This window comes from Carex rostrata, chromosome 9, assembly GCF_964058835.1.
Source record: "Carex rostrata chromosome 9, lpCarRost1.2, whole genome shotgun sequence".
Classification (NCBI taxonomy): Eukaryota; Viridiplantae; Streptophyta; class Magnoliopsida; order Poales; family Cyperaceae; genus Carex; species Carex rostrata.
The window spans coordinates 4,782,948-4,855,036 of NC_135926.1; the positions used below are offsets into that span (position 1 = coordinate 4,782,948).

The 72,089-nt window shown below is 32.2% G+C and overlaps 7 protein-coding genes across 10 annotated transcripts; 2 read left to right on the forward strand and 5 right to left on the reverse strand.

Annotated features, from left to right (window-relative positions):
- The first annotated feature begins 4,940 nt into the window (after positions 1-4,940).
- LOC144559534 (inositol-3-phosphate synthase) lies at positions 4,941-8,469 on the forward strand. The gene is made up of 10 exons (XM_078308587.1): positions 4,941-5,644; positions 5,762-5,830; positions 6,105-6,240; positions 6,329-6,576; positions 6,712-6,938; positions 7,080-7,195; positions 7,346-7,522; positions 7,619-7,807; positions 7,891-7,953; positions 8,061-8,469. The coding sequence occupies exons 1-10, from the start codon at positions 5,457-5,459 to the stop codon at positions 8,178-8,180; spliced, it is 1,533 nt and encodes a 510-aa protein (XP_078164713.1). The 5' UTR covers positions 4,941-5,456; the 3' UTR covers positions 8,181-8,469.
- A 601-nt stretch (positions 8,470-9,070) lies between these two features.
- LOC144559536 (non-specific lipid transfer protein GPI-anchored 11-like) lies at positions 9,071-11,799 on the forward strand. Of its 2 annotated transcripts, none has more exons than XM_078308590.1 (3): positions 9,071-9,761; positions 10,556-10,582; positions 11,432-11,799. In XM_078308590.1, the coding sequence occupies exons 1-3, from the start codon at positions 9,425-9,427 to the stop codon at positions 11,611-11,613; spliced, it is 546 nt and encodes a 181-aa protein (XP_078164716.1). In that variant the 5' UTR covers positions 9,071-9,424; the 3' UTR covers positions 11,614-11,799. The 2 variants fall into 2 exon arrangements, with proteins under 2 accessions (XP_078164716.1, XP_078164717.1); XM_078308591.1 differs by having other exon boundaries at positions 9,186-9,761; positions 10,556-10,581; positions 11,488-11,799.
- Positions 11,800-12,185: 386 nt separating this feature from the next.
- On the reverse strand, positions 12,186-15,638 carry LOC144559535 (Protein phosphatase 2C family protein). 2 transcript variants are annotated; one of them, XM_078308588.1, is made up of 9 exons: positions 15,385-15,638; positions 14,535-15,211; positions 14,401-14,441; positions 14,251-14,317; positions 14,083-14,167; positions 13,594-13,763; positions 12,870-13,013; positions 12,629-12,757; positions 12,186-12,516 (listed from the first exon to the last, which is right to left on the reverse strand). In XM_078308588.1, exons 1-9 carry the CDS (start codon positions 15,560-15,562, stop codon positions 12,349-12,351), a joined length of 1,659 nt encoding a protein of 552 aa, XP_078164714.1. In that variant the 5' UTR covers positions 15,563-15,638; the 3' UTR covers positions 12,186-12,348. The 2 variants fall into 2 exon arrangements, with proteins under 2 accessions (XP_078164714.1, XP_078164715.1); XM_078308589.1 differs by having other exon boundaries at positions 14,535-15,221; positions 15,385-15,622.
- Positions 15,639-40,195: 24,557 nt separating this feature from the next.
- On the reverse strand, positions 40,196-43,905 carry LOC144559537 (putative glucan 1,3-beta-glucosidase A). Of its 2 annotated transcripts, none has more exons than XM_078308592.1 (8): positions 43,632-43,905; positions 43,179-43,298; positions 42,893-43,081; positions 42,507-42,668; positions 41,640-41,809; positions 41,113-41,268; positions 40,662-41,011; positions 40,196-40,560 (listed from the first exon to the last, which is right to left on the reverse strand). In XM_078308592.1, the coding sequence occupies exons 1-8, from the start codon at positions 43,839-43,841 to the stop codon at positions 40,376-40,378; spliced, it is 1,542 nt and encodes a 513-aa protein (XP_078164718.1). In that variant the 5' UTR covers positions 43,842-43,905; the 3' UTR covers positions 40,196-40,375. The 2 variants fall into 2 exon arrangements, with proteins under 2 accessions (XP_078164718.1, XP_078164719.1); XM_078308593.1 differs by having other exon boundaries at positions 42,893-43,046; positions 43,632-43,901.
- A 3,815-nt stretch (positions 43,906-47,720) lies between these two features.
- Positions 47,721-48,367, reverse strand: LOC144559405 (uncharacterized). Its single transcript, XM_078308425.1, has 2 exons — positions 48,313-48,367; positions 47,721-48,061 (listed from the first exon to the last, which is right to left on the reverse strand). Exons 1-2 carry the CDS (start codon positions 48,365-48,367, stop codon positions 47,721-47,723), a joined length of 396 nt encoding a protein of 131 aa, XP_078164551.1.
- Positions 48,368-51,232: 2,865 nt separating this feature from the next.
- Positions 51,233-54,927, reverse strand: LOC144559539 (putative glucan 1,3-beta-glucosidase A). The gene is made up of 8 exons (XM_078308594.1): positions 54,839-54,927; positions 54,327-54,446; positions 54,043-54,228; positions 53,534-53,695; positions 52,841-53,010; positions 52,301-52,456; positions 51,704-52,056; positions 51,233-51,586 (listed from the first exon to the last, which is right to left on the reverse strand). The coding sequence occupies exons 1-8, from the start codon at positions 54,842-54,844 to the stop codon at positions 51,399-51,401; spliced, it is 1,341 nt and encodes a 446-aa protein (XP_078164720.1). The 5' UTR covers positions 54,845-54,927; the 3' UTR covers positions 51,233-51,398.
- Positions 54,928-59,477: 4,550 nt separating this feature from the next.
- LOC144559540 (putative glucan 1,3-beta-glucosidase A) lies at positions 59,478-63,468 on the reverse strand. Its single transcript, XM_078308595.1, has 8 exons — positions 63,248-63,468; positions 62,744-62,863; positions 62,460-62,645; positions 61,829-62,017; positions 60,964-61,133; positions 60,444-60,599; positions 59,993-60,342; positions 59,478-59,891 (listed from the first exon to the last, which is right to left on the reverse strand). The coding sequence occupies exons 1-8, from the start codon at positions 63,422-63,424 to the stop codon at positions 59,707-59,709; spliced, it is 1,533 nt and encodes a 510-aa protein (XP_078164721.1). The 5' UTR covers positions 63,425-63,468; the 3' UTR covers positions 59,478-59,706.
- Between the last annotated feature and the right edge of the window lie 8,621 nt (positions 63,469-72,089).

Here is a 72,089-nt window from a genome sequence, read left to right on the forward strand (position 1 = left end):
TAATTGAAACATAATTTTAGCAACAAAATAAGAAATAGTTGAAACAATTTCTAAATAAACAATATAAAGAAATAGTTAAATCTCCATCATGAACTCAATTTAAGAAACAAGAAAATTAAGGACAAGAAAGAGGAATCATGATTTTGGTTTATCAAACTAGTGTTGTTCTACGGACTTCTTCGTTTTGATATTTTTTATAAAAAAACATTCAAATAAGATAATTTCTATAAATTTTGCATCCAGCGATGTAAATTAAATAAATATCTTTATCAACATGTCAGATATGTGCATAGTGACAAACACCATAATTAGCTGTGCGGTAATTCATGTTGAAAAAATAATGTCAAACTCGTGTTCAGTAATTCATGTCAAACATACGTATTTCTATTAAATGTGGACATCAATATGATATATGAGTCATTCAATCATGACAAATAATGAAAGAGAAGATAATTGAATAAATAAAAGTTAAATGATATGAGATATTTGAAAATCTCAAATACTTAATCCTCTTTAAAGAGTAAGGATAATTTGTACTACCAATATCTATTTGTCTACATCCTCACAACAATAGTAAACTAAAGTTTTCAAGAAGGGAAAAAAAGAGAAAGTAAGAAATCACATACAAATATTACATTTGTGAGTGTACCGAATGTCTTTAATGAAAATATTGTCTAATAGTAAAGATTGAAAAAGAAAGAGAGAGATAGTCCAGTTGTCTAAAAAAATGTTAGAACTGCTGGTTATTTTAAAATTGAAAGTTCGATCTTTTTCATAACTTGACATCCTTTGCGAAGGTTTTTTTTTATAAAACAAAGATTGAGAAAACAACATTGCGAGGAATTATATTAATAAGTAACTTATTTTAATAGTGATAACAAATGCTTCAATTTTCTAAAGTTGAAAAATAAAGTAACTTATTTTAATTGTGATAACTTATTTTTTAAAATAAGTAACATATTTTAATACTTGAGTTATTTTTAAGTCGTTTTTTAAAAGTAAAATTCATGAGCACTTTAAATTCTCAAGTTTTTAAATCTCAATATACAACTATTTAAATCTCTAATGTCTATCATTTAAACTACTACGTTCAAGCGTTTAGACCTTTGATATCGATCATATAGTATCACACGTTTAAAATAGCATACTAAAATATTTAAAACACTGCAATCAAACTTTTAAACCTTCGTCTACAACCTTTTAAAGTACTTGTGTCAAACCTTTAAATCTTTGTCTACAACTGATTAAATAACTTGTGTCAAGCATTTAAACTTTTGTGTACAATCCTTAACTTTCAGTTTTTTTTTTTTTTTTTTTTTTTTTTTTTGCTTCACAAGACTTTAAATCTCTGTCTACAACCGTTTGAAGTTGTTGTGTCAATCATTTAAATTGTTTCCATGTCAGGTTTAAAAGGTTGTAGACTGAAGTTTAAAATTTTGAGAATTTAATGTGCTTATGACTTTACTTTAAAAATAAATAAAAATGATGACTTAAAAATAAGTCAAAAGTATTTCGTTGGAAAAATGAACGAGAATGGTCAGAGAAAAAAAATAGAGCAGGTGAAAGTAATATTTTCTTTTTAGGCTTGAAAACAAAAGTAGTTAGGAATTAAAACTATTCAGATTTAGAATTAAAAGCTTAAATATGAGCGTTGAAAATGAAAGTTAAATATTAAATACTTGGAAAGTGTGCTGGAAAATTTATTTGGAGGATAATTATCATACTCCTATATAAAAATTGTTAGATAATTGTATTTTTTTTCTTATAGTAATTATAGCCTACAATGGAGATTTGAAAAATATATATATATTTGCAAAGATACAATTGCAAATCACCAACTCAATTCAATGTATGCTGACAATTAAAAACAAATTCAGAATTTTGACTTTAATTGTTATTCTCAATTGTTTTCCTCTAAAAAAGAGTAAGGCCCTGATTTTTTTTAGTTTGAATCGGATCTAAAATAAATTGATCATATCCACAAAATATATCTTCTCTTAATGACTTTAACTGATCTAGGGAATGATCGTAATTTTTCCTAAAAAAAATGACTTTAACTGATCAATCCGATATGTATATTTACATTCGGAGGTGCACTTCAATCCAAAAAAAATTTGGTTAACAAGACCACGTATCCTTATAACTAATTTGCGTAGGCTTCCATAGGAGGTCGTCGACACCAAAATAACCTCCGCAGCAATTTCCGGTCGAATTTTTTTAGTTACCATTTTAAAAAAATAAAAATAAATGGAATTGACATAAATTTGGAAAAAAAAAATCAATCGTGCCAGTTATACAGATATTATCTGAGTATAACTCAAGGTTGGAACACATATAGGGTGCGTTTGGATGCATTATCTGCGCACTCTCTAAAAGTTAGTTAATACATACATGCTGTGACGAATATAACATCATGTAGGATATGGTAACTGTCTTATTCTGAATTTTGAAATTTAATTTACAGATATGAGTTTTTGAGCTTTTGCCCTATCCTGAAAATCAGGTTTGGCCTACCTTGGACTTAGCCCAATCCGAAATGCAGCTCTAGAAAAAAAAACTGTGTAGGCACAATCCATTTTATTTAGTAATAAGCAGCATGTTTTGTTTAAAATTTGTGCATCTGAAAAAATAAAATCGCATAATCCACTATTGTGATTTCCTTTCTATTGGCTCTGACAAATTTATCTTGGCAATGCATCACTTCCTTCTTTACAGCTGCAATTTCTGCTCAGCCTCTTAGGATCTCAGGTCGTCGCTCTTCTAATCCTCCTCTACTCAGGCGCTCCTCTTTCCTTCGCTCAATCAATTTGTCAGTGCAGTTCAGCAGTTTCAATTTAAGCTTAATTGTGATTTAAGTATCTATTTAAAATGAATTCGATTGCTAATCGCGATTTCATTAAAAAAAAATTAAAGATTAGTTTCAATCTAATAGATTTGAACCCAATTCGATAATTTTTTACTCTAATAAAAATTCTGTATACGTTCCTGCATACGTGCCTATACCTTTGGATTTGGGTGGTGCGTAGATATATAATATAATTGAATTTTCTTTTTTTGCAAACTCGTGTCATCTCCAAATATTTTTTCTTTCAAACCATGACTAATATAGATTCGGTAATTTCGGAGGCATATATCTCTTGTTACGAAACATTGAATGGAGTAAAGTTATAATAAATTGAATATTTAGGTGTATCCAGCGAAATGTCATCTGATTTTATTGTAACCGGGGTGTGGAGAATGTAAATAAATGTGCTTTCCTCAAAAGTTATCATGCTTGTTCATACAGTGAATCTCACATGAACCTCTCACCACATTTTTTAGGCAAGGCATCTCTTGTAACGGCAATGAATGGTTAAAAATTGATAATAAATTGAATGTTTATATTTGAGATCGGGGCTGGTGTAATGGTCATTGGACTATATTCGGTCTGATAGTCATCTTGATGCAGACCAAATAAATCAATTAAACATAAATTTTGATGCATATTAAACGATTTTGATTAATTATCAGACTTAATTTGATCCGATGTTTATTGGACTTGCCCCAAATTTATTCAGGACAAAAGAATATCGAAATAGTTTGAACCGAAGAGAGGTAAAGGCATTCGTTTCTCTCAAACTTAATTTGCTCGTGCTTGAAATGTGATATCTCATATCTGATATGATACACTGAACCAATTTTCCAAAAAATTAACCAAGAAACAAAAATATACGGTACACGAACCTCCCACCAATGACCAACCTACATTGCACTTTTGAGACGACCATTTCCAGTTTAGGAAACTTTTTATCTTCGGTGTATCTTCGGCAAATCAAATTTATCTTAAATAATTTAAATACAAGACAATAAGAAAATAATGTTGTTATTCTCACTCGAATAAAATTGAAATGCATTTTTTCTCTTCGAAATAATGTGTTAAGTTAATCTATTTGTTAACTTAATATATTATAAAAAGTAGTAAATTAGTACTATTCTGAATTACAATTGAAATAACATCTACACAATTTTAAATAAAACAGAATTAACAATTTTGTTATACTATTTAGCTTAACACTCTTCACGGATACTAATTCAAATAATACTGTTCTTATACAAAATGCATACATTATTCCTAAAACTTAGATAAACTGACCTTCACACCAACCTTCATGGTAATTTTAGGTATCTAAAACCTAGACATTCAATTTAACAATTTAATTTCTTGCCGTTATAAGAGATATCTTGCCTCCATAAGATATGGTACATGCACGAACCTCACACCAATCTACATATTGCCAGTAATCATTCTTTTTAAGTTAGACTGAAATTAATCATATTGTGATTGCTTTTAGCGTTCAAAAATTAAGAAAAGAAATTGTCATACTGCTCATAAATTATTTTTGATATGAATTATTTAAAATTACAAATAAAATTTCACCTCAAATGACTTAAGTTGCTTGCATATGTTTTTAGGCGCAGATCGGGGTAGATGACAATTGAAATAATTTAGAAGCAGATAGATTGTGCTCAAGCATATGCCTATCCCATCCACATAACCCCAACATCCGCGAATATTTCAGACATAATTTGGTCATTACGGATATTTAGTTGAATGAATAAAAATGTAATCGAAGTATTTAGGTTTGTCTATTAATTGATATTTGGAATTGTTCGAACTGATGACGTCATATGAATTTCTCAAAGCCTCCGTCCCGCTTAACATGTGGTCCGCTCGCATTCAAGCCAAGCGTCGCGGTCCAACCATGCGTTACAAGACTGGAGCATTTCCAATTTTCAATGGTAAATTATATTATACAATTACAAACCAAGTTTATTCACAGAAAAGAGGAATGCGGTCAATTAATCATTTATACGCGGGGCCCACCTTAGTCGTAACCTTCCCGAAGAACAACGTCTGGCTCAAAGTTCAAAGCATAACATCCAGTCCTGAGACCAAAAACAGAAACCAAATTATTTGGCAAAAAAAAAAAAGGAAACCAAATTACTGAGCGTTCATTGTAAAATTGCGAAGTGATAAATCCCCACTTGACCAGGAGGCGCTCCACCGTGGTTCCAGCATGAGGTCAAATGTGGCGCTCTGTGAAGCCTCCACGCCAGCAAAAGTACTATCTGTGGTCCCCATCCGGCGCTACGGTCCATCTGATATAATCTTTGCCTCCAGTAGGTTCTTGTCGAACCTGCCTTTTTAGAGCTTATATCACCACAGATTTCTTAATCACCGTTCACGCTCACTCGCTGAAATTGGCATTGTAACCCTTGAACTGTAGCGGATCCAACCAAGACACGTGTTCGCTGGAAATAGCCTATAAATAAGCGGGTAGAGCGAGCTTCTCTCCCCACCGAAGGAGGAGATAAGCACAGAAAGGGAGAAAAAGACAGAGAGAGAGAGAGAAAGAAGGTTTTTGTGTGAAATTAATCCTCTGATTTCTTGTAGCGAAGAGAGAAAAAGAGGAGAGATGTTTATCGAGAAGTTCAAGGTCGATAGCCCGAACGTGAAGTACACCGATAGTCACATCGAGTCGTTGTACCGGTACGATACGACAGAACTGGTACACGAGACCCGCGATGGTGCCTCCGAGTGGGTTGTGAGGCCTAAGACCGTGCAGTACAACTTCAAGACCGACATCCATGTTCCCAAACTTGGGTACGCCTAGCAATTTCCTGTTAAATCATTTTATTCTCTATTTTTATCTGCTGGTTTCTGTTTTTTTCTGACCGTTTAATTTTTATATCAACTTGTGAACTGAATTTTGTTTGTCAGGGTTATGCTCGTGGGGTGGGGAGGCAACAACGGGTCCACTTTAACTGCTGGGGTTATCGCTAACAGAGAGTGAGTACAAACCTTTCCGAGTTCTGACTTTTTTATTTGCAACTTTACCCTTCAGATTCGATGTGACATCAGCAATTTCTTAAAGGGATTCTGTATTATATTTTTTTCCTTGAAGAAAAAAGGTTTTAAAAAAAATTAAGGGATTTTGTAGGACACCTGAACTACTTTCTACAAAACCCCTTTTGCTTCTGTGCGTGCAAAAATCTTAATTAGAAGTTCTTGTCACTATATCAAACACAGACTAATCTAAAAAAAAAAAACAAATTCTTATTAGGGGAATTTCATGGGCAACAAAAGACAAGGTTCAGCAAGCCAACTATTTTGGTTCCCTCACTCAGGCATCCACCATTCGGGTCGGATCCTACAATGGCGAGGAGATGTATGCTCCTTTCAAGAGCCTCCTCCCTATGGTAATTACAATCTACAACATTCTAACAAAAACAGAAAAACGAAAAAGAAAAAAACTGGCTGATTTGAAAATTTGTGTGTAAATTTCAGGTGAACCCAGATGATATAGTGTTTGGTGGGTGGGACATAAGCAACATGAACTTGGCAGATTCAATGGCGCGTGCCAAGGTGCTTGATATAGACTTACAGAAGCAGCTGAGGCCATACATGGAGTCGATGGTGCCTCTGCCCGGCATCTATGACCAGGATTTCATCGCTGCAAACCAGAGCTCACGTGCCAACAATGTCATCAAGGGCACCAAGAAGGAGCAGATCCAACAAGTCATCAAGGACATAAGGTACCAAAACTTATATGTTAACATAGCTTACTTCCATATATACGGAGATGACAATGTCTCTGTGCTCTGTAGGAGTATAGGTGTTCAATTTTTGTTGATTTGAGGAAGTAAATATGTTTCAAATACTTAATGCAGGGAATTTAAAGAGAAAAACAAGGTAGACAAGATTGTGGTTCTGTGGACAGCAAATACAGAGAGGTATAGCAATGTAGTTGTGGGGCTCAATGATACCAGTGAGAATTTCTTAGCTGCAGTAGATCGCAATGAGGCTGAGATATCGCCCTCCTCATTGTTTGCACTAGCGTGTGTGCTTGAGGGTGTGCCATTCATTAATGGCAGCCCACAGAACACCTTCGTGCCAGGTACAATAAAATTATAGGACTTTTTTTTTTTTTTGAAAACTTGGTAGAAGCTGCCAAGATATATAAAGCTTTTGTTAATCAGGATTTATGGGGTCCAGGTTGCTAAATTCTGTTTGGTTGGTGCATGTGTGCAATTTGCAGGGTTGATTGATTTGGCTATTAGCCACAATAGTTTGATTGGGGGAGACGATTTTAAGAGTGGCCAGACAAAAATAAAGTCTGTGCTTGTTGATTTCCTTGTGGGGGCCGGCATTAAGGTATATAATTATTTCATTTCCTTAGTAGTATGATATAAATTGCAATCAGTTTTTGACTAGTATTATTTATGTCCAAAATCAATAGTTGCTAAATATTTTGGATTTAGTGATCAAGGAAAGTGACACAACAAATTTCTTGTTATATTGCAGCCTACCTCCATTGTGAGCTACAATCACCTGGGAAACAATGACGGGATGAACCTATCTGCCCCGCAAACATTTCGTTCGAAAGAGATCTCAAAAAGTAATGTAGTTGATGACATGGTCACTAGTAATGCCATTTTGTATGAACCTGGTGAACACCCCGACCATGTCATAGTGATCAAGGTAATAATTATATTCTCTTAACTTAACATCTGTGTTTAGGAACCATTAATTGCTTATAAGATCGATGGCATGAATTGGTTATACTTTGGTATGCAGTATGTACCATATGTCGGGGACAGTAAGAGGGCAATGGATGAGTATACAGCAGAGATATTCATGGGTGGGAAGCAAACTTTTGTGCTCCACAACACTTGTGAGGATTCCCTTCTGGCGGCGCCAATTATCCTTGATTTGGTGCTACTCGCTGAGCTCAGCTCCAGGATAGAGCTCAAAGCTGAAGGAGAGGTATATACATAATCCTCTTCTGTGAGAAATAGTGAACCATTTTTTTTTAACAGATGCTTAAATCTGTTTTATGGTTTTTTCAGGATAAGTTCCACTCTTTCCATCCGGTGGCTACAATTCTGAGCTACCTCACCAAGGCCCCACTGGTAAGTTACAGTTTCTATTTCATATCCGACCATCCTAATTACACTTTGTATGGCATTTAATTACAAAGTGTTAATGGTTTGACAATTTTTATTTTGAAAATGTGTAGGTGCCACCTGGCACGCCAGTGGTGAATGCATTAGCCAAGCAGAGAGCTATGTTGGAGAACATCCTGAGGGCTTGCATTGGGCTGGCCCCAGAGAACAATATGCTGATGGAATACAAATGAAGTTAAGACCGGATCCGGCCCAGCCCGGATTAGGGAGTTAGTGAAGGCCTATTAATTTGTTCAATGTCCCGGTTTCTCTAGAATTTTCCTGAGCCTCTTCGTGTATTTTATTTTTTCTTCAGTTTTCTTTTCTTTCTTTCTTATTTTGTAGTTGTGGTAGTGGGTGGTTGCAGAATTGATCTGCATTGGCCTACAAGAGGCAATATTGGAGAATTCTTAGTCGTTTCATCGTTTGTAGCGGCCTTTTGTTTTGAATGAAATCGGTGTCATGTGACTTGTGGTGTTGATCTTTTCTGTCCTTTTGTTTCTAGTGTTGTCCAAACGTGAACTTACTGCAGTCTTTCCTGCTATCAAGCTGCTAAGTTAATAATATATTGTTGTCGCCTTGCTTACATGTGAACCAAATGGGTCCAGAGATCGCCTAAAACTTTACTCAGAATGTGAACAGTTAATTAATATCTTGAAGCGATTAATGGGTTGTGACATGAGAAAGCTAAATATGGTTTAATCTTTAAAGGAATTTATGGCTTGACGCCTTGACCCCTATTTTTCCTCAAAAAAAAAAAAAGAAATTTAAAGCAATTTATTGGGTGTTCACTTGAGAGGAAAGTGGTATGTATGAGTTTCAACTTTTTAAGTGATTATGCATATAACTTTAGGAGTTAGGACAATTGTTATAAGCCTAAAGAAGAGCTTGGAAAAAATTAACAGGGCCAACTATTACAGCTAACTTGAAATCCGTACGAATTTTGAGGATTTTAAACAAGTATAATCCAGTAAAAACCAGGCCACCTCATTCCGATGTAAGAGTTCCATCATCAAGACTTTGATTGATGCTGGGCTAAAAAGAATAAAACCCTCAAATCCAGCGATCCAGCCTGGATAGCCGCAAATCACAAACTTTTCCCCACAAGCACATCTACACAAATCTTTTCCCACAAAAGACACTTGCTAGGCCCTCAACACTTAACAAATGTCTCTGCAATCCTCCAAATCATCACGCCTTTTTGAAAATAATCCCTTCTCTCCATATCCCACAATCTGAAGTGCTCTTCCTTTCCACACTGCCACTCATCATTCCTTCCACCGAGTCACCGACTGCGCTTTAATAGTTCCTTATAGCCTCCTCCAAAAACCTCCAGAGTTCAGAAAAAACCCTTTGAAACTAAACAACCTTGCACCTACAAAACCAACAACACAGTCTTGTATTTTGTTTGTACTTCCAAAAATCAGGAACAACAGTCATGGCTGAAAAACTAGCAATATCCCTCTTATTTTTACTCAACCTAGTTGTAATGGCCATAGGTGCCGACATAATGGCACCGTCACCATCAGTTGATTGCACACCGGCACTGCTCAGTCTTGCTGATTGTTTGACATATGTCGAGCAAGGGAGCAACTTGACAAAGCCAGAAGGGGATTGCTGTTCAGGCCTGAAAAAGGTGGTAAAGGAAGAAGCACACTGCTTGTGCGAAGCATTTTCGGGAGGTTCTGTAATTCCTCTTGACATTAACATAACAAAGGCTCTGGCTTTGCCTTCTGTTTGCAAAGTTAAAACACCTCCAGCCAGCAAATGCAACAGTTAGTACCGTTTTTTCCCCTTTTTTCCCGTTCGTTCTTTTTATTTATTTAATCTTTTTTACTGAGGAAAATAGTGTGTTAGCTGCACTAAACTTAACAAAACAAAAAACAAAATGGCGGTGTGCATCCTTGTTTTGATCCAATTTTCTTGTGTTTTTTTATGTGCTTGTAGCATCTATATATGAATAGTTTGGCATAATTTAAGTGCGTTAGAAATAAAAAGACAAAATACCAACTGGTACAATGTCTAAACAATCTATACGTGGTACTGACTAAGATGGGCAAAATCTTGACTGTTTGTTACAAATAGGTATTCGCCCTTTGCTCTCCGAGTTTGGAGGAAAAATAAAAGAAAAAAAAATGAGAAGGTTACATTGATTACACCCCAAATTGGTGAGGAATAAGAATTGGAGAAATGTATAGAGTAATTCACCTCTATTATATTCCATTGATCTTGTGTATTTCAACTTGAAAGCAAGGTCAATTTAAACCTTTTCTCCCCTTACTCTTCACCTCCTCTAAATAACCTTGGGAGCGAAACCAGAGGTTTCTACTTGCACAGCTAACAACTCACAGGTTGATCTACCCAGCAAATACAGTCTCATAAATAACAGCAGCAACTAAAATGCTAGTATTATTTTAGAAAGCCTGGCAGCAGCTACCAAGTGGAACTAAAATGCTAGTATACTCTTTAAGATTTATGATAAAGCATCTCTTTTCAGGAAATATAATTTTAATTATGTTTTTGCTGTTATAATTAATGATCTTTTTGTTCTTGAATTTTGTTTATGCAGTTCTTGGTGCGCCTGGGAGTGCTCCTGGTACGTTTTTTTCTTCTTTCAATTGCTTCTTCATTATCTTAAACTAACTACAAAGCCAGACTTAAAAGATTAATTAAAAAATATACAAAGCTAGATAATACATCAAACCTGGATATATTATTGGGGGTGGTTTATGGTGGTCATTTTGAATACAACAATTAATGAACCTAGTTGCAATTCTAGTAACAATTACTTGGAAAAAGAATAGGTTCTTACAGAGCAGATCTTGTGATTTCAGAAAAAAAAAATTGTATGGTATTTTCAGATGTTCGATTTAAAAGCAACCAATTTGTTTTTAATGTGGGCAAATATCTTCAATAGAAGGGGAAATTTATAAACCACATTATTTGGAGTTGATATCATTATCCCTCATAAATAGTCCTACTTTGTTAAACTGTAAAAAATAAGCTATAACAAAGAACATAATTAAGATTTTAAATACTAATTTCAACCTTGAATATTAGAATCCCCAACAACTCTTAAGAACTTTGGGCAATTGCATTATACTGGCCGGTATCACTCCAACAACTCTATTATAACTGTACCAATTCTTGCTAATGTTACATTTCTGAAAGTTCTATCCAGAAATGGGAATAAAAAACAAAAGACAATTTTCTACGTTTGCTCAATCAACCATACGCTTGTAAACTAAAATATTTTCTCGTCTCAAGCATGAGAACATTGTCGAACCAAACATTTTACCAAACATTATACTATCGTTATGTTTCCTACAGGCTACAGCATGGTACCATTTTTCCTTTTTTCATATGTACACTGAATCGTTTTCACATTTTCTGGTCTGGCTGGCAATGTACAATAGAGCAATTGATGGAACTCTTTCTTTTTCAGCTGCTGCTCCTGATGAGGGAAGCCCGTCACCAGCTACGGGTGGAGGGTCGTCGTTGGCTACTGCTCCTTCACCAGCGAAGTCAATTGCAGCACATCTCGACGCACTGCAACCCACTACAGTTGCTGTCTTGCTGTTACTTTGCTTCTCCATCAACTTATCGATTAATATTTCAAGTCGTTGATCCTGAAATTCCTTAGTCTTGAATCGAATTTATCGTGTTACGATTGTATTATGCAATTTTTCCTTTTTTTTCCTTCCTTTTGGGATTAATAACGGTTGTATCTTTTATTTTATTTTTGTATTAGCTTTCGTTAATGTCTGTCGATACCGTGCAGTATTATACAAATACGATTATGTCGCATCCAAACTTCTAATCAAATACTACAGGTAGAAGTACCAGATATAAATTTAAATTGAAATATTTTTTTAATATAATCATATACAAATTAATCTAAGTATGCAAACTGCTAAGCAACACAAAATGTTCATAGCGAGATAAAACTATTCATTCAAACAACGAAACAACGGATTAAAAAAATACCCTGGCTGCCGCTCAATCCTAAATTACTAATTCAAGGGTAAGTTCGGTTCGGTTCGATTCGTTGCCACCCCTAATGCAAAGCAACACAAAATGTTCATAGCGAGATAAAACTATTCATTCAAACAATGAAACAACGGATTAAAAAAATACCCTGGCTGCCGCTCAATCCTAAATTACTAATTCAAAGAATTATCATTAATTATATCACTTTGGAAAGAACAGCTATATTTTGCATTAAAGATTGTAGCACCGCAACCATAAGCAATTACGCTAATAATATAGATAAAGCAAATAAGACAACAATATTCCTATACATGATAATTGTACACCAACATCCTCAGACATTACAGAGGCATGCATTGTTATCTCGAGTTCTCATAAAACTGATTTTTGAACAATAGACACAACTGCAGTCACATCATCTAGCTTACCTCCTGTAAAACCGAGGTAGCCTGATGAAAGTGCCGCATCCGCAAACGGACTTCTACCAGATGATGATCTTCCCACCTCTTGTGCTCGTTTTACAAGAATATCTGCTATTTCCTGTAGAAAAATTCAAATTGCTTGTAAAATAAATGTTTTGAAATACTGAATAAATGTTACTAAATAAATGTTTTGCCTTGAGAAATAGATGTCTTGAAATACTGAATATTACCGTGGGTTTTAGATCTGCATCTAGTGATTTGGAGACTACATCAGCTATTTCTTGTTCGTAAATGTTGTCAAAAAGACCATCAGAGGCCGTTACTATCACATCCCCCTCTACAAGATCGATTGAGTAGTTCTGCATAATAAACCGAGAATAATTAAGTTACTTTTTGCAAAAGACATTACAGATTCATATCGATTTTTGCCTTGAGAATTGAGGCTCCATTAGCTAGTAATCCAAAAGCTACCTGGATAAGTCTGGAGGGATCTTCGCCTCTTTCGATCTGCAAAGGGAAATTGAATCCATATACCATAGGAATCGACTTCCTGTAAACCGTGCCATCTCTAATAACCATAAAACCAGAGTCACCTATGTTTGCAGCCCTAAGTACCTGCACCATAATTGTAAGATTAGTCAATACGGCTATGCTTGCAATACTGAACTTTAAATGATACTTCATGACTTTGCAAAATAACCCTATATATCATTTTGCCAATGTTACAATTCATGCTGCTTAGGTTGATTGCATGTACTGCCAAATTTCAAAGCAAAGGTCAAGCTAAGAAAAAAGAAACCTTAGACCCCCCGACATATTCTAATTGACTTCACTATCAGTTTTCACAGAAATCAAATACCAAAATGAAATTAACTTCACCTTTTTCATTCTAAATCTGAAACCCAACCCCCCCACCCACCCACACCCCACCAAAAAAAGTGGTGCATTTAAATATTGGCAAAATTGATTGTCAGCTTTTAGGATGCACCTTTTTATGTCTTCATAGTTCATATTTATTAATATGGTTTGGCTTTAATTTAACAACACTAGGGTAACTGAACAATGTGACAAACAAACGGTCTCATTTTCAAATGCAGTAAAAAAAAATATTCACCAAAATGTTTATCAGAACAGATTTTTGTTGTTGTTGTTGTTTTATTTCATATCAGAACAGATTTGATATAATAAGGTGTACCTGGCCATCAAAATGAGCTACTAAAACAGTGGAGGAACCAGGAGACCGTGCCTCAGCTGCTGCTTTGACCAACAATTGGCTGGGTGTAAGGTCTTGCACATCTTTGGATGCAGAAATTATTCTATGGCAACTGTCCATCAGTTCTCTTGCATATAACCCTGCATTTATACCTGTCGATGACAAAATAAAACAGAAATATCCAGTCATAAAGTTTCAATTTGCTGACTATCCAAAATTGTGCACCATGCAAAAATTCTTTCTTTTCAAGCTTCCAGGTTGTCTACCTTGCTTATTTTATTTGTATTCAGATTAGTCATTGCAGGATACAGAAAGTCAAAAGTAAGAAATGTGCGACCAACTTCTTTTCTAAACTTTTAGGAGCATAATTCTGGTCATATCGTCAACAAAAAAAAATATGGTTGCTTGAGAAAGGCACACAAGTATGTTTGACAATGCAGATAAGAATGAAACAAATGATATGGAAACTACCTTCAAATGACCATTGACCAACACCATCAGCTACACCAAACCAGTTGTCAATTGCAAAATACGCATCTTCCCCACCTGTCCGTACCTGAATAGAGATGTATTTAGATTAAGAATCTCATCAAAGAAACTTGCTTTCAAATATTGAGATCAGAGTTTCTGACTATTAACCTTAGATGGATGAGGAAGAATTGCACCACCTGAAGCCAAGTAAAGACTTGATTCCGGCAGGGTTCCACTAAATTGCACAGATAAACATTAATTATAAAGAAGAAAACAATGAAGTTTACCAAAAAAATACCAAAATACATGTATATGTACCTAGGAAGTTTGCAGAAATCTTCCTTCATTAGTTCAGTGCCCTGCACAGTATAAACAATCTCAATGAGGAATATGAACAGCCTACAAATTAAAAAAAACATGAAATAGAGTAACAATTTAGCCATTGAATATACCAACGGAAGGCTATTCTCTTCATCATGTTCTTCTATACTAGATATACTCGACTCTGTTTCACTGTCAGTGTCAGATTCGGGTGCAGTAGATACATCAGAAGCCTCATTAGACTCCAAATTACTCTGATCCGTCTTTATTTGATCACTCCTCCCATCTTCACTGAGAGAGTTGGCCTCTCTCTTTTTGTCATTTAATGGTGGCTCACTAACACTCTCTTCTGTACTAATTCTCAAATCTGATGATGATGATGCATCAACCAACGGATTTGCATCAGTTACTAAAACCACAGTTTGTTGGCTCTCAAAGCTGGGATTTAGTCCGATTACAGAGCTTTCTCCTTCTTTTTCTTTCTCTTTGTCTGATGCTAAGTCGGTGCTTTTTGTCCCCAATTCACCGTCTCCATCAGCACCAATTGATTTACTAACCTTCTCTTTGTTCGATTCTGCCTCAACACCCGAACCTACTTCAAATTGGGTCGACCTGATTATCTCCTCACTAACCAAAGCCTGCCCTTTGTCAGCATCCATACCTGACGAATCCGATTTCTCTATTTCTGATATCGCTTCAGCACGAGTCTCTTTCACTTTCTTCTCTTGTAATTCAGCATCTTTAGCCTTTAGCCTCTCAATCTCTGACGCATCCATGAACTGAAACAGTACACTACCGTCCGCGAATTCTGTTTAATCCTCCAGGAAGCATCAAGAAGACAAAAAAAAAACGTAAATAAAACATCCAAAATGAAACGAAAAGGAAAATGAAAGAGGCATAAGCGATCTCTGAACCCAGGCTCCACGGTGCACTGGCTTGAAACAGAGGGAACGGGATCAAAATAACGAGTAGAGTAACTACCTTTGGAGGAGGCAAGTTCGAGAGAAGAAGTGGCGCGAGAGGAGGTGGAGGTTGAGGCAGAAGCGGCGGAGAAGCGATAGAGAGAAAAAGAGCGACGGAGAGAAGGTGGAGTGAGCTTAGGAAAGGATGAGGGAGGGAGGCGGAGGTCTAACAGTCCGGCTAGAGGGATCTCTGCCATGGTGTTGGGGTTGGGTTTTAATAGAGGTGGGGAGTATGAAGAGAAGGGGAAAGAGAGAGATAACGATGCTGAGTGGAGCGTGAGAGGTGACAGGAAGGGCAAAACATGACACGTGGGAGAGAGCGGGAGCGTTTCTGGTCGCTTGTGCGGTTAACTGGGCACATGTTTTCTTCCGGTAGTTCATCTGCACTCGGTTTACCGTTAAATTTTCGGATATATTACAATTTTTCTTTGGCAGCTGGAGGGTGAATTAAAGAAAACGGCATTAAATGAATAATTTTATACTCAATGATATTTAATAAAAATTTCAATATATTTTCTTCATCTTCATTTGTTGAAGAATCGGTTTTTTATGTATAAATTTTGAAAATAAACAAATATTAAGGGTGTAGTTGTCTTACTAACTATTATGTTATATAGTAATTTTTTATTTTGTAACAATAACTTCAAAATTGAGAAAAAGTTTCTGTCTGCTGGGCTTTGTCTACCATCTGTCCACAGCGTTATCCATTCCCAGTTCAACTGACTTCAACTGTCTCGGTCCAATCTTCTTTCTCTCTTTCTCTCTTTCTCTCTTCACAGAAACAAGTTATGATCTCTCTTTCTCTCTTCTCTCTCTTCTTTCTCCAGCTACTCCTATTCTTTCTGTTCCGATCTCTCTTTCTCTCTTCACAGAAACAAGTTCTGATCTCTCCTTCCTAGTGAAGCCTCTCCTTTGACGGTCTCCTCTTCGACGGGTTCTTGATCGTGCAGATCTAAACGGCGTCCTCTCATACAGTTCATTTTTCAACGACAACACCACTACTCACCGCTCGCCACTCGCCGGTGCCACTACTCGTCGGCGCTTTCTTCTCTCCGACGGACTTCTCCATCATCTCTCTTAGATTCTAATGGAGAGAGACGATCTAAGAGAGGCGATCTGGAGGAGCGATCTGGTGGAGAGAGATGAGAGCGAGGCGATCTGGAGAAGAGAGATAAGAGCGAGGCTATCTGGAGCATAATCGGGTTATTTTACAGTATTCACTTTGTAGTTTTACAATATGCATCTTGTGGTTTTACAGTATTCAAAACAGTTTATTTACTAATCTATTTGAATGACGTTTTTTATAAGATTTGTTATTTAAGTTACAGCATTGAATGATGAATTTTACAAGATTGGTGCAAGTGAAATGACACATTTTCTTTATGTTTAAAAATTGTTATTATATTGTTTTACATAAGTTACAGCTTTGAATTATGAATTTTACAGGATTGGCGCAAGTCAGTTTTACGTGATATATGTTGTTATTTTTTAAATGTTATATATATCATTTTATGTTATAAATGAGTTTGGTTTACGGTATAGGTGACAAATTTTACTGTATATAAGTAATGTTCTCATATGTACTTTGTATTAGTTATATGATATGTGTATGTTACATTTTATATCAAGTAATTTACAGTATATAAGATATACAAATACAGTGTTATGAAGACAGCACAAAAAAAACAGTGCAAGAGAGCAGCACCAGTGGGCAAGAGTTCACCAGACATTGAATCTAATGTTTCATTCTCACAAGTGGATGTATATATTTTATAGTATTATCTTAATATTTTAACATTATAGAATTTTGCTATTTACAGTATTTATACATTAATTTTTTTTTTCTTATGCAGGCACAATTAATTGAAAGACTTAGTACCTACAGTGAAGAAGATCAGAATTATATAGTTGATAGTGCTTTTAATGTTTTAGAAGTTATTTTTGATGAAGCGTTAAAAGAATATAATGATGAACAATTACAGAAGAAGAGGAAAGATGCTGATATGGGAACCTCCTCGAAAGAAGTTAATGCAGGTATCCAAAGTACTACAGGAGCAATTGTACAAAGTAGAGTATCGAGAAGGGGTAGAAAATCAGGGGCAGTAGAAAACCAGGAGCAATTGCTAATTTATAGTTTATACTTTGTATTTTCACAGTTTACGTTTACAAATTTACAGTATTAAAAATTGTCATTTTTTTGTTTTTATTTAATGTGCTAATGTTACAATTATGTAATTTTATATTTTTTACCTTTTCATTTCAAAGTTTAACTTGATATTTTCACAGCATTAAAAATTGTTATTTTTGAACATTTTATTTTATCGTTTTCATTTGTCCATCTTCAGCATCTTCAGCATTAAAAATTGCATGTCTGTAAATTTATAATTTGAACATATTATTTTTATGGTTTTAATGCTCAATTTTACAGTATTCGCGCAAGTCAGAATAAAATGTAATTTTGCCTTTTTTATCACCTTCTTTTGTCAGAATAACCGCTAATAACTAACACTAACTGCTAATAACTCCCTATAACTGCAATTTTTGAAAGTACAATCTGAAAGTACAACTTTTTTGTCCTGTTGTGCAAGTTGCAATCTTTTTTTAACTATCTTGTGACCACTTCAAATAGTTGCTGGATGTTGTATGATTAACTGATATATTTTATGTGATATATTGTATAATTATACAGCATGTAGAAGTAATTTTACAGTATTCGCGCAAGTCAAAGCTGTGGACAAATAGTGGACAAAAGGCTGTGGACAATTAGATGCTTCCTTTCATTTTCTATCACTTCTATGTTTCCGAGATTTTTAAAAATACCCAAAAAAAATTTATTTTATTAAAATAACTAAGTTCCAGCCAGATTTTTAAAAATACCCAGGTCGTGGAAAAAATTCGCTCCCCGAATTTTTTTTTTAGAGTTTGAAGAAAGAAAATATCCATAGTTTGGTTTTTTTTTTATAAACTCGTTTTTTTTATAATATATGTATATGTATATGTATATGGAGTCCGGCTAAATTGCTGCTGGCAGCAGTTCTGCCCAAGTGTTGCCGGGGCTATATTTAGCCGTGTGATGTCCAAACAACAAATCCAAACCGTTAGATGTTTAATCTATATTATAATATACTTGGAGACCAAATTTTACATTTTTTTTACTTGGAGACCACTTTTATTAAGCTGGTTTGAAAACCGCTGTTTTCAATGCTGCAGAAATTTACTGAAAACAACGGTTTTCAAACTAGCTTAATAAATAGTAAAAAAATTCCAAAAAATGTAAAATTTGGTCTCCAAGTAGATTATAATATAGATTAAACATCTAACGGTTTGGATTTGTTGTTTGGACATCACACGGCTAAATATAGCCCCAGCAACACTTGGGCAGAACTGCTGCCAGCAGCAATTTAGCCGGACTCATGTATATGTATCTATAATATAATATATGTATAATATAATATATGTATATATGTATATATTATATTTATATATAATATAATTACATATAATTAGAGGTTGGCTAAGATTAAAGTGGTAGTTCCTGAGCTTTGGTGCTACCAATTTGTTTTTCAATTTTCAAAGTTCAAAACGTCGATCCGAACCATTCAAGTTGTTCTCCATATTAAATTGTGTTTGGAGACCAAATTTTATATTTTTCTGAATTTTTTTACTATTTATTAAGCCACTTTGAAAATCGTTGATCCAACAGTGGTTTAACAAAACAGTAAAATCAGAAGCCACCGTTGGATCAGCTGTTTTCAAAGTGGCTTAATAAATAGTAAAAAAATTCAAAAAAATGTAAAATTTGGTCTCCAAGCACAATTTAATAGGGAGAACAACTTGAACGGTTCGGATCGACATTTTGAACTTTGAAAATTGAAAAACAAATTGGTAGCACCAAAGCTCAAGAACTACCACTTTGATCTTAGCCAACCTCCATATAATTATATATAATTAAGGTTTTTGTATAATTATATAATATAATATAATTATACAAAAACCTAAATTACTCTACATGCAAACTAAAAAATTCCACAATTAATAATTACACTACAAAAATCTAAATTATACTAAACAAAATACCGATCGTTGTACGTCTACCATTGAACGAAAACTTAAACTGAATTTTTGAGGCACTAAACGACGTTTTTTTGAAATTCTTATGCTTCCGATGCGACGAGTTTATAAAAAAAAATTCTGATGCTTATGAATTTATACATATATTATATTATATATACATATACATATATTATACATATATTATAAAAAAAACCAAACCATGGATATTTTCTTTTATGTTTTACTGTTATAAAATAACTAAATTCATGTAATTATCAACCATATCTATAAGTAATATATTGTAACAATAATGAGTTGATAATACTATGCAATGTATATGTAAAGAATATTTTATATGTTTAAACTTTAAAATGTCATGTCGTTGATCAATTTTAATTTATGACATTATAATAAATTTGAACTTATTTTCTTTATTAAGTCATATAAAATTACACATGTTTTCTTTAGTATGTTTAATAAACTGTGTAACAATAACTTTTTAATATGAAAGCAGTTGTTATTTTTTTTAAATAATTTTTTTCGGCATTGATTTTATTGATGGAACCCAAAAGTAATCTTAACTATTTAAATTTGTTTGATATAAAAATAATATTTTGATTAAAGAAATTTTTTGTTGATTCATTTTTTTGCAAAGAAAATAAACAAATGGTAAATGGCACTGCCATCGGAGTCATGGTGTATGTATCCAATGTAGGCCGACCATATCTAAGATTCATTTTTGTAATTAACTATTTTTTCTAGTTAATTAGTTGTTAAGGACTTGCAAATTTTTATTTCGTTTATTGTGTGCTAAAAGCCGTTGTTGATCAACTTCTTTTCTTCTTTTCGGCGCACTGTGCTCTAATTGATACTTAATATTTCTCTTTCTTTTTCTTTTTTATGGAAAGAACATCTCCTTGTTTTGGAATAATCCTGAAAACATGTGTGCGCCAAATCTTATCTTCTTACTTATCTCAATCCAAGTATCCAACCACATTTTTTTTATTAAAAACCCCTTACTCATATTTCCCAGTAGTCATAAATTAAAAATTACACAACTTTATGATTATTTCGAACATAAATATATTTTTGCGGCGAAGTTGTGAAAATAAAATTAAATAAAATCAATGAAATAGTTTGTCATGATAAATAGTGCAGAAAGTTTCAAATTATAGAGATGATTTTAAATACTATTGTATTGTATTTTATTTTATTTTATTGTACTGTCTCTATTGATTGAAAATATCCAACACATAATTTTAGTTTGATGGCAAATGCAGGCTGAGCAGGCCTGACTAACATAATCATATTTCTTACTGACAAAATAATAAAGAAAGTCTCTGAAACCATAATGTAAAATATTTGGTGTAGCCTTTTGTGTGCAACGTCACAGAAGTCAGAAAAATAATAGGTCGATTAGGACATTTCATCTATAGGAGATGATAGCTATTTGCCTTAATCTTATTTGTTTTTACATTTATTTTTTGCATTTTTTCTGAAAAGGTCGTCAAGAAATTTGAGCGAATGCTTCATAAAGAAATCATCAACGCTTATTAATTCTCCTCCTTCCCTCTGAATCTACCCAATAGATTGAATATTTGAAAACTTGCAAACTATATTTTGCTATTTGTCACTGTCGGATAATTGACTTCTTGTTGTTTAAATTTTCTAGATGAATGTATAATTGATAATAAATTGCAGAATGGTGGGTAGGATACGTCTGTTGGTTTGGATAAGTTTTCTTTTGCTTTTTAATTTAAAATAATAATAATTCTTCGTCGATGTTTTTAAAAAAAGAAAACAAGATAAATATTTTATCGTTTAAGCAATCATCCACCTGAAATATAGTTTTTTTATTTTTTTTCAAATTATGGTCGTATGTATGTTAAATATAATTAATTATTTTTGTTTACATATATACAAAAATGTGATAATATCTAGGAGGGTATCATCGCGGATACTTTTGTTAGTAATATCGACACGTTCAGAAATAACATTTTTCTATCAGTATACTCTTGTGGATGATCACTTTTCATCCTCGCAAATGTTATTCTATTTTTTTAATATAATTAAAGCATCTTTAGACTTAAAAAAAGTAGAACCAAATATAACTTTCATATTCCTCCTAAAACCTAAATTAGACATCTTATTTAACAAAGTTAAATCTAGAAGTAAAGTTTTAAATTAAAAAAAATGCTAAATTTCTGACAATGAAAACATATGACAATTCCTCTAAAAAATGGGAAATCAATATCCGTGACATCTCATTTATCTCTTAATTTTAAAAGATATATCTAGCTCGCTGTGCCTATATCACTGGTACAGATTCCGATTCATCTCCTCCAACAATCAACATGAATAAGTTGCAACCGACTAAACATCCTTCCACTAAAAGCAAAGGCATGTCATTGTCAATCTCAATTGGGAAAGGTGTCATTGTAATTATAATTATATCTACAACATTAATAATTCTTTATCCATCAACAGCACTTTTTTGGTGCCAGATTAGCTTCCTGTATACTCAACAGGAGAAGTATTAGTATTCAAATTAACTTTTATGGCCTACCCCAGGCCCAGACTTAGCTCCTCTCCGGTCATACTTTACATCTTATACAATCCTAGGCGATCTAGGTCGTTCATTGCAGATCAGACAGTCAAAAATCGCACCAGTTTGAAATGTAAAAATCAATATTAATCCGTTTAGCGCCGGAGGCAATTTTATTACAAAAGAAAATTATACTTTTTTTTTATGAGAAAGAAAATTATACTCGAGTAAAGGGGTGTTGTCATGATTATTCTTCACAAGCAAGAGAGCAACAAACAAACAACTCCGTGATTACAATCACCAATGACCAATCCACCGCTGTAAACTATACTCTAGGATTCTTTGTGGAAAATATATTACATCAAAATGTATCATAAGTCAATGAAACTTCTATCAAAAGACTCGGTATACGAAATCCTACACAAATAACATCCGCTGAGTAATCGTTTAAAGAAAGTAGATCTGGGGCTCTGGCGCTCTCACTTTATCAGAGCAAGCACGTGAAGATGCGAGGCAACTCGAGAGAGTCTAAAGTAGTAAAGTGATAAATATGTAAGATGTAACATATCTGGGGCTGCACAAAGAATTCGTAGTCAGTAATTTGATTCAAGTTTGATTCGAAAAAGTTCGTAAAATAATTTTATTCGAGTTTAATTCGAAAAAGTTTGTAAAAAGTTTGATTCGAAATAGTTCAAAATTTATTTAAATTAGATTTCAATTGGATATAATTAGTTCGAAATAGGTTCGTAAATTATTCTAGTTTAAGTCTCAAAGTAATGTGAACTGTTTGATTTCTGTTGATGACTTAAAAATTAAAACATAAGGCTACCCAGTCATAACTCATAAGTCGTAACTTTTATTCTCAGTTCTAAAACTTTAAACAACTTTCACCTCTCGCTTTCAGCGACTACGATCACTCTTCCTTGTCGTAAAAAAGTTCGTAAACAATTCAAAATTGAGTTCGTAAAAAATTCAATTCAAAATTAATTCAAACCAAATTCAAACTAAGATAAGTTTGATTCATTTGCAGTCAGTTACACATCTTGAGAAGATTTTTATTGAAAATCGTGACTTTTATTTTTTTCATAAATAAAAAAATCATTTGTTTGCCAATTAATTGTAAATTTTATAAAATAAATGAGGAGGGTTCAAATGCCTCCACTTTGTTTTATCTATGCATGTATAAAAATTTAAATAACTCAAAATTTAAATCTGAAAATTCAAAATAAAACCGTTGGATATGAATTACATCATTTTATCTATGCATGTATAAAAAATTATGGCATTTCAACTTTGTTTTGGTTGTCATCTTGAGCTTGTAAAAATGTATACTAATGTGGATAATTTCTAGACATTGATTTTTCAACTTATTGATTCATATAAAAGCAAAATCAAAATGTGATAATTTTTTATGAGCACATAGAGAAAATAACAGAGAGCACATCTGACGGTTTATTTTGACGTTTAAGTTTTAAACTTTGAGTTATTCAATTTTTTAAAAATGAAGGCATAATGGAGGCACAAAAAATAGAGGAATTTGAATCCTCAAAATAAATATAACCTTTTAGATTTTCTAATGGTCTATTTCTATAAAACTAATTTTAAAAAATGGTATGTTTTCATAATTCAAAGCAGTACAATTTGACATCTCAAACTTGAAACTTGATGCAATTATAAAATATTCAAAATTTGCGATTTGCAAATTTAATATTTTACGCTTGATGTTTTTGAAGCGTCATCCATTTGACACTAAATTTTGGCTATTTTTTCTTGTAAATAATATTCTAAATATGAAGCTAAAATTTATGAACTATATATAATGTCAAATATTAGAAAGTTTTTATCATGAAGTTGAAATTAAAATTGTAGAAATATGGGGAAAAAATGTATAAGTCATGTGAAAGGAAATAGAAAGAGTGGAATGAATAAATATTAAGTTTATGGGAATGATAAGGATAATTTGCTAAAAAAATTAGAGGTGATAATTTTAAATCAACCAATCATTACATATAATTTGCCAAAAAAAATTACCATCTTTCAAAAAATAAATAAACCAGTAGTCACTATTTAAAAAAAAAAATTCTAGAATTACCAAGTCCGCAGATATTTAATTTTAATTACTGGATTTCATACTTTTTGGTTGCGGAGATTATATCTACTGCGGAGATTATATCTACTTTTTTTTAAAATGGCTTTTATTTTTTTTTTCAACTATGGTAAAAAGAAAATCGTTATAATTTGTCGTTTCAATTGTGAATAAGGGTACTTGTACCCTGCCATCCAGTAATTTTCCGATTTTTTTTATTTATATCCAAAATAAAATATAAATTTAAAAAACTAACCAACTAGCTAATGAAATTGCAAATCTACTCAAACCGGTTAACCATTAACCGGACTCAAATCAAATTTCCGGTTATTCGGTTAACCATTAACCGGACTCAAATCAAATTTCCGGTTATTGGTTTCCCGGACCCATTGCAATAGTCCGGTTAACCATTAACCGGAAATTTGATTTGAGTCCGGTTAATGGTTAACCGGATTTATGCATTTTCCTTCTTCTTTTTTTTTTTTTTTTGAAAACAAATTTTTTTTATTTTTTTTATTAAAATATTAGAAATATTGAATATATTTCTTTGAAAATAGACGAAATACAATATAATTTGATTTATTAGAAAGACTGCAACAAATAACCCGGATCAATATTTTTCAGATCGGATTTTTCGCGGCTGTAAGAAAAATTAATATATTTCTTTATGTATTATTGGAAAAAAATAAAAATGCTTAGATTCCGAGTTATTGATCCCGGTTCAAAAGTCACTTCTAGGTAATCTAGAAAATATTATGATATTTCTAGTACGTTTAATTTATTAAGAGTTGTATCTATTTTGAGAATTATTTTTGAATAACAATCATTAAATAAATTAAAGTTTTTATTTTTTTTTCAAAATAGATACAACTTTTAATAAATTAAATATATTAGAAAGATCATAATATTTTCTAGATTACTTAGAAGTGACTTTTGAACCGGGATCAATAACTCGGAATCTAAGCATTTTTATTTTTTTGCAATAATACATAAAGAAATATATTAATTTTTCTTACAGCCGCGAAAAATCCGATCTGAAAAATATTGATCCGGGTTATTTGTTGCAGTCTTTCTAATAAATCAAATTATATTGTATTCCGTATATTTTCAAATAAATATATTCAATATTTCTAATATTTTAATACAAAAAAAAACCGGTGCATCATTAACCGGACATATACATATCAAATATTTTTTCTTTGGGCCAAATTGAGAACTCGGCACAACACTTTCTTTTTCTTTTTCTTTTTTTTTCTTTTTTTTTTGAAAACAGAAATTTTTTATTTTTTTTATTTTTTGTATTAAAATATTAGAAATGTTGAATATATTTCTTTGAAAATAGATGGAATACAATATAATTTGATTTATTAGAAAGACTGCAACAAATAACCCGGATCAATATTTTTGAGATCGGATTTTTCGCGGCTGTAAGAAAAATTAATATATTTCTTTATATATTATTGGAAAAAAAATAAAAATGCTTAGATTCCGAGTTATTGATCCCGGTTCAAAAGTCACTTCTAAGTAATCTAGAAAATATCATGATCTTTCTAATAGATTTAATTTATTAAAAGTTGTATCTATTTTGAAAAAAAAATAAAATTTTAATTTATTTAATGATTGTTATTCAAAATAGATACAACTTTTAATAAATTAAATGTACTAGAAAGATCATAATATTTTCTAGATTACCTAGAAGTGACTTTTGAACCGGGATCAATAACTCGGAATCTAAGCATTTTTATTTTTTTTCCAATAACACATAAAGAAATATATTAATTTTTCTTACAGCCGCGAAAAATCCGATCTGAAAATTATTGATCCGGGTTATTTGTTGCAGTCTTTCTAATAAATCAAATTATATTGTATTCCGTCTATTTTCAAAGAAATATATTCAATATTTCTAATATTTTAATACAGAAAATAAAAAAAATAAAAAATTTCTGTTTTCAAAAAAAAGAAAAAGAAAAGGAAAATGCATAAATCCGGTTAACCATTAACCAGACTCAAATCAAATTTCTGGTTAATGGTTAACCGGACTATTGCAATTGGTCCAGGAAACCAATAACCGGAAATTTGATTTGAGTCCAGTTAATGGTTAACCGGTTTGGGTAGATTTGCAATTTCATTAGCTAGTTGGTTAGTTTTTTAAATCTAAATTTTATTTTGGATATAAATAAAAAAATCGGAGTAATTTTCCTTTCCTGGCCAGTAGATTTTTTTCCTAGTAAAATTTCCTCTGATTCCTTTTCAATTATGCTACTACACTATAAAACAAAATAATAAACAGAATGAAGCATGCCAATTCTTTTCTGATGCCTGGTTTACATCAAAATTGAGAGTTGAGATTGTAGCATCATCATTTATTAGATTCTGAAATTGACATTGCAACATGTATTGCTACGCTCATTGGCACCATACAATGTACATGACAAAACAGACGCTTTATTATACAACGGGTGATTCCCCTGCATGACCGCTTATTGGAGATTACTTTTGTGGTTGGCCATACTTTGTACATGAACCATCATTTTTTTTTTTTTTTGTTTCTTCATATAATTGTTGTTGTAAAGGTTACTTGGAGCATCGATCTACGTACATTTATGAAATTAGACTGTAATTAGAATAAAAATAACTAAAATTAATTTAAAGTTAATTTCAAAAATACGATACTCATAAAATTAATTTTGACTATTCATTAGCGTTCGTTGAAAATAATTCTCATACATCTAAAAAGATATTGATGAAATAGATGAGCTAATAAAATAAATATGTTTACCAACGTAAAATTTTGAAAGTAATTTCATTAAAAAGGATATTTGTATTTATAAAATAGTAATATATCTCTGAAATTACAAATAAAATTATCAGCTTCATTTATAAAATGTGAATTTAGACATAATCATCATACAGCCCTGCATAGCCGCTTATTGGAGCTTACGGTTGTGGTTAGCCATACTTTGTACATGAACCACCATTTTTTTCTTTTTGGTATTTTTAATATAATTGTTATTGAGGGTATTTAAAGTTTTAAACCGACCAAACAAAAAGCTCCTTTGGAACTATCTGAACTTCTCTCTCCAATCATCTATTTTGGTTGTGGCCTCGTGGGACTGTTACAATTGATGTAGCATCTGTTTAATTAATCTGATTTTTTTTTTGTGGTCCTCCATGGGTTTTCCAACAAGAAATAGACTTGGATTTTTGGTTTTGAATTTACTAGAGAATTAGACCGCTAATATAATATGTTGGGGGAATTTCACGTATACCCCTCAAAAACTTCAATATTACGTATTCCCCCCTCTAAATTTTGAAATTACATATTTCCCCTCTAAACTTCAAAAACTCACATATTTACCCATTTTATTGTCTTTTATATTAAAACACATTCTAAATTTATAAAAGACCTATTTTATCCTTTTATTAAAAAACATAAAACGCCCATCTAACTCCAATTTGAATTTGAAGGTTCCTCTACTGTCCAAATTGCTTTAAGATCCGTGCACACTAGATCAGCACAAATCTTGAAGCGAACGCACACGAATATTGAAGCAATGTGCACAGATTTTAATGCGATGCATGTGGATCAAAATTGCTTTGAGATCCGTGCAGGCTAGATTAGAACGAATCTTAAAGCGAACACGCAATAATTTTATTGCAATGTGTGTTGGTCGGACAGTAGAGGAACCTTTCAGATTCAAATTTTAGTTCAATGGAGTGTTTTATACTTTTAATGAAGGGTAAAGTAGATATTTTATAAATTTAGAATTACTTTTAATATAAAAGACAATAGAATGGATAGATATGTGAGTTTTTGAAGTTTAGAGGGGGATATACGTAATTTCAAAATTTAGAGGGGGAAATACGTAATATTGAAGTTTTTGAGGGGTATACGTGAAATTCCCCCTAATATGTTACTTACAAGAGAAGACGACTAAAACGCCAAATAAAATTATTGCCGAGTTGTGGTTGTACCATCCCATAATTTTATACATTTGTAAAAAAATATTTTTGACCTATTCGCAATTTAATTTTTTTGAAGATTAAATTATAAAAATACAAACTAGAAAAAACAACGTGGCACTCGCATATTAACAAACATATTAAATTGTAAATATTTTTAGTTCTATTTGCAAATTTAAACTGATGATGCATTTTAAAGAGTTCGAAACAATATTCGTTCGCTATCTTACTTCAATATCACAGAATTTTTAAATATTTATTTCAATGGTTTAAATAGCGTTTATCGCGAAATAGCGTACGGGTTAAAAAATTGCGCTATGCTCAAATAGCGGCGCTATAGCGCGGAATAGCGCGCTATAGCGGCGCTATTTGGGCATAGCGCCATAGCTTTTTTGGTCGGAAAACGCTATAGCGGCGCTATAGCGCCGCTATAGCGCGCTATTTAAAACATTGATTTATTTAAAAATTTAATTTTTGTGGAAACGGTTTGAAATAAAATCATTTGGCTCATTTAACAATACGAATAACAGTAAATGTGAGATGCGCCTCAAAATTTTATCTGTGTATGCTGCATATCCGTTTGTAAATATGTGCAAAGATTAAAATCAGGTCGAAAGTCAAAAACAAAAACAAAAAACTAATTTAGATAATCTCGTATAAATTTTAAGTTCATATCGTATGGACAGTCACAGAATACAACAAGATTTTGTTTCTGTTCCATGGCAATAATTCAAGGGAATTATCTGCTTACTTCTGGCTGTCCCAATATTCTATTTAATCAAAGAATAATGATGGAGATTACGTGTAATGTTGGATTTTCTCTCCATTTTATATGTACGCTGTACGCAAGACATTCCTTCTTATCCAACGGTTCTGTTTCATCAGCAGATAATGCCGGTCTTGTAGATTACATATTATAAAAAATTGAGATTTCACTTTCTCAAAAAAAAAAAAAAAAAATGAGATCTCAACTGACCCTCCATTTGTAGGTTTATGCAGGATTTCTGGCATTTGTGTTTGGCAAGATTAGTAATACCAGCACTCCTAATAATAAAATATTAAAACGCGTCGGTTCAATTCTAGTTCTAAATCAGAGTTTTGGGTTTTATAAATAAAAATAAAATAAAAATGTAGTAAATTAAATTTGGCTCTTGCAAAATGAATGTAAGTCCAGCTTTATTTCTTCAATAATAACAATCGACATCTCCTGTGTTTTAAAATAGAGTTGCAAGAATTGGATAATGTCTGACACCGATGACACATGATAAACCAAGATAAGACAAATGGAGAAATAATTGTGATAAAGACAGGATAATGGTGCGTATCTATGAATAAAGACCTCTACAATTGGACACCGAATTTGCCGTGGCATATGCTACACATCTTTGTGTAACTCACAGTGTCGCACATATTACCCCACATAATTTAGAAAATAAAATAAGATGTTCTACTTAACTGGTTAGCGGCTCATAACAAAGAGGTCTCACATGAGCTTGTACAGGATTTTCTGAATATTTATAAAGGCATACTAAATATTAGAGTCCGTTCAACAATCAATATAGAATTAAATTTTAATTTATACTAAGAAGTTTCCGTTCGATATAACAAATTAAGAAAGAAAATTTCTTTAAAGGACAAATGAGGCAGAAAAAAATTCTTTAAGAAGGCTAAATTCAAGATGAAAAAGAGCTTTGAGATTTTGGACAAGAGAGGTGTAAGTTTGAGAAATAAAAAAAATGAGCAAAATTTAATCCCTCATTAAGAAATGATTTCTTGTAAATTAAACTTGTAAGAATTTTAAAGAGCACTTAAGAAGTTTTAAAGAGGTATTGCCAAACAACTTTAGTTAGTAGACTAAAGCCTATGAAACCGTTGTCAGCTCAACATTACATGATATTCGTATCTTACCATGCCGCAAAAGATCAGTAGCACCAAAAAAGATAATTTTCTTTTTGATTTTTCGCCAAAGAAATTCCTTGTCCGGCAATGATGGATTTTATTTCAGACCAGTGCGAGACAAACTTACCACCTAATTATTCCCATCTCCATTCAATAGCTTTTTTTTTTTTTTTTTTGGGCAAAGATGCCCCTAGGCCTCATTCAATAGTTATTATGTCACAACCAACACTAGCGTACACCTCCGCTATTTCAGCTCAGTCAATAATTCTCTAAGCTATATTATAATATCTTTGCATCAACTTAGGTTTGTCTGTTACAACTTACAACTGGCTTGTTATTAAATTAGCACCTATTAAACTTTATTTTTCTAAGAGGAATGGTTTTAAGGCGAAAATATCGCGCAACTGTCTGCTAGCTAGCTGTATCTTTTTCAAGATGAGTTAGGCTGGGTTGCTATGGATAGCATAGTGGCCTCTATGCTACGGCTCAATATTCGAGTTTTCAAAATCCAAACAGTCGATCCGAACCGTTCATCTTATTCTCCATATTAATATCTGCTTGGAGACCAAATTTTATAATTTTCTGAATTTTTTTACTATTTATTAAGTCACTTTGAAAATCGCTAATCCAACGGTTTTACTGTTTTGTGCAGCCACCGTTGGATCAACAATTTTGTAAAATACTTAATAAATAGTAAAAAAATTCAGAAAAATGTAAAATTTGGTCTCCAAGCAGATATTAATATGGAGAATAAGATGACCGGTTCGGATCGACCGTTTAGATTTTGAAAACTCTAATATTGAGCCGTAGCATAGAGGCCACTATGCTATCCATAGCACCCCAGCCTAACTCTTTCAAGATAACAAGTACTTGTTTTGTTTGTTCTAATTAATTTTGTTCTTGTTATAGCCTTGTAGGTTTGTTTTTCTCTTTCATAGTTTCATTCAAGAATTTTTTTGATAAACCATAATTAAGAAAATTATTTTTACTAATCCAGCATAATTGTTTTTTTTTTCAAAAACCACAAAGACCGGAGGGCTCCTCCGGTCTCACTTTTTTTCTTTTCTCAAGACCGGAGGAGACATCCGGTCTCAATATATATATATATATATTTTTTACTTTTTCCACTTTTTCCCGTGCGGCGATCTGTGTAGCATCTCTATTTTTTATGTATATATAATATATGTATATGTGTATGTATAATATTTGTATATATAATATGAGTTAGGCTGGGGTGTTATGGATAGCATAGTGGCCTCTATGCTACGGCTCAATATTCGAGTTTTCAAAATCCAAACGGTCGATCCGAACCGTTCATCTTATTCTCCATATTAATATCTGCTTGGAGACCAAATTTTACATTTTTCTGAATTTTTTTACTATTTATTAAGTATTTTACAAAATTGTTGATCCAACGGTGGCTGCACAAAACAGTAAAACCGTTGGATTAGCGATTTTCAAAGTGGCTTAATAAATAGTAAAAAAATTCAGAAAATTATAAAATTTGGTCTCCAAGCAGATATTAATATGGAGAATAAGATGAACGGTTCGGATCGACCATTTGGATTTTGAAAACTCGAAGATTGAGCCGTAGCATAGAGGCCACTATGCTATCCATAGCACCCCAGCCTAACTCTATATAATATATGTTTATGTATATGTATATGTATATGTATATGTATATGTATATGTGTATGTGTATATGTATATGGAGTTAGGTTGGGGTGCTATGGATAGCATAGAGGCCTCTATGTTACGGCTCAATATTCGAGTTTTCAAAATCCAAACGGTCGATCCGAACCGTTCATCTTATTCTCCATATTAATATCTGCTTGGAGACCAAATTTTACATTTTTCTGAATTTTTTTACTATTTATTAAGTATTTTACAAAATTGTTGATCCAACGGTGGCTACACAAAACAGTAAAACCGTTGGATTAGCGATTTTCAAAGTGGCTTAATAAATAGTAAACAAATTCAGAAAATTATAAAATTTGGTCTCCAAGCAGATATTAATATGGAGAATAAGATGAACGGTTCGGATTGACCGTTTGGATTTTGAAAACTTGAATATTGAGCCGTAGCACGGGAGGCCACTATGCTATCCATAGCACCCCAGCCTAACTCTATGTATATGTATATATATGTATATATAATATAATATAATATAATATATGTATATAAGTATATAAGTATATATGTGTATATAATATATGTGTGTCTATATCAAAATCGCTATATCCAGACTGTTAAATTTTGTACTCATCTTAAAAAATAATAAAAAAATTTCAAAAAATATAAAATTTTATCTACATGCATATTTTAGCATAAATATTATGTTGAACGGTTCGGATCGACAATTTGAACTTTGAAAGCGAAGATATAAAATATGAGGTAATACATACACATATACATATATTATATATACATAAAATAAGAGATGCTACACAGATAGCCACACAAAAAAAGTGAAAAAAGTGGAAAAAAGTGAAAAAAGTAAAAAAAAAAAAAAAAAAATGGGACCGGACCAAGGCTCCGGTCTTGAAGCATAAAATTTGTTAGATATACTAGTGGGATCTTCTGTGACTTCCGTTAATTTCGAAATAAAAATAGGGAGACCGGAGGGCTCCTCCGGTCTTGAGGAAAGGAAAAAAGTGAGACCGGAGGGCTCCTCCGGTCCTTCTGGTTTTTGAAAAAAAAAAGCAATCATACTGGATTAGTAAAAATGATTTTCATAATTATGGTTTATCAAAAAAATCCTTCATTCAATGTATAACATTCCTTTTTGACCTAATATTTAAATGTACGGTCATAATCCCGATTTTTTTATTTTTATCCAAAATATAAATTTAATTTTAAAAATTAACCGAACCGGTTGTCAAATTTTAAATCTACCCAAACCGGTTAACCGTTAACCGGACCAAATTTCCGGTTAACCGTTAACCGGATTCGTTGGTTCGCTTAACTGTTAACCGAACCCGATTTTTTTTTTTTTTTTTTTAAAACAGAAAATTTTAAATGTTTTTTTTCTATTGAAAATATACATGAAAATTCGTATTTAGATTTATCAAATTTACACAAAAAAAATTTGTAAATCAAATATGAAATTTAAAATTATAGAAAAATACACATACACATACACATATACATATACATAAATAATATAAGGTTACCAATTTTTTTTTTTTTTTTTTTTTACTTTTTTTTACTTTTTTTTAAAACAGAAAATTTTAAATTTTTTTATTTTTCTATTGAAAATATACATGAAAATTCGTATTTAGATTTATCAAATTTACACCAAAAAATTTTGTAAATCAAATATGAAATTTAAAATTATAGAAAAATACACATACACATACACATATACATATACATATACATATACATATACATATACATATACATATACATATACATATACATATACATATACATATACATATACATATACATATACATATACATATACATATACATATACATATACATATACATATACATATACATATACATATACATATACATATACATATACATATACATATACATATACATATACATATACATATACATATACATATACATATACATATACATATACATATACATATACATATACATATACATATACATATACATATACATATACATATACATATACATATACATATACATATACATATACATATACATATACATATACATATACATATACATATACATATACATATACATATACATATACATATACATATACATATACATATACATATACATATACATATACATATACATATACATATACATATACATATACATATACATATACATATACATATACATATACATATACATATACATATACATATACATATACATATACATATACATATACATATACATATACATATACATATACATATACATATACATATACATATACATATACATATACATATACATATACATATACATATACATATACATATACATATACATATACATATACATATACATATACATATACATATACATCTACATATACATATACATAAATAATATACGGTTACCAATTTTTTTTTCTTTTTTACTTTTTTTTAAAACAAAAAATTTTAAATTTTTTTATTTTTCTATTGAAAATATACATGAAAATTCGTATTTAGATTTATCAAATTTACACCAAAATTTTTTGTAAATCAAATATGAAATTTAAAATTATAGAAAAATACACATACACATATACATATACATATACATATACATATACATATACATATACATATACATATACATATACATATACATATACATATACATATACATATACATATACATATACATATACATATACATATACATATACATATACATATACATATACATATACATATACATATACATATACATATACATATACATATACATATACATATACATATACATATACATATACATATACATATACATATACATATACATATACATATACATATACATATACATATACATATACATATACATATACATATACATATACATATACATATACATATACATATACATAAATAATATACGGTTACCAATTTTTTTTTCTTTTTTACTTTTTTTTTAAAACAGAAAATTTTAAATTTTTTTATTTTTCTATTGAAAATATACATGAAAATTCGTATTTAGATTTATCAAATTTACACCAAAAAATTTTGTAAATCAAATATGAAATTTAAAATTATAGAAAAATACACATACACATACACATACACATACACATACACATACACATACACATACACATACACATACACATACACATACACATACACATACACATACACATATACATATACATAAATAATATACGGTTACCAATTTTTTTTTCTTTTTTACTTTTTTTACTTTTTTTTAAAACAGAAAATTTTAAATTTTTTTATTTTTCTATTGAAAATATACATGAAAATTCATACTTAGATTTATCAAATTTACACCAAAAAAATATGTAAATCAAATATGAAATTTAAAATTATAGAAAAATACACATACACATACACATACACATACACATACACATACACATACACATACACATACACATACACATACACATACACATACACATACACATACACATACACATACACATACACATATACATATTATTTTAAATTTCATATATAATATGTATATGTATATGTATATGTGTATGTGTATGTGTATTTTTCTATAATTTTAAATTTCATATTTGATTTACAAATTTTTTTGGTGTAAATTTGATAAATTTAAATACGAATTTTCATGTATATTTTCAATAGAAAAAAAAAACATTTAAAATTTTCTGTTTAAAAAAAAAAAAAAAAAAAAAAATTGGGTTCGGTTAACGGTTAAGCGAACCCAAACCAAATTTCCGGTTAACGGTTAACCGGACTATTTCAAAGGGTCCGGTTAACCGTTAACATTTAACCGGAAATTTGGTCCGGTTAACGGTTAACCGGTTTGGGTAGATTTAAAATTTGACAACCGGTTCGGTTAATTTTTAAAATTCAATTTATATTTTGGATAAAAATAAAAAAATCGGGTCATAACCTGTCCCTTTCTACCGTGTAAAATGGAAGAAGTCACAAGCAGTGTTGTAAAAAACGGTCTTAACGGTCATTTAATCAGCTGTTTAATCGTTAAAGACGGTCAAACCGTTACAAATACACTTAATGGATGCATGTTTGCGAATGAAAATGATTAATCAGCTGTTTTACCGTTTAATCATCCGTTTATTCCCGTTTATTTCTGTTTATTCTAGTAAATATTTATTTTTCTCATTGACTGTTTTTCTGTGATAGTGTGTGATAATATCATGTCTTGTAGTTTTATTTGTGTTTGGACATGCATCCAATATATTTTTTTAATATTTTTTATTCTTGCTTATTTTGAAATTGATTAATTCTTATGTTATTTATATACAATATATATTTCTTACTTACTTATGTAATTTTTCAATTAGTACAACATGTTTATTTATGAAACTAAGTTAGTATGTTTCATTTCTTTCAAATAATATGTTATTAATATTTGAAAATGCTTAATTCTTGAATTTATTTTTCATTAAATAAATATATTACTTAAATATGAAAATTCTTATACGTTAAGAAAAATATAAACATAATGTCATATTATAATAATGTAACTAAGTTAAATTAAGTTTACTTGATAAGTTTAATGAGTTAAATAAATTATATGTATACATAAATTTAATAAAAACGTTAAATTGTTCGCATAATTCTGATTAATCAGCATCATACCAATTAATCACTTGACGGTACCCTACCCGTCCGTCCGACCGCATACCATTATTTACAACACTGGTGACAAGCAATCAGGATGATTATTTTTTTTTTCTCTGTTTCTCTCATATTTTCAAAGATAGAAATATCGGAGATTCGGAGACAACAATAAAATTATTTTCTAAGTCTAACAGTAACTTCTTTAAGCCGCATTGGTTGGGAAATTATGTTTTCACAACCATTTTCTCAAAATTGGTTGTTATTTGTTAGAATTTTATCAACACCGCTTCTAGAATAATGGTTAGCTTAAAGCCTCAAACTCCGTTAATGTACTGATATTAAAAAAATGTTTCAGGTTCTGACTTTACATATGTAGAAGTAATTTTGAAAATAAGAAAGATTCAAATGGCTTTATTTTTTCTTTGTTTTCATTATTTTTTTAAAACTACAATAACTTAAAGTTTAAATTTAAATACGAAAATAAAATAATTAGATATTATTTATATTAATTTTACTACGCACACGTAAAAATCATGACATTTCGATTTTGTTTTGATTAGTATTAAAAGCTTACAAAAATATATTGATGTGAATAACTTTTTAATTTATATAAAATTAAAAAAAATATGTTCATTTAGAAAAAAATAATATAAATCAAATCTAACTATTTTTATTTGTACATATAATTTTAGAATTCTTGTTATTAAAACATAAAAGTGCGATAGAGATACAAAAAAAAAAAACTCTCTTCAAGGATTATTAGACAAACGTAAATCAAGACCGACTCAAAGCTAATTTTTAGATAAATAGAATAAAAAAATGTTCTTTGGATCGCATACTCAAATTTACTCAAACTTTCTCCTTGAATTATTTTTTTAAAATAAGGATCAGGTTATATCCGTTGTCGGATTTTAGATACTTTTTCGGGATCGAAATTAACTACATTAATCTGGTTTAATTGATGGTGTTATTTGTTTTGTTGCATTCATGTAAATTCCTCTTTTGCGGTTATCCTTTTCAACTTTAAGATCCCTTTTCCATTGTGAAAGTTGAAATTTCAATTTAGTTGACTGGGTTTCTCTTTTTCTTTTCCTTTTCATTTGGCAAATTGTTTTACGGACAAAGAATCAAATAAATTAAAGTCAAGCACTCAGGCTTGAAAGTGAATTTTTTTATTTTGAGAATCGAAACATTAAACCACTTTTGGTTAAGCGTTGGACTTGATAAAGTTCCTTTAGACCTAAGTGTTGCTACAATTTAATTTAAAAATATCACTAACAGTTTGTAAGGCAATACAAAGTAACAATTTGTGCAGTTTTTAAATTTGCAAATTGAATTCAAATCCTGAAGCTTTAACTGCAAGTGGAGAATAAGACTTGAGCAATGTTTGTAACCATCTCTCAAATTTATGTCTGTGCTCCTCTTTGGCAATCAACTGCTGTCTACACTCCTTGCTACAAAACGCAAATTCACCCCTACACAAAAAATATAAATAACCATAATTACTACGTTTTTTCTTCTTCTTCTCAAAATGCAAAGAAAAAATGCAAGTAAAACCATTTGCTCATGTACAATGGCCACTAATTCTGCGTAATTATTCCCGAATTTATGCTTAATTATATCAAAAGTACCCGTTAGATAGTTATAATATGAATATCATGTTACCCTTCAACAATTTGGGGAAAAAGATATGTTACAACTTCCAATTCAAGAAAGCCACTTTTGAAAATTCATCAAAAAAGTTATGGCTCAAACATATAAACAATGATGAAAACCACATGTTAAATAAGACAAGAAAATCATACCTATAAATAAAAGTGTCATGACCGGGGCCGAGCTCGCGCTGACAATAACTGCATGCCCTTAGAAAATGCACTGGAGCAAGAATGTCATTTGTGCTTTGTCTCTGAACATCTTTTGGTTCTATTTCTACTTCACCAGTATTATTTTTTCCTTTTGTTGTTGTTGTTGTTGTTGTTACCGCCTCTGCAGCTTCGGCCTTATTTGTAGCATGAGCATGATCAATTGCAGATAACTCGATTCGACTTGAAATTCTTTTCATTGATAGTCTCTGTCTCTTTACCTTCAACATTTTTTTTGTAAGATTTCAATGTGTGCAGAAGGAATTGGGGATTTTCTTCTTTCTTTTGCCTGTTTGAATGGAAGAGAAGGAATCAGAATCCTTTGTTTTTGGTTAAGATGCTTTCTATTGAATGAATGGTCGCATCAGAAGATTAATTGGCTCTATATATGATGTTGTAAGTACCAGTTAGTTTGTTTTGGAAAGTTTTTTTTTTTGCATTATTTAGAAGTCTTTAACCGGCGATTCCCTAAAATAACAGTATTGTTTACATTTTTAGAATGTGCTTGTTGACCATCCTATTATAAATCGATTTATGTTAATTTTGAATTGCTAACCGTGAGTTCAGAAACCAAATGCAGTTGTATCCTGTGCGGTTTGGAATTTGTTACATCGACCATTGCATCAAAACAGCTAGGTCAGTTGTGTTTAGTTTGTAAAAAAAATTATAAAATAGAATATAAAAAGGAAAAAAGAAACCATGTTTTAAGAAAAAAAATATCAGAATACTTTGTAAAAATTTAATCACCCTCCGGTATTTTATTAACCGCTCTCTTTTGACGCGTTTTTGCCTCAAAGTGTTGGGATCTTCTCCAATGATATGGAGAAAGTCTGAATGTCTGATCAAACTTGAACAGTCTAGAATTCCTAGTGACTGACTGACGGTATGAAAAATGACTTCATGAATAGTAGGGGATTTTGCAAGGTGATGTTAATTTGGCTATTTTGTGCAGCCCCTTTACTTTTACTAAATTATAAAATCTCCCATATCTAAACGGATTTCGTTACTTGAATATGCATTGCTGTGGATTCTGAATTAGGTTAAAATAAAGAAGAGGGATCGAATTACACTATTTTATTGTGACATATCTTTGATACTATATTTTTATAAGTTATTTTCGTGATTTTAAAATCCAAACAGATGATCCGAACCGTTCAACATGATCTACATATTAAAATGTGTTTGGAGACCAAATTTTATATTTTTCGCAATTTTTTTAGTATTTATTAAGATGTGTATAAAATTGTTGTTTTCAGGTAATTTTAGATCATTGAAAAGCAGCAATTTTTAAAAATTCTAAATAAATAGTAATAAATTTTCAAAAAATGTAAAATTTGGTCTCGAAGTACATTTTAATATGGACATCACGTTGAACGGTTCGGATCGACTATTTTGAAATTTAAAATTATAAAAATAACTTATAAAAATATAGTATCAAGATGTGTCACCATTTTTATGGTGTAATTGGATCCCTCCGCTAAAATAAATTAGCTGCCGTGATGTATGGTTAATCTAATTAAAACGAGACCAAAATTATACATAATAAATTGCAGTCCCACTATTGTTCAAATTTTTGTAAGAAATTAATCGTGTAAATTGCTTTGATAAGTATTTGACCGTTCCTGCATTATGTAAGTACGGAGTTTATCCCTTATAAAATATGTGAATCCTTGATTTATGCTTGATTTTTCATCGACATAATAACATTGAGAAATTTATCTTCGCCTTTTTACATCCAGAACAAAAAAATATTTTAGTAGCCTTTTTATTTTATGGATTCCTTGTGTATCATTTAGCTCGAGTTAAGCTTTACTATCAGTGATTTCTGTCGGTATATTTTTTACCTTTACGTTTTGTCATTTTCTTTTAGTATGAGGTCGTCGTTAAATTTTCTGGTACGTGTATGAATTGGCAGGCGTTGGAGTAGACCATGGACTAATCCATACATTAAAATATTTGCTTGAATAAATAAATTGACTGTTCCACTGGAAAATGTAAAGAAGTAAATAACATATATTTATATTTAAAATAAATAACTTGAAGTCAAAACCATAATTTTTTCAACTTTAATGTTTCAGACAAAATCATAAAAAGCATATTCTTCAACTATTTTATTTAATGACAATTAAATCCATTTCTAACCTTTGAGACATTAAACAATCATTTATTGAAAAATACAAAAGGACGACCGATCCCAAGAAATTTATTCTGACACCAACATAAACAATTATACATATGTTTAACAGGGATACTATTTTATTTCTTGCTTTCGGCTTTATTGACTAGAACATTCATTGGTACTACAACTTCTCTGAGTGGTGCATGGGCCTAATTCATTTCAAAGAAATATAACCGTTCTGTATCATCCATTCCAAGCTCCAGTGGTCATATACATTTTTCAATGTCCAATAGGCCCATCCAAATGTGGCCCGTCCGTACACATTTAATTGAGCCTGTGCAAATCTTTGATAATCCTGCTGTGTTGCCCCATTTACATCCCACTCTGCAGTCCATTCTCCTGTAATTAATCACACTAATTCAATAAACCCTCTGCATAATGTACAAAATTGGATTTAAACACTTGGAATCGTAATTAGTTTAAAAAAAAATATGATTTACCAACAAAAACAAGGGGGCCATTTGCAATTGACACCGTGCTTATATCTGCCGATCGGTTGTTGTTCACATAATCTATATTCTGCTGCACTGTCATGGTAGTAAACTCACTGGTAAAAAGGTTGTAGTAATGTACATCAAGGACTGATTTTTGAAAGCCACTGGCAAACTGGAGGAGTTCAGTTGATGAAGCAGACAACCGGTTCGACATAATCACATATGCATTTGATGTGTACTTCCTAACCACATTGTAACCTTCTTGGTAGTACTTCTTTAGGCTGTCTAGAGTTGCTTTTGGCGCTAACGGTTCGTTGATCAGTTCTATGGCAAGAAGGCCACTTCTTTTAGCATATCTGCAATTAGAAAAATACTGTTGCTGAGTAAATTAAAAATTTACTAGCTTAGGAACACATTTTATGAAAATAAATTCTTGAAAAATGAGTGCTATAATTACCTGGATGCAAGGAAATCGATTACATTAACTGTTTGGGCAATGTTTTCATCAGTGGTGCCCCACTCCTGTGATCCATCCCTAGACGCACTGTGCTCATACCCGTTTTGCGAGCCAGGAGCAGCATGGAGATCCACTATTACTCCCAAATTGTACTTCCTGATTTTCCAAAGAGATAATGTAAAAATGGAGTATTTACCTCTTTATTCTAAGAACTGAACCCAAATTCTAGCTAACATAACTGTTACTGTATTATGATTTCAATAACTACCATGAAGATAATATTTCAGTAAAATTTTTCCAGCTAGCTAGCCCTACTTTGTAAGTTTCTCATTTACTTTCTAAGTAATGGACAAAAAAAAGGTGGTGTGGTGGGGTGGGGGGTGGTTGGCGTGGGGGGAGGGGGGCAGAAAAATCAAAACACAGAGGATAGTATCAATACTCAAAGAATGTTTTCTTTTTGCCCTTTTAAGATGGATGCCATTCTCTTATTAAAGAAAGGTGAAGAGAGCAGAGGATGAGTTGCTTACTCAGCCCATGTGAAGGCATTGTCTAATGCTTGGAGAGAGCCACCCACAAAAGGCTTTGGTGGATTCGGGTCACTTGCTATCCACCACCCGACAGGAATTCTAACAGCATTCAATCCATTATTTGCTATGAATCTGAAGTCATCTTCCACAATATAAGTGCTCCAGTGGTTCTGCCACAACATGAAATTTGACAATTAGGATGGCACTAATATTGTTAAGGATATATACATAGTACCTTATCTTATCAAAGTGAAGTGCGGATTTCGTTGCATCTGCCACTATATATTTGTTTCTTTTGAATACTTTCCGATGGGAATTACAGATAAACTAAAGGACCTTGTTTGACTGGTTCTAAATTTTTTTAATGCAAAATTAAAAAATATATGAAGGGCGGAACACATGTCAAAGAATGAGAACTGATAACACAATGTTGATTTTTATTAATGATTAGACTGTTTCCCTTTCAACTGGAGGCCTGACTAGAATAAATAACAACTTGCCATATCTGATTTTAATCAGTTCAAATGTCATTATCTATTTCATATCCTGCCAGCATGTTTGCTTGGACGTTATGAGGTAATGGGTTTACGACCTTGACCCAGTGTCTATGTCTAGATAATAGTACATAATGGTGGATAATTCAAGGACAAGTAATCTATATTTTGGACATCTAATAGGTATAGGTCTGTATTATCTGGGAAACTATGATTTTGAACCAATGCAACATTCCTGTGCAATTTTGACTTTGCAACGCAGCTATCCCGTAATTTTTTTATTTAACCGAGAAGGTCATCAAAGCATGCTTTTGGCCCTGAAAGCAATGAAAACAGAGTTTGACAAGTCAATAGTCTTAATAAGCATAATTACCGTTAGAATAGTCGTGGCGGCCTCAGTGCCATAACCATTAGTGATTTGAAACTCGCCTTGCAGCTGTCCAACCATTGTCATCTCAAACACAGACGGGTCATCATTTCCCCAGCTCGTGCTCTCCTCGGTGTAATCTGCCGTTACCGACACTGCTGTCTTTGCCTGAGCGGTTGGCACAAAATGACCTTTTATGATTTTTATTAAATGTCTCAAAATTTGATGTTCATGAATTTTGGGTGGATTGAGAGGTTTGCTTGTCAATGGTTCACATTTGAGTTTTGGGTGATTAATAGTTTGATACACTGGACTAGCAGTTGAAATGTGCACTCAACCTGAAATTAATAGTTCTGTTGCAGAAAAATAAATTCCTTTTGTCTTGTTAGTACCTGAAGGAATGAGCCATTTGGCGCTCTAATTCGAACCCGGCTCGCAGTTAAATTTCTTACAATTTGAAATGTCTCTGTTTCACCGGGACTTGCTGCTGTGGCCACAACTTGGTTTTCGTCACTGCTTAACCCAACAAATTGCAAGTTGAAGACCCTAAAGTTAAACGTTGACTCATTTATCCTCCACAACTGTTATATTAGAAAATACTTGGTTTAGATTACTGTTATCAATATAGTTAGTTGAAATATTGGTTTGTATTACAGTTTAGTTAGAGAAGAGGTTAACCTTAAAGGTTTCCCAACCAGAGGCACTGGTACGGTTTGCAACAATGATCGTTCCACCACCGGTCTCAGCAGACAAGTACATTTGTTGTGTGACTGACTTGAGCTGAATTTGGGTCCCATCCTATAAGTATTTTATTGTACAAAGAAAAAAAAATGATGGTATTAGAACATGAAAGAGGCCAAGAGGGTAGACATAAGGACACAGAGTGCCAAATATTAGAATATATCAATAACATTTCTTTTTATTTCCCCAACAATGGAACAAATGTTAAAAAATTAAAATAATGTACCCAAAGCTCCACTATATTTTCCTCAGAGGAATTATTTGAGGTTTTAATAATGTAAAACAGCAGTAATGTAACCAATAGTTGCAATTCCATATACCAATCAGCAGCAATCCAATATGAAGCGTTAAAAATGTATAAAACCAGGTACGTTGGTACCATGATCTTACCAGCATATCTTTGTTCACAATGCCATCGAAAAGAGAAGGTAAGATCCAACCCTCTGTTACGAGCCATCCTCCAAGATTCACCGCCTTCACATTAAGAGAACCCATAGAAGAAGAAAGGAGTCTTGCTGGTCTTGTACAAGAGGAGAGGGAGACAAGGCATGAACAAATGAGCATCAGAAGGAGCCACTGGAAGAGAGATTTTCCTCCCATTTTGTTTGTTCTATTTCTTATTTTCTCTGTGTTTGTGTGTTTTTTGAACCCTATGAGTGGCTTGCTGGGAGCGTTGTATTTAAAGATTAAGATAATAAGGAATCACTAATTGGTCCTTACTTCTTTTGATTTTCAAAAGGAGGTCCCCAGAATCCACTTGCATGACGTATGTAACTTCCATGGCGCATAATTTGTCCTAGAAATAGAAGGGCTCAATTGATAACGCTTTGGTGGTGACGGCTTTAACGAAAGTTTCACTGGAATGATAGCGTATGAGAAAAAAAAATAGTTTAGGCTGAAGCCGATTAGGTTTGACCGCATTGAAGCATTGACTTTAGTGGTCAACAAACACGAGGTATGTCAACCACCGACAAAGAGATGATTGGTTACTGATTGAAAAATATGTCAAATTTGGAGGCTTAATTTTGCCTCAGGTCTTTGCCAAAAAAAAAAAAAAAAAAAAAAATTGCCTCAGGTACCATGAGAAATGGAGACATCCTTTCCAGTTATGCATACAACCGAATGACCGATTGATATATTATAAAAGATATGATGTAGTCTAGGGAATTACTGATTCTAACTGAAATTTGCACAATTAAAAAATCATAAATAGAATTATTGATTTGTTTTCGCATTGCAAACAAGCACAAGATGAATTTCCTCCTTGATTATTCAATTATAAAGAACCTTATTGATATTATCAACACCGCTAGTTGGGAAGCCAACTAATGCTTCCCAATAGTTGCCATTGACTTATTAAAATATAACTTGGGATATTACTTGTTGATCAAAGTCCATTTGATTTAGCCAACCAACTAGGACTTGCCAACAAAACAAACAGGGGCGGAAGGTAGTACATTGCAGGGGTGGCTAAGTAAACCCCATGGTTTTCAAAATTTATTATTATATATATAGAATTTTCTATTTATTTTATTTTATATGTATTAGCCCCCTCTATGATAATACAAAAAAATTGAAGGACTTATATAGAAGAATAACATGTCTTTTGGATTTCCACGTACCAAAACCATGTAAATAAATAAATAAAACCATCTCTGACTTGAATTTTTTTTATTATTAAAGCCTGTAGGCATTTAATTCAACTAAACAAAGTTTTTACAAACAGACATCACCTATTACATTAAGAAACTTGAGGAGGGGTGTACCCAAATTAACAGCAGAGGGATTTGCACTAGAACCAAAAACACCTCATAAAACATGCACATAATCCAAACGAATAAAAAAAAACAATAACACATAACCCCTCAACTCAAGAAAACATGCACATAATCTTTGATTGAAAATTTGTTGAAATATAGAAAGGTAAAACGTATAACAGGAAAAGAATGAATCCATGTCCTCTGAGGTAACATAATATTTTTGTTTGGACCATGGCCGTCCGATCGGAATTCAAGACAAGCCGGCAAGTGGAATGCACGGGGCTGTTTTAATAGTCATGTAGATTCTGATTGAACGATCCAGATCCAAATAGAAATATTTTGTTACCTTAAGTTGATATGAATTCTTTTGTGGAAAAAGAACTTTTTAATAATTATTAAATTAATTTATTCAATATTTCAGAGTTTGATTTAATTAACCAGCGTATTACTTCTCACTAATAGATCTGTGATGAATGTTAATTTTAGTATTTTACTTTCATATTAAATCACTAATATGATATTTATTGTATTCGCGGATGTCTATTAAATTTTTTAATTTTTTGCATAAAAAATTAAATTATGTCAAAAATTATTAGTGCATGGAATTGTAGAAGAGGTTATTTATTTTTGTATATGTTATTTGTACACAGGTAAAATTATGTTTAAGAAAAATATTACATGCTTATTTATATCGAGGAAATAGCTAATAAGATTAGCTTAAATGAGATTATTGTAGAATTTTTTCTTTTAGAAAATCATATTCAAATTTAAATAAAAAAATATATGAATATGAATTTATTATGTTTTTTCTATTATGATAAACATGTCATTTATTGGTTTTACTTATTTATTATAAATTCTATACAATGAAATAGTGAAGAATTATATTATTTTGTGTTATATAGATATTGATTTTTATTAAAATATTTTTTTAATATATGATGTTTAGTCGGTCAGTCCCCCCTATACTCAAAGTCGAGTTCCGCCCCTGAAAACAAAGGAGTCATTGGCAAACACGATCGTCTCAAATCCTTCCCACGCATGGGTATTGTTCACTTAATTTATGTTCTGCTGTACTGTCGTGCTCTTAAACATGTTACTGCATTAGTTGGTAATAGTAATGCCAGTTAATGATTTATTTTCTTATGGTAAATTGAAGGAGATTGGTCAGATCAGTCGATCGATTACTGCTCTCTGCAGCTGGTTCGACACGATGACACATGTGTTGAAATTGTATTTGGGAACCACATTGTGACATGCTCGGTAGTACTTTGTCAAACTATCTGGAGGTAAGCTTACTGTAGAACTCTTAACTTCTCGAATTTTTTAGGCCTTGTAAACGTGGGAAAGAAAGAAGACACCAAATTACATCTAATTCTATATTTTTTAATCTAAGATTTTATAAAAAAATTAGTAACTTTTCGGAGAAAAATAACAAATTATGAGAACGCTTGAATCTGACCAACATTTTTTAATATAGCTTTCAACGTGGACGTTTTGGAAAATTAAGTGCATGAAAACTAGTCTATAAAATAGTAAGCGGTACGCCAGTCTCCGAAATTAATTCTCTATTTAACGAAACATTTTCTTGAACTTGTGGCAATTCAAACTGTCAGTCATACCAATAAATCAATAAAACTAGTTGTTGATATAATATTATAGTCAATGCAATTAATGAACTATTGTAATTATCTTGACACTTTAATTTGATTTAATGAAATTATTAGATGGTCATCGTCAACTAATTTTAAAAAATAAATAAAAAATTCAGCTAGTATTGATATAGTCATTGCAGAGTTCTCATTCACACTGCAGTAAGAAGATTTTATTTCAATAATTGATTAAGAGTGAGTCTATGGTACTATGCATATTACGATTTGTTACCGTGCTACGGCTCTATATTCGAGTTTTTAAATCCTAACAGTCGATCCAAACCGTTCATCTTGTTCTCCATATTAATATGTGTTTGGAGACCAAATTTTACATTTTTTGAAATTTTTTTACTATTTTTTTAGATTTATTGAAAATCACTGTTTTTGGATGGTCCAGAATTTTCAGATCAAGTGATTTTCTAAATATCTAAAACAACAGTAAATTTTTTTCAAAAAATGTAAAATTTGGTCTCCAAACACATATTAATATGGAGAACAAGATGAGCGGTTTGGATCGACCGTTAGGATTTGAAACTCGAATATAGAGCCGTAGCACGGTAACAACCCGTGATATGCAGTACCATAGACTCACTCATTGAATAATATGGTATAGTTTTTGGGCCCCATATCTTATAGCTTCTGAAGCAAGTGACTTTGCTACATGACATTTCTTGACACTTGACAGCGATTCTTAATTGAATCAAATCTGGGCTTCCTTAAATGGGCCTTTTACATCGATTCTAGATAATACAAGTGGCAAGGTTCTTTTCTACATGACATTGCTACAAGTGACTTTGCTACATGACATTTCTTGACACTTGCCACTTGACAGCGATTCTTAATTTCGTCCAATAGGCCCATCCAAATGTTGCATGTCCGTACACATTCAATTGAGCCTGTGCAAACCTTTGATAATCCTGCTTTGTTGCCCCATTCACCTTCCATTCTGCAGTCCATTCTCCTATATTTTGATATTTATCCGTTTGTCAGGTTAAAGTCCAAACGGTACTACCTAAAATTAACATACTTAAAAAAATAACAACACATTAAGCACTAAATTATAAGGATTAGGAATTAACAACAAAAATAAGAGGGCCATTTGCAACCATGATGGTGCTAAGATCTTTCGATCGGTCATTGTTCACAAAATCTATGTTTTTCTGCACTGTCATGCTCTTAAACTTGTCACCGTATAGGTTGTAGTAATGGACATCAATGACCAATTTATCAAGGTTGCTTGCAAATTGGAGGAGTTCGGTCGGATCGGAAGGTCCCAGTCGGCTCGACAAAATCTCATAAGCATCGGGTGTGTACTTGCGAGCTGCCTTGTATCCTGCTTGATAGTACTTCTTCAGGTTGTCTAGGGTTACACCTGGTGCTTGTGGTTGTATCCTGCTTGTAGACGTGCCTACTTTTTCTTGGATAGAGCATTATGATGTTTCATGTAAATTAAAAATAATAATTTATCTCCTATGATTAAAATCACGATTAGTTTTAATGACTCTTTGCAATATTTCGGCAAGGTGATTTTTGAAATTTTCTAAATTTGGTCCAAACATATTGGAGGAAGGATATATAAGTTTTCAAAAATTTGGGGCAATTTGTCAGGATAAACACTAAAAGCAGTCAACTTCTCGCTAAGGCAACAAATTCTAGCACAGCAGATGAGCTCCCAATGGTTTGTTTGTCCAGGTACATTTTTCTTAATGGTCATGTCGCGAGTATTATTTTGAACCTCACAATCTTGCAAAAAGAAAGCCATAGAAAAATGCTCAATCCATAATTAATTATCTCTACCTAATGTTGTATAATTTGGTCCAAACATATTAGAGGAAGAATGTATAATTTATCAATCCATAATTACTTCTGGATTTTTAGTGCAAACGGCCCGTAGGCTGTACTTCTGGATTTTTACCAGGTCTGGTTCTTCTATTCTTGAATAAGGCTGTATCTGGAATTTACAAGAAATCAAACATCCAATCTATCTCTAAAGAGGATTTGTTTAGGTCTATTCTGACGCTTCATGTTCTATTGTAGAACCCACCCGTAAGCTGTACTTCTGGATTTGATCCATACTAAAGGATACATTGACTAACAAGTCAAGTCTTTCTGGATTTGATCTACATGAACCACAATCATTTGTTATTTTCCTATTCTGAATATCAGTAAGTGGATCATAAAAAGGTATGGCCGTTTACCCAAAAAACAAAACTATATAAATGCAGGGCCCATATGTCCCGCAATTGTTTGTCATGTTCCTAATCTTCAATCACTGATTCTTCTTCAACAACTGAACTCCACACGTGTAGCCCAACTAACATTCTTTTTTTCTTCTTCTGAAGTACAAGTTAAATATTTGACTATTTAAAATGGTACAAATTAAATATAAAAATGAAATGAAAAAAACAATTCAAGGACCACATATAAAAGACAAAAATAACAAGAAGAATCAGGACTGGAAAGCAATGAAATGTGTCGGCTTCCTCTCGATTAGTATCTTGTGGCTATGGTGATATGCACGCACATTACAAATTAATCCGTGTTATGAATTTATATTTATATATTTTTTTTTAAGATTAATGGCTTTAAATGCACACTAACTTAATTGATAAAAAAAGGACTTATAACGGGTCAAATGACCCTCCTTCCTAGTTCTAAACTTATTTATTCTCATGAAATCACGTAAACCACTCTAATTAACTAATCACACTTATCTACTCTAAAAAACACTCTATTATCTCTTTCTCCATCTCTATCTACGATCGGATCTATTTTCGTCCGATAACCGCCGCACTTTGACTGCCGGATTGCTCGCGCTCCGATCAAGATGGGGATAAATACTCTACATTTCGAGCTCCGACAATACCGCACTCTCGGCTTGATCAAGATGGAGGAATGGAATGGAGAAAAGTGGAAGAGGAAGAAGAGAGCGGCGACGGCTAGGGTTTCTCCTATTTTTTTTCCCTCTTTTTTCTTCTAATTTTTTTTAATCACCTCTTTTTTCTTCTTGGGTGAAGGTTATATCTTTATTTTTAAAGTTCAAATAATCAATCTAAATCGTTAAACAAGATCTCCATATGAAAATGTATTTGGAGATCAATTTTTAGCGTATTTTTTAGCCAGTCCGCTATGATGCAATAAATGTTATTTAAACCTTTGATTTTTACATATTTAGAAACTTGTTTCCTATTTATTAGATAGATAGAAAATAATTGCTTTTGGATGGTGTATAATTTTTATATAATGTGATTTTCTACATATCTAAAAAATAGAAAAATAATTCTAAAAAATATAAAATTTGTTCTTCAAGGATATTTTTATATGAAGTTTATATTTAATGATTCAGATTAAGTAATTAAACTTTAAAAAAAAAATACATATCCATATCATAAGTCGATCCATATATAATTTCCATATTACTATAACCCCACTCATTATGTAATTATATAATTTAATGTATGAGTCATATTCCATAATGTAAGCATCTTATTGTATGTTATTGACAAGATACTTCATTTAAAAGATTTATATAAAAATATATATCGAGCTATGTGTATACATAGCAGTGTTGTAAAAAATGTTCGTTTAGATTGATTAATCGTTGGCGGTGATTAAACTATTACGTATTTTTTCGACTAATTAATCAATTATTTCCGATTAATATTAATACTATGTCCGTCCGACGAGCGCATACCGTTATTTACATACACAAAACTAATCCTATTCTTACAGCTTTTAAGTTCTGTAATATATTATGAACTAATACATTTCAAAGCATGTAAGCGGTGCGGTACGCCAGTCTCCTAAATTAATTCTCATTTTAACGAAACATGTTCTTAAACTTGTGGCAATTCAAACTGTCAGTCATACCAATATATCAATAAAAAGTAGTTGTTGACTTGATCGACGGACAAAATACGAGGCATATTTGAAGTCAACAATTAATGAACTACCGTAATTATCTTGAATTTTTTATTTGATTTAATGAAACTAGTAGTTGGCCATCGCCAACTAACTTTCAAAAAACGTTATGCCGTATATTTAGGGGTGCAAACGGATCGGATAGTGGTAAAAATCATATCCGTATCCATTTTTATTTTTCAGATATGGATATGGATCGGATATTAGACGGATACGGATAAGAATTGGATATTAACCAGATACGGATACAGATATCCGTTTTTTTATAATAGTGAATAACATAATTTTTTTCATAATTCATATTAAATTATATAATATATATCTACTATTCGGATACGGATAATTAAAATTCAAAATCATATCCGTATCCGTATCCGCACGGATATTCGGATATCGGATATCCGTATTAAATTTTCGGATACGGAGTCGGATACGGTCGGATAATATCCAACCCGTTTGCACCCCTAAGTATATTGCTATGGTCATTGCAGAGTTCTCATTTCAATAATTGAATAATTATGTGTTAATGTGGTATTTTTTCTCTCTCCCAATTTTGAGCTACTGAAGCAAATGACTTGTTGACATGAAATTTCTAGTCAGCGATTCATAATTGAAGCCATCTCGGTTTTCATTAACCCTGATTAGTTAGATAAAAACATGAAAAAAGAAGGATAATATATAGTTCCCTGATTATAACAGATCTCAGTCTAGAAATCCAAGGATACATAAAATATCGGCTGTAGGTACATTAACTTAACCAATAAGTGTATTGGCTACTATTATCTGGACCTGCTTAGTGCTAAAGGTCCATTTCTCCATCTAATTTAAAGAGATATGTAGCCATTGTTTATCATCCATTTCAAGCTCCAGTGATTATTCACATTCTTCCAGGTCCAATAGGACCAACCAAATGTGGCCCGTCCGTACACATTCAATTCGGCTTGCGCAAATCTTTGATAATCTTTTTTTGTTGCCTTATTTTCACACCCTCCACATTCTGCACTCCATTCTCCTGTATTTTGTTATTTATCCCTTTGTCAGGTTAAAATCCAAAACGGTACTACTTAAAAATAACATCCTATAACGAATTATAACATATTAAGTACTAATTTTGAGGATTAGGAATTACCAACAAAAACAGGGGGTCCATTCGCAACCATGACGGTGTTAAGATCCCTTGATCGGTTATTGTTCACAAAATCTATGTGTTGCTGCACTGTCATCCTACTAAACGTGTCAGTGTATAGGTTGTAGTAATGCACATCAATGACCGATTTATCAAGGTTGCTTGCAAGCTGGAGGAGTTCGGTTGCATCAGCAGGCCCCAGACGGTTCGACATAATCACATAAGCATTGGGTGTGTACTTGCGAACTGCATTGTATCCTGCTTGATAGTATTTCTTCAGGTTGCCTAGGGTTACACCTGGTGCTAGTGGTTCATTGATCAGCTCTATTGCAAGAAGGCCACTTCTTTGAGCATACCTAATAAGGCAAAAAATTTGCCGCTTATGGCAGTTTTATAACTAGCATTGTGTTCAAATTAAGTAAAAATAATAATTTTCATATTTTATAAGATCTCATATCGTGGTCCATATCACTGTGATAGACAGGTGCTGAGACTGAACAAAAAAGTATATATACCAGACACAACTAATTGACAAATATTTGTTTGCAACAATATAATTAAGAGTTAGATTTATCACTTATTTGAGTTTGAAGCAAATACCTGGAAGCAAGGAAATCAATGACTGCCACGGTCTGATCTATGTTTTCATCAGTGGTGCCCCATTCTTTGGACCCGTCTCGTGTCCCACTGTGCTCATTTCCGTTTTGTGATCCCTTGGCAGCATGCAGATCCACTATTACTCCCAGATTGTATTTTCTATCAACCAAATCAATATAAAAGAAATTATCATTATTTTTAATAAGAAGTTCAGTATAAAAATATAGTTTTAAGATGATTCCATTCTTGACCACTGAGTTATGTAGGCGATGCTCCTTTTATGTTATTTTTCTCTAATAAGTCTAAAACAACATCCAATAATAATGCAGAAATGCAGAAATATGAAAAATTGTCTTTCCAATATTTTAATACGTAATTTCGTTATTTTTTTTATGGGGATACATGAAATTTCTTGAAAAACATAAACAGAACTAAATCCAAAAACTGTAAATAGCAAAACAAGAGTGATAAATGCATTTTTATTTTTTCCCAATAAAAAATTAGAAATGCTACAACTTAAAAAGAGATTTAAGAAGAGCTCACTCAGCCCATGTGAAGGCATTGTCTAATGTTTGGAGAGAACCACCAACAAAAGGCTTGGGCGGATTTGGGTCACTTGCAATCCACCATCCCACCGGGATTCTCACTGCGTTTAATTTGTCATTGGCCATAGATCTAAAATCATCTTCTGTTATGTATGTGCTCCAATGGTTCTGCCATTAATAAAACACTCATATAGAATGTCATTATGTTAGTATTGATGATTGACTACTTTGATAATTGTGAGGACGGCGTTGAAATTAGTCACAAAAAAATAATTAATCATAATTGTTGATATGCCTACTTTTTCTGGATGGAACATTATTATGTTTATGTAAATTAAAACTTAGCATTTATCACCTACCGAATGATTAAGATAATGATTAGTTTTAAGTTTTTACAAGTCTTTGCGCTTGGCCAAGTAAATTTTCAAAATTCGCTTAATTTGGTTCAAACCCTTTAAAAATGTGGAAGGATGTCCTTTTTTGAGATTTAACGATGAGATCAAGTCTTTCCACTTTAAAAGAAGTAAACTTTCAAATTCACATGAGCCAGTATTTAAAAAAAAAATCATTAATTTTCAGTGTTTTTTGAAGTATTTCTTTAAAAACCATGAAGTGACTTAACTAAAAATTTATTGCATAACTTGATCCACAAGAGATATACTAGTTAGTTAATGTAGCAAAGAAAGCATACCCTCAGAACAGAGGTGGCTTTAGAACCATAACCATTTGTAAGTTGAAACTCGCCTTGGAACTGCCGTCCAAGTTCCATTTGAAACACCGACGGGTCGTTGTCTCCCCAGTTAGTGTTCTCTTCAGTGTAATCTGCTGTCACAGCATCTGCTGTTGTCTTTGCCTGTTCTCAAAGAAGAGCATTTGTAAAACGCAATATGTTAATATGTTCTTCTTGGCTGGATTAAGAGTAGGTTTACATTGGAATTATATCCATGTAACTATAAATATCGCTGTTAATAATGATCTTATTGTATTAATTGATATTAATCGATGCAACATTAGCTAGAGATAATTATGCATTGAGCATTTTTCTGTAATTGGCTTTCTTTTTCTTGTATTGTGAGGTTCAAAATTTATACTCCCAGACATGACCATTCAAGTTTAATACATTACAGCTTCTGATATACTGTACTATGTGAATGAAACTAAGCAGTTTATGTAATTGCAGTGAAAAGTGAAAACTGATACCTGAACAAACAAACCATTGGGAGCTCTAATACGGACGCGATTGTTCGAATTTCTTACAATAACAAATGCCTCTGTTGTGCTTGGATTTGTCGCCTTGGCCACAAGTCGACTGCTTCTAGTGCTTATTCTGACAAATTGCCCCATGGAAACCCTCAAGTAAAAGGTTCTCTCATTAACTCTCCCTAACTGTTTTGCAAGAAAATAAAAGATTATCTTTTAACAAAATTAGCATATCACAGATTTGTTGATTGGTTAAATTAAAGCAACAGATGTGTCACGCCAACCTTAAAGGTCTCCCAATCACTTGCCCTGGCACGGTTTGCAACGATGATACTATCACCACCACCCTCTGCACTGAGGTACATATTTAGTGTCACTGATTTGAGGTGCAGTTGAGTGCCATCCTATTATCATACAGAGGCAAATAGAGCCGATATCAGAGTATGAAAGGGAATGAGGAAAATTTATATCCATGCATGTAAATATGTAATGTGTATCAATATTTCTATTTCTCAACTGGAAAAAGGAAATGTAGCTCTGCTATACAAAAAGTGACTGATATTAATTATATAACATGCCAATCTCTATTACATTTTCCGACAAAGAAAAAATAATGTGAAATATATTACTTGAGAGCTTAATTGGTTTACATTAAGTAGCAGTTGTTCCAGTAGACCAGTAGCTCAACAGAGCTGTGCATTATTTGATTATATTATGTATCAATTAATACTCATTTCTAAATTAATATATAACTTAAAATAGTAAAGAGACTGACGATGTTAAGTAATTAACATACCAACATGTCTTTGTTTGGAATATTGTTAAAGAGTGATGGTGTTATCCATCCCTCGGTAACGAGCCATCCACCAAGATTCACTGCTTTAACTGGGATTTCTGTCGGTATATTTTTTACCTTTACGTTTTGTCATTTTCTTTTAGTATGAGGTCGTCGTTAAATTGATTCTTATTCAGTTATTCTGGTACGTGTATGAATTGGCAGGCGTTGGAGTTAGGGGTGAAAACGGATCGAATACGGATCGGATAGTGATAAAACCATATTCGTATCCGTTTTTATTTTCTGGATACGGATACGAATCGGATATTAATCGGATACGAATACGGATCGGATATTAATCGGATACGAATACGAATCGAATATTAGTCGAATACAAATACGAATACGGATATAAATCGAATTCCTCATTCGGATATATATATATTACAACAAAATTAACATAACAAATTATTTTTCCCCGTTAAAAATAGAAGTAAAATGTAGCATGATTGTATATCAATCATGTTAGCATTATAGCATATCAATTTATTCACTTAGGATATCAATCAAAGATATATGCATACTGCATACTGATAGTACCGTAGAGGCTTTGGCACAAATTTAACATATATCATAATATCAATTTACTAATGAATCTTCAATTTAGCATATCAATCAAAATGATATCAAAACAAAAACAAAACAAAAATATTAACACAAAAAGGAGATATCAATCAATTTTTTTTTCTCCAAACTTAGAATTACATAATTCTGAAACAAAAAGAGATAACTCAATCATGTTAGCATATCAAGCAGTATCACCATCTTCAGAGCAAGTTTCATCACCTCCTTCCTCTGTTTCCTCAATAAAATCAAGAATTGATGTCACACGATCTGAAATTAAAATTCAATTAATAAAATATACAAACAACCTGAGATTGCATATTTTACTACATATACAAATTTTTGTACAATTCACTTAGAGGCATACACAAATCTATAACTCTGTTCACTATGATTACATTTCTTGCAAGTTTTCATAAAGGTTCAAAAAAAAATATTCATAAATATAGCTAACTGCATATAACCACAAAACCACATAATCAATATAAGAGAATTGTTAATTTTTCAATACTGATACCCCTGAAGTCCTGACCCGTGATCCATTATTCACCGGTGGCATTTATGACCACACTTGTATTAAAAATTTGCTACCAAAATATTTCAGAATTGTTAGTTTTTGAATATAACTAAATAAAAGAATTGATTTAACTATAAAAGAAAACATCACCTTTCTTATTGCCTCTAACCCAGTCTTGTATGCACACTAACGCTTCAACAACTTCTGAGTCTATACTGCTTCTATATGCATTTATAACACGACCACCGGTGCTGAAAGCAGACTCTGAAGCAACCGACGAGACCGATACAGCCAACACATCTTGAGCAAGTTTAGATAAGATTTGGTATTCTTTACCTTCTATTTTCCACCAAGCAAGTACATCAAACTCTAGACCTGGAGGGCACAAAATAGCATCTCTCTCTATGTACCGATCTAGGTCAGATTTTGCCTTCCATGGTTGACTTCTTTCCAATAAATACTGATTGTATTCGCTGTCCCCATCCTCATCATCATCACCTGAGTTACCACCTGGAACAGCACCCCCACCGGTTTGTGCTGCTTGTTCTACACTACTTTGGTACTTCAATACATACTCCCCATATATCTCTTTTAAAACCCTTTTGAACTCTGTTAATTCATTATGTCCTTCATTTTGATAAATCTGAGGATAAAAGAAGTCAATCGACACCATCTTAGAGCGTGGATCTAGAAAAGACGCTATTGCTAGTACAATGTTTGATTGATCCCAATACTTGTCAAATTTCAGCTTCATTGATGAAGCCATTTGGACAATAATTGGATTTTCATTTGTAAGCCATGCTCCAATTTTGAGTTTGATCTCACAAAATCTTGAAAAGAACAAGTTAGAGGTTGGATAAGAAGTACCCGAGAGAATCTCGGTCACTGTATTGAAGCCTTTTAAAATTTTACATAACTCAATTGCCTCTTGCCACTCACTAGTTGAAGGAAAATTAGAAAACCATGCATGGTTAAGGATGTGCATCCTCTCAAGTGCCGTTCGGTAGTAGATAGCATCTCTTAGCATCATATAGGTCGAGTACCACCTAGTAGAGACATCCAAAGAAAGTGCTCTCCTTGTATCTAGCTTGCAATCTTTAGCTCTATTCTCAAATTCTTCCCGCATTATAGAAGAGTTTTTCACTTTCCCCACCACTTCTCGTATGCTATCGCATCCTTTCTTTATGACATTTATCCCATCTTGTACAACAAGATTAATGATGTGAGCGGCACATCTCACATGAAAGAGCTTTCCACCACAACAAAGGCCTCCGTTTTGAGTAAGCTGCACGGTCATATCCCTCACACACACACCATTGGCACTATCATTATCTAATGTAATTGAAAACATTTTTTTTATCAATGTTCCAATCAAACAACACTTTCATAACTGCTTGAGATAAATTTGCACCCGAATGCCTCCCTCGCAAGCGCATAAACCTAATGATTCTTTTCTGCATAGCCCAATTTTCATCAATGAAGTGAGCTGTCACACACATGTAGCTCATATTCTGTCGTGAAGTACACAAATCCATGGTGCAACTCAACCGGCATGAAAGTGAACTAAAGAACCGATAAGCCTTCTCCCTTTCTTCCTTGAACATATCCAATATCTCCTTTCTACAAGTAATCCGTGATTTCAATGGAAAAGAGGGACGGAGGGATTTGACAAAGTCTACAAAATACTCATGCTCAACAATACGAAATGGATACTCATGCATGACAATAGCAAGTGTCAACTTTTTACGGCTCAACTCCTCATCATACTTGAATGTTTCTACATTTGTATTAAGAACTCTCTGCCCCTTAGAACGGCTATGTTTTGCCTTTTGATGATTCCATAAATGTGTAGTTCCCTTATTGCTATCTCCTACAAACTTTTGAGAGCAAACCTTACAAGTTGCAGTGAAATGTTTCAGCTTCTTTCCATCTACTACACTAGTGCCAATCTCAGTTCTAGTAAAATGATCCCAAATTGCTGAACTCAGTTTTTTCTGCTTTTTACTAGGTTGGTTTTCATTTGTAGCACCATCAATATCAACATTAGCAGTAGGTGTTGAAGCCAAATTATGAGGCGGCTCGCTTTCAACAAGTCGGCTCGATGATGCCATTTAGACTAACCACCTAAAAGATTATAAGAATTAGACTATTTTTGCAAATAACTTTTCTACATTAATTTAATTCAGCTAGCATAATTAAAATAATTAAATAATAAAGGTGGTTAATTGTGTCCAAAGCTATAGCTGTACCAAGAAAGGAACCTTGTTTCGCAAATAATCCCAATAGTATAATACAGATTGAAAATTAGATAATCAGGATAGCACCATTTCACATACCAGAAATGAATATCTATAATACTCCATCAACAAATGATCACATTTCATTTTTTTTAATAAATAATTAGACATTATAAATTAATGCAATGAGAATTACAAATTAGAGCATGGAAAATGCAATCAAAATTATGAATTAATGGAGTGAAACTAAGTTTGATTATTCAAAAAATTTTGCTGGTGTTGATAGTTTATATTATAAATTTACAATAGACTTAGAAAATGATTTGCAAGTAATGAGGCTTAAATGAATTTTAGCTTTTTTATTTTCTTTATATAATTTAAGCAACTTTGAAAAAAAGTACAATTTGTACTTTTTTACCTCAGTTTCTTTGTTTCCTGCAAAGATATATATTTTTTATTAAAATACTTATAGGGTCAAATATGAAAACTTCCACAATAAAGAAAGGCAGAGAGAAAGAGCCAAAGAGGTGTGTGGCATGGCCCCAGTGCCACTACTTGCAAGATTTTTTGAGAAATACTCTGATCAACAGAGAAAAATATTAGATTATCTTGAGATATTTTTTTTACCTGAAGGATGTCGAACGGAAATGCGAATTGCGTTGAAGGTTTCCCTCTAAATCGCGTAGAGTTCAAAGAAATTATACAATTTTGATGGCAACTTTGCTCTCTCTAAATCGCGTTGAAGGATTTGCCTAAATCATGTCTAGGGTTTTGTGCATCTGTCGGTGTTATGTGAGATAAAGTCGAGAAGTGAAGACGAGTGGGAAGGTTATAATTGAGAAATAGGAAACAACAAAATAGGAAACCCAAATATCCGGATATCTGGCAAGACAAAAAATACGGATACGGATAATTATTCGTATTCGTATCCGTATCCGATTCAGAAATTGATACCAAATTCGTATCCGTATCCGAATAATAATATCCGTTCGTATCCGAATCCGGAAACTATCCGTATCCGAATATCCGAATCCGCAAAAAATCGAATACGGATCCGAATACGAACGGATAATATCCGACCCGTTTTCACCCCTAGTTGGAGTAGACCATGGACTAATCCATACATTAAAATATTTGCTTGAATAAATAAATCGAATGTTCCACTGGAAAATGTAAAGAAGTAAATAACATATATTTATATTTAAAATAAATAACTTGAAGTCAAAACCATAATTTTTTCAACTTTAATGTTTCAGACAAAATCATAAAAAGCATATTCTTCAACTATTTTATTTAATGACAATTAAATCCATTTCTAACCTTTGAGACATTAAACAATCATTTATTGAAAAATACAAAAGGACGACCGATCCCAAGAAATTTATTCTGACACCAACATAAACAATTATACATATGTTTAACAGGGATACTATTTTATTTCTTGCTTTGGGCTTTATTGACTAGAAAGTTCATTGGTACTACAACTTCTCTGAGTGGTGCATGGGCCTAATTCATTTCAAAGAAATATAACCGTTCTGTATCATCCATTCCAAGCTCCAGTGGTTATTTACATTTTTCAATGTCCAATAGGCCCATCCAAATGTGGCCCGTCCGTACACATTTAATTGAGCCTGTGCAAATCTTTGATAATCCTGCTGTGTTGCCCCATTTACATCCCACTCTGCAGTCCATTCTCCTGTAATTAATCACACTAATTCAATAAACCCTCTGCATAATGTACAAAATTGGATTTAAACACTTGGAAGCATAATTAGTTTAGAAAAAAATATGATTTACCAACAAAAACAAGGGGGCCATTTGCAATTGACACCGTGCTTATATCTGTCGATCGGTTGTTGTTCACATAATCTATATTCTGCTGCACTGTCATGGTAGTAAACTCACTGGTAAAAAGGTTGTAGTAATGTACATCAAGGACTGATTTTTGAAAGCCACTGGCAAACTGGAGGAGTTCAGTTGATGAAGCAGACAACCGGTTTGACATAATCACATATGCATTTGATGTGTACTTCCTAACCACATTGTAACCTTCTTGGTAGTACTTCTTTAGGCTGTCTAGAGTTGCTTTTGGCGCTAACGGTTCGCTGATCAGTTCTATGGCAAGAAGGCCACTTCTTTTAGCATATCTGCAATTAGAAAAATACTGTTGCTGAGTAAATTAAAAATTTACTAGCTTAGGAACACATTTTATGAAAATAAATTCTTGAAAAATGAGTGCTATAATTACCTGGATGCAAGGAAATCGATTACATTAACTGTTTGGGCAATGTTTTCATCAGTGGTGCCCCACTCCTGTGATCCATCCCTAGATGCACTGTGCTCAAACCCGTTTTGCGAGCCAGGAGCAGCATGGAGATCCACTATTACTCCCAAATTGTACTTCCTGATTTTCCAAAGAGATAATGTAAAAATGGAGTATTCACCTCTTTATTCTAAGAACTGAACCCAAATTCTAGCTAACATAACTGTTACTGTATTATGATTTCAATAACTACCATGCAGATAATATTTCAGTAAAATTTTCCCAGCTAGCTAGCCCTACTTTGTAAGTTTCTCATTTACTTTCTAAGTAATGGACAAAAAAAAGGTGGTGTGGTGGGGGGGTGGTTGGGGTGGGGGGAGGGGGGCAGAAAAAACAAAACACAGAGGATAGTATCAATACTCAAAGAATGTTTTCTTTTTGCCCTTTTAAGATGGATGCCATTCTCTTAAAGAAAGGTGAAGAGAGCAGAGGATGAGTTGCTTACTCAGCCCATGTGAAGGCATTGTCTAATGCTTGGAGAGAGCCACCCACAAAAGGCTTTGGTGGATTCGGGTCACTTGCTATCCACCACCCGACAGGGATTCTAACAGCATTCAATCCATTATTTGCTATGAATCTGAAGTCATCTTCCACAATATAAGTGCTCCAGTGGTTCTGCCACAACATGAAATTTGACAATTGGATGGCACTAATATTGTTAAGGATATATACATAGTACCTTATCTTATCAAAGTGAAGTGCGGATTTCGTTGCATCTGCCACTATGTATTTGTTTCTTTTGAATACTTTCCGATGGGAATTACAGATAAACTAAAGGACCTTGTTTGACTGGTTCTAAATTTTTTTAATGCAAAATTAAAAAATATATGAAGGGGGGAACACATGTCAAAGAATGAGAACTGATAACACAATGTTGATTTTTATTAATGATTAGACTGTTTCCCTTTCAACCGGAGGCCTGACTAGAATAAATAACAACTTGCCATATCTGATTTTAATCAGTTCAAATGTCATTATCTATTTCATATCCTGCCAGCATGTTTGCTTGGACGTTATGAGGTAATGAGTTTACGACCTTGACCCAGTGTCTATGTCTAGATAATAGTACATAATGGTGGATAATTCAGGACAAGTAATATATATTTTGGACATCTAATAGGTATAGGTCTGTATTATCTGGGAAACTATGATTTTGAACCAATGCAACATTCCTGTGCAATTTTGACTTTGCAACGCAGCTATCCCGTAGTTTTTTTATTTAACCGAGAAGGTCATCAAAGCATGCTTTTGGCCCTGAAAGCAATGAAAACAGAGTTTGACAAGTCAATAGTCTTAATAAGCATAATTACCCTTAAAATAGTCGTGGCGGCCTCAGTGCCATAACCATTAGTGATTTGAAACTCGCCTTGCAGCTGTCCAACCATTGACTCGCCTTGCAGCTGTCTAACCATTGTCATCTCAAACACAGACGGGTCATCATTTCCCCAGCTCGTGCTCTCCTCGGTGTAATCTGCCGTTACCGACACTGCTGTCTTTGCCTGAGTGGTTGGCACAAAATGACCTTTTATGGTTTTTATTAAATGTCTCAAAATTTGATGTTCATGAATTTTGGGTGGATTGAGAGGTTTGCTTGTCAATGGTGCACATTTTATTTTTGGGTGATTAATAGTTTGATACACTGGACTTGCAGTTGAAATGTGCACTCATCCTGGAATTATATCCATGTAACTATAAATATCGCTGTTAATACAATGATCTTATTGTATTAATTGATATTAATCGATGCAACATTAGCTAGAGATAATTATGCATTGAGCATTTTTCTGTAATTGGCTTTCTTTTTCTTGTATTGTGAGGTTCAAAATTTATACTCCCAGACATGACCATTCAAGTTTAATACATTACAGCTTCTGATATACTGTACTATGTGAATGAAACTAAGCAGTTTATGTAATTGCAGTGAAAAGTGAAAACTGATACCTGAACAAACAAACCATTGGGAGCTCTAATACGGACGCGATTGTTCGAATTTCTTACAATAACAAATGCCTCTGTTGTGCTTGGATTTGTCGCCTTGGCCACAAGTCGACTGCTTCTAGAGCTTATTCTGACAAATTGCCCCATGGAAACCCTCAAGTAAAAGGTTCTCTCATTAACTCTCCATAACTGTTTTGCAAGAAAATAAGAGATTATCTTTTAACAAAATTAGCATATCACAGATTTGTTGATTGGTTAAATTAAAGCAACAGATGTGTCACGCCAACCTTAAAGGTCTCCCAATCACTTGCCCTGGCACGGTTTGCAACGATGATACTATCACCACCACCCTCTGCACTGAGGTACATATTTAGTGTCACTGATTTGAGGTGCAGTTGAGTGCCATCCTATTATCATACAGAGGCAAATAGAGCCGATATCAGAGTATGAAAGGGAATGAGGAAAATTTATATCCATGCATGTAATGTGTATCAATATTTCTATTTCTCAACTGGAAAAAGGAAATGTAGCTCTGCTATACAAAAAGTGACTGATATTAATTATATAACATGCCAATCTCTATTACATTTTCCGACAAAGAAAAAATAATGTGAAATATATTACTTGAGAGCTTAATTGGTTTACATTAAGTAGCAGTAGTTCCAGTAGACCAGTAGCTCAACAGAGCTGTGCATTATTTGATTATATTACGTATCAATTAATACTCATTTGTAAATTAATATATAACTTAAAATAGTAAAGAGACTGACGATGTTAAGTAATTAACATACCAACATGTCTTTGTTTGGAATATTGTCAAAGAGTGATGGCGTTATCCATCCCTCGGTAATGAGCCATCCACCAAGATTCACTGCTTTAACTGGGAGAGAAGCACTCGAGGATAGTGTAACCAGGCAAGATGAAATTATAATCAGATAAATCCAATGGGAGTGCGAAATTTGGACCATTTTTGCTACTTTCTTGGGCTTAGATTTCGTAGTGCTTCTGCTTTATTATGTTTTTTGAGATGGCAGGATATGTTATGAGTCATGGGTGGTTTATATAGAATCAGCAAAGGAAAAGGCTATAAGATATTAGACTAGGAAAAGATATGCAGAGATATACAAGATATACAGATATATGCACATGTTGATGGTTTTAGGTTATGGTACTTTGCAAAGTGTGGATCGGTTCGTGGTATGGATTAATATCTTAATTTTTAAAATTTAAATAGTCAATTTAAACAGTTCAATATGATCTTCATGTGAAAATGTACTTGGAGATTGAATTTTATATTTTTCAGAATTTACTTTGTCAGATACCTGAGAATAGGGATGGCAACGAGCTGGACCTAACTCTTGATTGGCTTACCGCAGCAACCGAGTGAGCTGAGATTGATAAGTCGAGCTAAATCTTAACTCATAATCATCACGAGCCAGAAGCAAATTGGACAGAGCTGGTTCATTAGCTCACTGGGCTTTATTTGACTACTGTCATACAAATTCAAAATATATAAATAACGAAAGTCAATTGGACAGAGCTGGTTCATTAGCTCACTGGGCTTTATTTGACTACTGTCATACAAATTCAAAATATATAAATAACGAAAGTCAATTAAACATTTACATGATCTAAGCCATCAGATTTAACATGAACTTTACACATTTAAATACACAAATTTATACAAATTCATACCTGAACTAAGATGGACAACATAAAATTCACACAAATTCATACCTAGATCGAGCTGGCTTGTCAGCTCATGATTGAGCTAGCCCCAGCTCAAACTCGTTAATTCTAGACCAAGTTAGTGACAAGCTAGTAACAAAAAAGTTGTTAGCGATTGAGTCAGATGTGGGTCTGGATCGATTCACGAACTGCGAGCTTTTTTTACCAGTCTTACCTGGAAGGATACGGATCCCACTCCGAGATAACCTTTCGCCATGGCTAAGAGGTGTTTGGATTAGGGGTGTTTATGGATCCACTTTATTTGATTTTTAACCTTCCAATAAATTTTGAAAATTAGTGATTCGTTTTTTTCAATTTAAATGGATTAGTTCGGTTCATTTAATCTCTTTTATTTTGGTTCAAATTGACTATTTGAACACTTCTAGGGTGGGTAGATCTAAAACAAATTCACTATTCAATGAGTATTAAGCCAAATAAACGTGTTTTTTTTTGTCTCTCATCCTTATTACATCTCGTAAAAAAAAACCTAGATTACACAATTGAAATAGTTAATTGTGCTTAATTAATACTTATATGGAAGGATTTTGTTTCTTCAGCAACTGAAGATAATGATGAATTGGTATAATAGGCACGGGCTATACATACTATCTTCCTTGTATTTATTATTTATTATATGTATATATATTAAATGGACCCACTTAGTTTATCGATCGGGTGCAATAATATGAACAGCAAAATTAATGTCGTACAAAATAGTAATGTTGATCTTTATTGGTCTGCCAATGCTTACATATTCAATACTCTACAAACTACTTAATGCATGTTGATCTTTATTGGTCCGGCAATACCTAAAAAGTTAAAATAGTAATGTCCTTGCATATAGGAAACTAAGCTTGGATTTTTATAACCAAAATTTATTAGATCAACGAGAAGTGAGAACACATTATTTTAGAGTACAGCATAATGAAATCAAGGATTCATAGATAATGGAGTAACAGAAAATCTAAACACATGTAAACATGTTCCAAAAAAATAGTTTGAATTGAGGGAATTTCTAACCATCTAAACTTTGAATAGTTTCGATCAGTATTCTACTGATCTCTCTATTCATAAAAATTCAGCGATATTCTTTTTGTTTCTCTTTCGTTTTGTCAATATTTTCTAGGAAGCTGATAATTAACCCCGCACCTCCCACCCCGCAATTAACTCCGCACAAAATGTCAAAAAACTCCAGCTCTTATTTTTTTTATAAGGTATTAATACTTACGTAAAGAAATATTTATCCCTAAGAACGAAATTATTTATCCCTAAGCATGAAGGTATTTAGAGGACCATGCACGTTTTTTTCATAGAGGGTGGGGGAATCTCAAATCACATGGGGGGGACCATGCACGTTTTTAGAGGTGAGTTTTTTTTATCTCATTTTAATATCGACTACATTTCTCACGATCTATGAGAAATTTTGCGAATCTAAAACCACGAACGTTTTCTACGTAATTTTCTCTTTCAAATGAGATCCATGATAACTACTTTCGGACAAATAGTTACAGAAGTATTTATTCCTCATCGTGCAAGTATTTATACCTATACTTGAAAGTATTTTTTTGCATATAATACTTATAATACTTAATATTAATACTTTTATATGTCAGTTAGAGGTGCTATCGGGTCGAGTCGGGTTGGGTCCGGGTACTATTATATTTGGACCCGGACCCTAAAAGTGTTCGGGTCCAAATTTCGATCCATATACTTATTTGTTTCAAATCGGGTCGGGTCCGGATCCGGATACCTATCTACCCGTAGATATTTCGGGTCTAGTCTTTCGGTTCCGGTAGATAGATACTCGTAACTTGTTTGTGGATTATCGGGTCCGGTTCGGATACGGGGAGGTTCCGGATCCAGAGCGGGTATAGGGCACAACTCCAAAGTATTCGAGAAATTATTTACATTTAAATATAATTATAATTTCTTAAACATCTCATATAATAAATCATTACAATATAAATTAAAAACTACTGCAAAATAAAAATTATACTATTAATCATGTTTATAAATAATAAAATATATCATGCTACATAGCAAAATAAAAATAATAACTCTAAATTATTAGTTGGTTGTTTGGAGTACTCATGGTGTAACAAAAAATATTGAATTCAGTTTTTTGTTAATAGCTTTTGAATTCAGGAGGATGGAGGAGATATAATTTTTAGAAAGTAAAATATTAGAGATGATGATTTCCTTTTCTACAATTCAAAAAAAAATCTATGAATTGAATGTAATAGAAGAAAAAAGGTATAAAATAAGCTGGCTATGGAAGAATAAATTTGACAATCATGTGTCATGTGTCACATGTGTATAATATAGAACAAAAATTAAAGGGCGTAATTAAAGGGCTAGTTAAGGATGTAATTAAAGGGTAGTGTAAAACAGTAGCATAAATTTGGTTAAGTTTTATCAAATTATAGCTCAGCTGAAATATATTATCTAACACAAAAACTTGATGCAGAGTTATTAATATATATTTTATCGGGTATTTATACGGGTATCGGGTCGGGTCGGGTCCGGTTATGGGTCGGATAATTAAATGATACCTATATCCTACCCATTACAGTATCGGTTACAGTTCGGATCCGAATCGGATATTAAATTATTAATTTTGTACCCATACCCATAATTTAATCGGTTATATTTTTTAAACCATACCCTATCCAAATTAATCGGATCCGGGTCGGTTCCGGGTCAGATCCGGGTAATCGGGTAAAAGTAGCACCTCTAATGTCAGTATAAATACTTATAATACATGATATTAATACTTTCATATGTCAGTATAAATACTTATAATACTTGATATTAATACTTTCATATATCAGTATAAATACTTATAATAATTGATAGTAATACTTTCATATGTCTGTATATGTATAAATACTTGCACGATGAGGAATAAATACTTCTGTAACGATTTGTCCGAAAGTAGTTATCATGGATCTTATTTGAAAGAGAAAATTACGTAGAAAACGTTCGTGGTTTTAGATTTGCAAAATTTCTCATAGATCGTGAGAAATGTGAACGAGATTGAAATGAGATAAAACTAATTTGGAGAGAGATAAAGTGGGGGATGGAATGGGGTGGGGGGGAGTAATATAATTGTTCTATTTTCTATAGATAAAAAAAATTCTCATAATTATGAACCAAACAAATTGAGAAAATTTTGTGGACGATGGTTGCACAGGTAGGATAGAAAACGGATACGTATCCATTTTTACCTTTTGACGGCAAGTCGGCAACACGTCCCTTTCTCTTTATCGAGTGTGTGGATGTTTGATGCTTTCGGACTCCGCTGGAAAATTTTAAATGGGCCTTTTTAACGGGCCTAACGGCAATTGAATTGGAAGTAAAAATGTGAATTTGGGCTTGGTCTTCGGGCTTAGTTAAGAAAATTTTAAATAATACTTAAAACCACTTGTGCCTCTGGGCAGATAAGTGAAAATTTAAATAAGACAAATCTGTGGGATTTATTAAAATCTCAAGTGGCTAATGAAATAATTAGTAAAGGATGCCATTCGCCAAACGGGTACTACTATTAATTTAAATATGGATTTGGGAATGATTGTATTCGTACGTAGACTTTATGCATGATATTGATATTCTCAAGATACGAGTGTATGACTTCAAACTTATATCAGAAACAATCAAATTTGAATTATAAGGAATTTTGAAATAAAAGCTTAAATAACGAAATATATTTTAGAAATGAACGTTTGAGTGATTAAATTTGAAAAATAAATAAAAAAGGAATTATAAACATCTAACAAAATGAAAATAAAACTCTTTTAAAATTTTTTTGAATAAACTTACAGAGAGCATTTAGGATAAATATTTGGAATCAAAATTTTATCCGACACCAGGCGCACACACAAATATATTGAATCCAGATTTTGGGATACGTAATTAGTTTTGTTAATGATAATCTTATGGAATAAGTACTGATTTAATTTTGTGCATTCGGCATCGACATAGATCCTGCATAGCTAGATCTAGCGTGTGTTGAAAAAATATGAACTAACCAACTAATTTTAAATCTGAATTTTGATCATTAAATAAATAACAATTATATTAAAAAATATAATCAAGAATATAATTAAAACTTTATTACCCGGAGCTGCAAAATGTGGACCTAAGGCAACTTCCCGTCCTAAGCGCAGGAATAATCGGTTAAGCTTGCCCCAAGTTACGCCGGTATTCCTCTACCTTCGGGCGCAACCGTGGTAGAGGTTGATGTAGCTTCTTTCAACAATGATAGCAGAATAATATGTTTTCTATAAAGAAAATATTTGTTTGTGGGAGAATAGAAATTGAGTTTTATGAATTATAGAGCTAAGAGGAAGAGCAAGAGAATGTGAATTGTTGAATGGATTATTGGGATGATCATTTCTTGAAATATCATGTGTTATTTATAGGCAAATGACATTAACACAAGATAAATATGTGCATTTATGACAATTAACATACTCATTCATTCTCTATTTCAGTTTTTATATATATTAAAGAAATTGAACGGTTGAATTTGAGGAATGAATGGTCATCATGTATAGCTCAAACGGATACTTGCGCAAAGTGCTGTGCTATGCTTTTCAATTGATTAAAATGAATAACAGTATGCCACGCACAGCTCATATTCAATATCTATTGGATTTGATTTTCTGAGGCAATAGATAATGAACATCTATGTAGAAACTGAATTAAATGAATTAATTCACAATTAGCTCTATAAATCATAAAGTTAAAAACCATTAATATTAAGATAAATATTATTTAAATTTTGAGTTTTAAAATAAATTTCTAACAATCCCCCACAAAATTCAAAATTTAATTTAAAATAAATAAATAAACTAAAAAACATATATATAAATATTTCTGCTACCATTGTTTATACTGTGCATTGGGCAAAATGTTTTAATTTCGCTTAGTGTCAATAATTTCAGTCCGAGGAGATCGGAGTGAACCAGGTCTTGAACAACGATTCCTTTGATCGGAACTTACATTATTACACACACAGTACAGAAAACTACATCGCGGGTTGTGCGTTTGAGGCCATGCACATTAACTTGATTTTTTCATGAGAATATTCTACGGGTTGCCTAAACTCAGTAGCCGCGGCCTTTTATATACGGTCATTCTCATATAGAAGAGTTCCCTCTGGGATGTGTGTAGAGTCACATCTCGCGAATTACCGACTTGGGATACTCATCTTATTACACTACACAGGAGCACTAATCACCATAGGGATGGGTTTGGAACGGAAGTTCCATATCTAAAATATTCTTGTGCTCCTTGGCCAACCTATCTGCTTGTTCTTATCCATTGAACCCCCTTCAGGGGATCGCCCATCACAGAGGTTGGGTTCCCACACCAGATTGGCCCATTAGGCTAAATCCCATCCCCCTCGATGACTCTAGGACTTTTGTCCTATATACATATGGACTTTAACTTTTAGTCCATCATTAACATTTTCATGTCAATGAATTATCATTTATTGCTCAAGCATGCAAGTAATTTTTTTTATTTATAAAAAACTTGCAAAATAATATTCACCAAATATTATAATTAGAAATAATTCTTTCAGAAACATATCATTAATTTTGTAGCATCATGTGACATAAAATTAATCACACATACTTTAGAATAAAATATATGAGCTAACAATAATAGTATTTTCAATAGAATGTCAAAATCATGCATTCTAATACAATCAAAGTAATTTAAGACATCAAGATAGATTAAGCATGTATATCTCAATAAATTTTTATCACCTCATGTCATGATATATGATAATTTAAATTCTCACATTTGTTTTCAACATACGAGAAAATTATAAAGTAATCTCATTTAATACATATTAGCTATAATCACAATCAATATATATATATATTAGTTATCATGATCAATAATTAAATGAGTACATTTTATTTCACACCCCCACATTTCGTTTTCTTATTAAACTTTATCATAATTACTCATAAAATTAAAATCAAGGACATATATTCAATATTCATGCCATACATATCGTAGGGTTAATTTAATATTTCTTTAACATTTTAATCTCCACAATTAACTATATATAACATAATGTTAAAGTATTCTATAAATGCATAATCAAGATTAAAATTTAATTTATGCATTAATAATTTCATGCCATATATAACTTAGGATAGATTTATAAATATTTTAATAATCATTTGAACCTCATATTATTATGTTATATATGTATACCCTACAAAATATAACTATAAATATATATCAACCTATAATATACATTCAAATAACTTTATATTTAGCTCACAATCTAATTTAAAGAGTTTAAATTAGAAGTTGAAAATCCAGATTTCTGGATTTATTTTAATTACTATCCAAACACTTAACAGAAGTGTAATCAGTTTTATTTTCTTTCTAATAATCATATTAAACAATGTAACATAGATCAACTAAATTAAAATTGATCCACGAATTAATTCTACAATATATAAGATAATTAAAATTAGAATTTTAATTTGATCAAATTCAGATTACGGGTATTTGCCTTAGATTGTTGGAAAAATATGAACTAACCAACTAATTTTAAATCTGAATTTTGATCATTAAATAAATAACAATTATATTAAAAAATATAATCAAGAATATAATTAAAACTTTATTACCCGGAGCTGCAAAATGCGGACCTAAGGCAACTTCCCGTCCTAAGCGCAGGAATAATCGGTTAAGCTTGCCCCAAGTTACGCCGGTATTCCTCTACCTTCGGGCGCAACCGTGGTAGAGGTTGATGTAGCTTCTTTCAACAATGATAGCAGAATAATATGTTTTCTATAAAGAAAATATTTGTTTGTGGGAGAATAGAAATTGAGTTTTATGAATTATAGAGCTAAGAGGAAGAGCAAGAGAATGTGAATTGTTGAATGGATTATTGGGATGATCATTTCTTGAAATATCATGTGTTATTTATAGGCAAATGACATTAACACAAGATAAATATGTGCATTTATGACAATTAACATACTCATTCATTCTCTATTTCAGTTTTTATATATATTAAAGAAATTGAACGGTTGAATTTGAGGAATGAATGGTCATCATGTATAGCTCAAACGGATACTTGCGCAAAGTGCTGTGCTATGCTTTTCAATTGATTAAAATGAATAACAGTATGCCACGCACAGCTCATATTCAATATCTATTGGATTTGATTTTCTGAGGCAATAGATAATGAACATCTATGTAGAAACTGAATTAAATGAATTAATTCACAATTAGCTCTATAAATCATAAAGTTAAAAACCATTAATATTAAGATAAATATTATTTAAATTTTGAGTTTTAAAATAAATTTCTAACAGCGTGACTATTTTACGCGATCACGCCTTAGTGACGCTCCAATTCCTTGTCAGAGAAAATTCATTTTTTTATTAAACAAATTAACTATTTTGAAGTATTAAACAAATTCATTATGGATCTCATCCTTATTACATCACTTATAAAAAAGATTCTAGATTATATCATTTATATGCAAGGATTTTGTTGCTCCGGCAAATGAAAATAATGATGATGAATTTGTGAAACAGGCTAATGTAGATCTTATTGGTCTGACAATACTTAAATAGCATGTCCCCACACTTAGGAAAATAGGCCTTGATTTTATAATCGAAATTAATTAGCTCAACAAGAAGTGACAACTGACAACACATTATTTTAGAGTACATAGTGGGCTTGAATAGAATGTCAATAAGCATGAAAGCACGATTCGGATGGAACTATTTTCATACTCGAACTCATATAGTTATGTCGATATTATCTTTATCGGTAAATTTTAGTCTTATAAATGTACTATCTTTATCTATTAAATTTTTTAATCTTACACATACCCTACTCTTACTTATTCAACAGATACAT

Bases quoted from the DNA above. Each gene is read 5' to 3' on its own strand.
- LOC144559534 (XM_078308587.1), top strand. From the start codon at position 5,457: ATGTTTATCGAGAAGTTCAAGGTCGATAGCCCGAACGTGAAGTACACC. The intron at 7,808-7,890 runs GTATATACATAA...TGGTTTTTTCAG, and splicing joins AGCTCAAAGCTGAAGGAGAG to GATAAGTTCCACTCTTTCCA. The intron at 7,954-8,060 runs GTAAGTTACAGT...GAAAATGTGTAG, and splicing joins ACCTCACCAAGGCCCCACTG to GTGCCACCTGGCACGCCAGT.
- LOC144559536 (XM_078308590.1), top strand. From the start codon at position 9,425: ATGGCTGAAAAACTAGCAATATCCCTCTTATTTTTACTCAACCTAGTT. The intron at 9,762-10,555 runs GTTAGTACCGTT...TTGTTTATGCAG, and splicing joins TCCAGCCAGCAAATGCAACA to TTCTTGGTGCGCCTGGGAGT. The intron at 10,583-11,431 runs GTACGTTTTTTT...TTTCTTTTTCAG, and splicing joins TGCGCCTGGGAGTGCTCCTG to CTGCTGCTCCTGATGAGGGA.
- LOC144559535 (XM_078308588.1), bottom strand. From the start codon at position 15,562: ATGGCAGAGATCCCTCTAGCCGGACTGTTAGACCTCCGCCTCCCTCCC. The intron at 14,318-14,400 runs GTACATATACAT...TGTGCAATTTAG, and splicing joins GATTTCTGCAAACTTCCTAG to TGGAACCCTGCCGGAATCAA. The intron at 13,764-14,082 runs GTAGTTTCCATA...TGTCATCGACAG, and splicing joins TGGTCAATGGTCATTTGAAG to GTATAAATGCAGGGTTATAT.
- LOC144559537 (XM_078308592.1), bottom strand. From the start codon at position 43,841: ATGGGAGGAAAATCTCTCTTCCAGTGGCTCCTTCTGATGCTCATTTGT. The intron at 41,810-42,506 runs GTAATTATGCTT...ATGTTGTGGCAG, and splicing joins CCGCCACGACTATTCTAACG to AACCACTGGAGCACTTATAT. The intron at 41,269-41,639 runs GTAAGCAACTCA...TTGGAAAATCAG, and splicing joins AATGCCTTCACATGGGCTGA to GAAGTACAATTTGGGAGTAA.
- LOC144559405 (XM_078308425.1), bottom strand. From the start codon at position 48,367: ATGACCATTAAGAAAAATGTACCTGGACAAACAAACCATTGGGAGCTC. The intron at 48,062-48,312 runs GTGCTAGAATTT...AAGAAAAAGTAG, and splicing joins CCATTGGGAGCTCATCTGCT to GCACGTCTACAAGCAGGATA.
- LOC144559539 (XM_078308594.1), bottom strand. The intron at 54,229-54,326 runs GTTGGCGTGACA...CTTGCAAAACAG, and splicing joins GTGATTGGGAGACCTTTAAG to TTAGGGAGAGTTAATGAGAG. The intron at 52,457-52,840 runs GTGAGCTCTTCT...TTTGGTTGATAG, and splicing joins AATGCCTTCACATGGGCTGA to AAAATACAATCTGGGAGTAA.
- LOC144559540 (XM_078308595.1), bottom strand. From the start codon at position 63,424: ATGGTCCAAATTTCGCACTCCCATTGGATTTATCTGATTATAATTTCA. The intron at 62,864-63,247 runs GTATGTTAATTA...GTATGATAATAG, and splicing joins TTCCAAACAAAGACATGTTG to GATGGCACTCAACTGCACCT. The intron at 60,600-60,963 runs GTAAGCAACTCA...TTGGAAAATCAG, and splicing joins AATGCCTTCACATGGGCTGA to GAAGTACAATTTGGGAGTAA.